The 72,089-nt window shown below is 47.9% G+C and overlaps 1 protein-coding gene and 1 long non-coding RNA gene across 2 annotated transcripts; one reads left to right on the top strand and one right to left on the bottom strand.

The window, feature by feature from the left end:
* Positions 1-18,388: 18,388 nt before the first annotated feature.
* Positions 18,389-25,267, top strand: LOC127915659 (uncharacterized). The gene is made up of 3 exons (XR_008091534.1): positions 18,389-19,128; positions 24,767-25,117; positions 25,157-25,267. It is a non-coding gene; the product is annotated as an uncharacterized LOC127915659 (long non-coding RNA).
* On the bottom strand, positions 19,250-21,059 carry atrn (attractin). The gene is made up of 2 exons (XM_035766628.2): positions 20,493-21,059; positions 19,250-20,374 (listed from the first exon to the last, which is right to left on the bottom strand). Exons 1-2 carry the CDS (start codon positions 20,765-20,767, stop codon positions 20,371-20,373), a joined length of 279 nt encoding a protein of 92 aa, XP_035622521.1. The 5' UTR covers positions 20,768-21,059; the 3' UTR covers positions 19,250-20,370.
* Positions 25,268-72,089: the final 46,822 nt, after the last annotated feature.

Below are 72,089 nucleotides of genomic sequence, written 5' to 3'. Positions count from 1 at the left end.
GCACTACGGGACTCTATATATAGGGCACTACGGGACCCTGGTCCTCTATATATAGGGCACTGCGGGACTCTATATATAGGGTACTACGGGACTCTATATAGGGCACTACGGGACTCTATATATAGGGCACTACGGGACTCTATATATAGGGCACTACGGGACTCTATATATAGGACACTACGGGACTCTGGTCCTCTATATATAGGGCACTACGGGACTCTGGTCCTCTATATATAGGGCACTACGGGACTCTGGTCCTCTATATATTAGGGCACTACGGTGCACTATGTAGGGAATAGTGGCCCCGGTTACAAGTAGTGCACTATGTAGGGAATAGTGGCCCCGGTTACAAGTAGTGCACTATGTAGGGAATAGTGGCCCCGGTTACAAGTAGTGCACTATGTAGGGAATAGTGGCCCCGGTTACAAGTAGTGCACTATGTAGGGAATAGTGGCCCCGGTTACAAGTAGTGCACTATGTAGGGAATAGTGGCCCCGGTTACAAGTAGTGCACTATGTAGGGAATAGTGCCGGTTACTAGTGTAGGGAATAGTGGCCCCGGTTACAAGTAGTGCACTATGTAGGGAATAGTGGCCCCGGTTACAAGTAGTGCACTATGTAGGGAATAGTGGCCCCGGTTACAAGTAGTGCACTATGTAGGGAATAGTGGCCCCGGTTACAAGTAGTGCACTATGTAGGGGAATATGGTTACAAGTAGGCACTATGTAGGGAATAGGCCCCGGTTTAGTGCAAGAATAGTGGCCCCGGTTACAAGTAGTGCACTATGGGAATAGTGGCCCCGGTTACAAGTAGTGCACATGTAGGGAATATGTTACAAGTAGTGCACTATGTAGGAACAGTGGCCCTGGTTACAAGTAGTGCACTATGTAGGGAATAGTGGCCCTGGTTACAAGTAGTGCACTATGTAGGGAATAGTGGCCCCGGTTACAAGTAGTGCACTATGTGTAGGGAATAGTGGCCCTGGTTTAGTGCACAAGTAGTGCAAGTATGTAGGGAATAGTGGCCCCGGTTACAAGTAGTGCACTATGTAGGGAATAGTGGCCCCGGTTACAAGTAGTGCACCATGTAGGGAATAGTGGCCCCGGTTACAAGTAGTGCACCAAGAATAGTGCGGTTACTAGTGCACCATGTAGGGAATAGTGGCCCCGGTTACAAGTAGTGCACTATGTAGGGAATAGTGGCCCCGGTTACAAGTTACATGTAGGGAATAGTGGCCCCGGTTACAAGTAGTGCACTATGTAGGGAATAGTGGCCCCGGTTACAAGTAGTGCACTATGTAGGGAATAGTGGCCCCGGTTACAAGTAGTGCACTATGTAGGGAATAGTGGCCCCGGTTACAAGTAGTGCACTATGTAGGGAATAGTGGCCCCGGTTACAAGTAGTGCACTATGTAGGGAATAGTGGCCCCGGTTACAAGTAGTGCACTATGTAGGGAATAGTGGCCCCGGTTACAAGTAGTGCACTATGTAGGGAACAGTGTTCTATTTGGGAGGATTCCACACGAGGCCATCTGAGGACAGAACATGACAAAGGAAGTTCTGTGCTCACCCCATCGTCTGCATGACTCAATCCTTCTGGGTATCCAAGGTCCAGTGTGCCCAACACAGAGCACATACCACTACTGGGAATGCTTTCTGACGCAATTACTGCTGTTGACAACACAGGGCAGGTGTGTGTACGTGCGCTGCACGGCCAACCCTCTCTAGACAAACAACAGAACAAACTAAGAGTTGGGTTCCATGTCCATCTAGACAGACAGTGATAGTCAAAAGTTTAATTCCATGGGTTTAATAGTGAATAATATATAATATATACGCCATTTAGCAGACGCTTTTACAATAACACAGACATGGAATCATGTCATAACTAAAAGAAGTGTTAAACAAAAACATATATTTTATATTTGAGATTCTTCAAAGTAGCCATCCTTAGCCTTGAGGACATCTTTGCACACTCTTGGTATTCTCTCAACCAGCGTCATGAGGTAGTCACCTGAAACGCATGTAAATTAATTAACAAGTTTGTCTTGTTAAAAGTTAATTTGTGGAATTTCTTTCATTCTTAATTTGATTGAGCCAATCAGTTGTGTTGTGAGAAAGTAGGGGTGGTTTACAGAAGAAGCCCTATTGGGTAAAAGACCAAGTCCATATTAGGGCAAGAACAGCTCAAATAAGCAAAGAGAAACGACAAGCCATCATTACTTTAGTCAATACGGAAAATGTCAAGAACTTTGAAAGGTAGCAACTCTCACAGTAATTTAACCCAACCGAGCCAGTTAGGATCCCAGGACAGACAGCAGCTCTCACAGTAATTTAACCCAACCGAGCCAGTTAGGATCCCAGGACAGACAGCAGCTCTCACAGTAATTTAACCCAACCGAGCCAGTTAGGATCCCAGGACAGACAGCAGCTCTCACAGTAATTTAACCCAACCGAGCCAGTTAGGATCCCAGGACAGACAGCAGCTCTCACAGTAATTTAACCCAGAGCCAGTTAGGATCCCAGGACAGACAGCAGCTCTCACAGTAATTTAACCCAACCGAGCCAGTTAGGATCCCAGGACAGACAGCAGCTCTCACAGTAATTTAACCCAACCGAGCCAGTTAGGATCCCAGGACAGACAGCAGCTCTCACAGTAATTTAACCCAACCGAGCCAGTTAGGATCCCAGGACAGACAGCAGCTCTCACAGTAATTTAACCCAACCGAGCCAGTTAGGATCCCAGGACAGACAGCAGCTCTCACAGTAATTTAACCCAACCGAGCCAGTTAGGATCCCAGGACAGACAGCAGCTCTCACAGTAATTTAACCCAACCGAGCCAGTTAGGATCCCAGGACAGACAGCAGCTCTCACAGTAATTTAACCCAACCGAGCCAGTTAGGATCCCAGGACAGACAGCAGCTCTCACAGTAATTTAACCCAACAGAGCCAGTTAGGATCCCAGGACAGACAGCAGCTCTCACAGTAATTTAACCCAGTTAACAGAGCCAGTTAGGATCCCAGGATCCCAGGACAGACAGCAGCTCTCACAGTAATTTAACCCAACCGAGCCAGTTAGGATCCCAGGACAGACAGCAGCTCTCACAGTAATTTAACCCAACCGAGCCAGTTAGGATCCCAGGACAGACAGCAGCTCTCACAGTAATTTAACCCAACCGAGCCAGTTAGGATCCCAGGACAGACAGCAGCTCTCACAGTAATTTAACCCAACCGAGCCAGTTAGGATCCCAGGACAGACAGCAGCTCTCACAGTAATTTAACCCAACCAGTTAGGATCCCAGGACAGCCAGTTAGGATCCCAGGACAGACAGCAGCTCTCACAGTAATTTAACAACCGAGCCAATCCCAGGACAGACAGCAGTTATTTCCGAGCCAGTTAGGATCCCAGGACAGACAGCAGCTCACAGTAATTTAACCCAAGGATCCCAGGAGCCAGTTAGGATCCCAGGACAGACAGCAGCTCTCACAGTAATTTAACCCAACAGAGCCAGTTAGGATCCCAGGACAGACAGCAGCTCTCACAGTAATTTAACCCAACAGAGCCAGTTAGGATCCCAGGACAGACAGCAGCTCTCACAGTAATTTAACCCAACCGAGCCAGTTAGGATCCCAGGACAGACAGCAGCTCTCACAGTAATTTAACCCAACCGAGCCAGTTAGGATCCCAGGACAGACAGCAGCTCTCACAGTAATTTAACCCAACCGAGCCAGGACAGACAGCAGCTCTCACAGTAATTTAACCCAACCGAGCCAGTTAGGCTCCCAGGACAGACAGCAGCTCTCACAGTAATTTAACCCAACCAGTTAGGAGCCAGTTAGGCTCCCAGGACAGACAGCAGCTCTCACAGTAATTTAACCCAGAGCCAGTTAGGATCCCAGGACAGACAGCAGCTCTCACAGTAATTTAACCCAACAGACCCAGTTAGGATCCCAGGACAGACAGCAGCTCTCACAGTAATTTAACCCAACAGAGCCAGTTAGGCTGACACTGGGCTGTACCATTAGGCCATTCTGTAGTTAGGTCCCAGGACAGACTCACAGTAATTTAACCCAACCGAGCCAGTTAGGTCCCAGGACAGACAGCAGCCATTCTGGTTAGGCTCCCAGGACAGACAGCACTCACAGTAAGCATTTAACCCAGGCCAGACAGACAGCCAGTTAGGATCCCAGGACAGACAGCAGCTCACAGACACTGCTCTCACAGGCTAGGATCCCAGGACAGACAGCAGCCATTCTGCCAGTTAGGGTGGAGACTGATACTGGGCTGTACCAGTTATCCCAGGACAGCCATTCTGGAGGGTGGAGCTCCACAGAGACAGACGACTGACACACTGGGCTGATCCCAGGACCATTAGCCACCGAGCCAGTAGGGTGGAGACTGATCCCAGGACAGACAGCAGCTCACAGTAATTTAACCCAACCGAGCCATTCTGGAGGGTGGAGACTCACAGATAGCCAGTTAGGCTCCCAGGACAGACCAGCTTAGTAATTTCTGGAGCCAGTTAGGCTCCCAGGAGACAGCCAGTTAGGCTCCCAGGACAGACTGTAATTTAACCCACTGAGGCTGTACCAGCAGCCATTCTAGGATCCCAGGAGAGCTCTTTAGACTGCAGCTAGCCTGGGCTGTACCATTAGGCCATTCTGGAGGGTGGACAGACAGCATACTAACCCAAGAGCCAGGGCTGTACCATTAGAGCCATTCTGGCTCTCACAGGTTGGTAATTTAACCCAACCGAGCCAGTTAGCCCAGGAGACAGACGCTGACACAGCAGCTGTCACAGTAATTAGGCCATTCTGGAGGCTCACAGTCGAGCCAGTTAGGCTCCCAGACAGACACTGGGCTGTACCATTAGGCAGCCATTCTGGATCCCAGGGACAGACTGATCACAGTCATTTAGCTGGGCTGTACCATTAGGCCATTCTGGAGCCAGTTGAATCCCAGGACAGACAGACACTGACACTGGGCTGTCCCAGGACAGACAGCACCAGTAATTTAACCCAACCGAGCCATTCAGGGACAGCAGCTCTCACAGTAACCCAACCGAGCCAGGGATCCCAGGACAGACAGCAGGCTCACAGTACCATTAGGCCATTCAGACAGCAGGTGGAGACTGACACTGGGCTGTACCATTAGGCCATTCTGGAGCAGTGTAATTTAACCCAAGACTGACACTGGGCTGTACCATTAGGCCATTCTGGAGGGTGGAGACTGACACTGGGCTGTACCATTAGGCCATTCTGGAGGGTGGAGCCCAGGACTGACACTGGGCTGTACCATTAGGCCATTCTGGAGGGTGGAGACTGACACTGGGCTGTGCCATTAGGCCATTCTGGATGGTGGAGACTGCCAGTTAGGATCCCACTGGGCTGTACCATTAGGTCATTCTGGAGAGTGGAGACTGACACTGGGCTGTACCATTAAGGTCATTCTGGAGAGTGGAGACTGACACTGGTAATTTAACTGTACCATTAGGGACCATTCTGGAGGCCAGTGGAGACTGACACTGGGCTGTACCAGTAATTTAACCCATTAGGCCATTCTGGAGGGTGGAGACTGACACTGGGCTGTACCATTAGGCCATTCTGGAGGGTGGAGACTGACACTGGGCTGTACCATTAGGCCATTCTGGAGAGTGGAGACTGACACTGGGCTGTACCATTAGGCCATTCTGGAGGGTGGAGACTGATACTGGGCTGTACCATTAGGCCATTCTGGAGGGTGGAGCCCAGGAGACAGACGCTGACACTGGGCTGTACCATTAGGCCATTCTGGAGGGTGGAGACTGACACTGGGCTGTACCATTAGGCCATTCTGGAGGGTGGAAACCAGGGATGCAAACTTCTCAGGGCCCAAAAAGGTGAAGTCTTAAATCCCTGCTAGGGGGAAATGCAGGTCTTAACTAATTAACCAACAGAATATGATCTACATGATCAGTCTCTGTGTGTAAAATAAAGTAGAAATAGAATGAAACAGGTATTCTATTATAGTGGCCACTATAGACATCGATCAAGTGCACTTGAGTAAACTTGTATAATCCCCCTTCACTCACACACACAAGTGGTACCGTGAGGTTCAACACAACACAGGGCTACACTTCCTGCCTGTGGACACTTCCTGCCTGTGGACACTTCCTGCCTGTGGACACTTCCTGCCTGTGGACATCTGTTCTACACTTCCTGCCTGTGGACATCTGTTCTACACTTCCTGCCTGTGGACACTTCCTGCCTGTGGACACTTCCTGCCTGTGGACACTTCCTGCCTGTGGACATCTGTTCTACACTTCCTGCCTGTGGACATGTGTTCTACACTTCCTGCCTGTGGACATCTGTTCTACACTTCCTGCCTGTGGACATGTGTTCTACACTTCCTGCCTGTGGACATCTGTTCTACACTTCCTGCCTGTGGACATCTGTTCTACACTTCCTGCCTGTGGACATCTGTTCTACACTTCCTGCCTGTGGACATCTGTTCTACACTTCCTGCCTGTGGACATCTGTTCTACACTTCCTGCCTGTGGACATCTGTTCTACACTTCCTGCCTGTGGACATCTGTTCTACACTTCCTGCCTGTGGACATCTGTTCTACACTTCCTGCCTGTGGACACTTCCTGCCTGTGGACATGTGTTCTACACTTCCTGCCTGTGGACATGTGTTCTACACTTCCTGCCTGTGGACATGTGTTCTACACTTCCTGCCTGTGGACATCTGTTCTACACTTCCTGCCTGTGGACATCTGTTCTACACTTCCTGCCTGTGGACATCTGTTCTACACTTCCTGCCTGTGGACATCTGTTCTACACTTCCTGCCTGTGGACATCTGTTCTACACTTCCTGCCTGTGGACATCTGTTGCCTGGACATCTGTTTCCTGCCTGTGGACATCTGTTCTACACTTCCTGCCTGTGGACATCTGTTCTACACTTCCTGCCTGTGGACATCTGTTCTACACTTCCTGCCTGTGGACATCTGTTCTACACTTCCTGCCTGTGGACATCTGTTCTACACTTCCTGCCTGTGGACATCTGTTCTACACTTCCTGCCTGTGGACATCTGTTCTACACTTCCTGCCTGTGGACATCTGTTCTACACTTCCTGCCTGTGGACATCTGTTCTACACTTCCTGCCTGTGGACATCTGTTCTACACTTCCTGCCTGTGGACATGTGTTCTACACTTCCTGCCTGTGGACATGTGTTCTACACTTCCTGCCTGTGGACATGTGTTCTACATTGTGCCAGCAGAGCATGGAGACCCTTTGTTGGCATAATTGATGTCTTCCAGGCAGAGGGGACACCTGGCACACCCCTTCTTATCCACGGTATTGAAAGAGGGAAAGTGTGTGGTGCTTCTTTCACCTCTACAGGTGGCATCCATCATTAGCCAGGCCCGGCTCCAGCTACACTTTAACCCTGAATCCACTTGTTTAACAAGCAACAACTCATTTTCACCTAATTCCCTCATTCTGAAAATGAACCACATACTGTAGAGGGAAAACATCAGTTAACAGATAGTTTGTTAGCGAGTTACACAGAGTGCCAGGGTCCAGTAAGCAGCTAACGCGTTATAACTTGAGGAACGGTGTTGTGCTGAAAAGCTCCCCCCATGCCAGAACCCCCCCCCCCCCTCCTCTTCACGTGAATACACACGCACTCAATGCTTCATTGCTGCGACTTGCTTGCTAGTTTAGATTTCTGATCACCTTAGGTTGCGTTTCGTTATATGTTTTTATGACGGTTTGATAACGGGGGGGGTGCACGAGTAATGTCTGCAGTTTTCGGTTTGGCTATTTGTCTCAAGTTTATTAGTCTATAAATACATCTCTTTGACTAAATTAATCATCTCTCTCGTGTCTTACTCGACTAGTAGTTGTTCTGAAATGTTTACCTCGTCGACATTTGACCCCCTCTATGTTTAATATAACACATACAGTTGAAGTTGGAAGTTTACATACACTAGTTTTAATGACTCCAACCTAAGTGTATCAACCACTCCACACATTTCTTGTTAAACTATAGTTTTGTCAAGCCGGTTAGGACATCTACTTTGTTCTTGACACAAGTCATTTTTCCAACAATTGTTTACAGACAGATTATTTCACTTATAATTCACTGTATCACAATTCCAGTGGGTCAGAAGTTTACATACACTAAGTTGACTGTGCCTTTAAACAGCTTGGAACATTCCAGAAAATGATGTCATGGCTTTAGAAGGTTCTGATAGGCTAATTTACTTAATTTGAGTCAATTGGTGGTGTACCTGTGGATGTATTTCAAGGACTACCTTCAAACTCAGTGCCTCTGTGCTTGACATCACGGGGAAATCAAAAGAAATCAGCCAAAGTACGTATACAAACACTCACAGGACATCTATTTTCCTACATCAGACATGCAGGTGACATTTCCACCTGGATGACAGCACATAATCAGCAAGACGGAGATGCTCTTCACCCGAGGGAATACCTGCTCAGATGCTAGATAATCCCAGATGATCACTTCAACGCACACAGTGCTGGAATCCCTGCATTCTCAGATACCCCTCTGTTATTAATCTCGATATTGTAATCAATCAAGTGTTTCAAAATGTTGTACTTTTACTAACGTTTATGTTCAGCTTCAATGCCATACAACACTCCTTCCGTGGCCTCCAACTGCTCTTAAAAATCTAGTAAAACGAAATGCATGCTCTTCAACCGATCGCTGCCTGCATCTGCCCGCCCGTCCAGCATCACTACTCTGGACGGTTCTGACATAGAATATGTGAACAACTACAAATACCTAGGTGTCTGGTTAGACTGTAAACTCTCCTTCCAGACTCAAATTTAGCATCTCCAATCCAAAATTAAATCTAGAATTTCGCAACAAAGCATCCTTCACTCATACTGCCAAACATACCCTCGTAAAACTGACTATCCTGTCGATCCTTGACTTCGGTGATGTCATCTATAAAATAGCCTCCAACACTCTACTCAGCAAACTGGATGCAGTCTATCACAGTGCCATCTGTTTTGTCACCAAAGCCCCATATACTACCCACCACTGCGACCTGTATGCTCTAGTCGGCTGGCCCTCACTTCATACTCGTCGCCAAACCCACTGGCTCCATGTCATCTACAAGTCTTTACTAGGTAAAGCCCCGCCTTATCTCAGCTCACTGGTCACCATAGCAGCACCCACCCGTAGCGCGTGCTCCCGCAGGTATATTTCACTAGTCATCCCCAAAGCCAACACCTCCTTTGGCCGCCTTTCCTTCAAGTTCTCTGCTGCCAATGACTGGAACGAATTGCAAAAAAAAAATCACTGAAGCTGGAGACTCACATCTCCCTCTCTAACTTTAAGCATCAGCTGTCAGAGCAGCTTACCGATCACTGTACCTGTACACAGCCCATCTGTAAATAGCACACCCAACTACCTCATCCCCATATTGTTATTTATTTAGATTATGTTGCACCCCAGTATCTCTACTTGCACATCTATCATTCCAGTGTTAATGCTAAATTGTAATTATTTCACCTCTATGGTCTATTTATTGCCTTACCTCTCTAATCTTACTACAGTTGCACACACTGTACATAGATTATTCTATTGTGTTGTTGAGTGTACGTTTGTTTATCCCATGTGTAACTCTGTTGTTGTTTGTGTCGCACTGCTTTGCTTTATCTTGGCCAGGGCGCAGTTGTAAATGAGAACTTGTTCTCAACTGGTCAACCTGGTTAAATAAAGGTGAAATGAAAAACCTATAATAATTAGGCTATTAAAACAAGCTTAGCTTCCCCTAGCCTTATGGACGCCTATCTACTATCCTCCATAGTAGAAATGCTTACATATTCTATTAGTCAGTTTGTTGAGAAACGTCTAGCTCAAACAGACTCTGGGACAGTTGTGGGAGGATATATCCCACATGTACACAACCAGGAGGCCTAGGCTGCATAAAAACATGTGTAAAGCAATGAGTCTGATGCAACAGATCAGAACATTAAAATGTTGATCAACTTATTTCATAACATTATTCGGGCACCAATGTGCACAAAGCACGAGGATACACGCGAATGTGCATTTGTCTTCCGGACAATGAAAGGAAGTTGAAAACCACTAGAAAGAAATAGGCTACTAGTTTAAATGGATAGGGTCAGATTCTGGCTACTAGTTTAAATGGATAGGGTCAGATTCTGGCTACTAGTTTAAATGGATAGGGTCAGATTCTGGCTACTAGTTTAAATGAATAGGGTCAGATTCTGGCTACTAGTTTAAATGGATAGGGTCAGATTCTGGCTACTAGTTTAAATGGATAGGGTCAGATTCTGGCTACTAGTTTAAATGGATAGGGTCAGATTCTGGCTACTAGTTTAAATGGATAGGGTCAGATTCTGGCTACTAGTTTAAATGGATAGGGTCAGATTCTGGCTACTAGTTTAAATGGATAGGGTCAGATTCTGGCTACTAGTTTAAATGAATAGGGTCAGATTCTGGCTACTAGTTTAAATGGATAGGGTCAGATTCTGGCTACTAGTTTAAATGGATAGGGTCAGATTCTGGCTACTAGTTTAAATGGATAGGGTCAGATTCTGGCTACTAGTTTAAATGAATAGGGTCAGATTCTGGCTACTAGTTTAAATGGATAGGGTCAGATTCTGGCTACTAGTTTAAATGGATAGGGTCAGATTCTGGCTACTAGTTTAAATGGATAGGGTCAGATTCTGGCTACTAGTTTAAATGGATAGGGTCAGATTCTGGCTACTAGTTTAAATGGATAGGGTCAGATTCTGGCTACTAGTTTAAATGAATAGGGTCAGATTCTGGCTACTAGTTTAAATGGATAGGGTCAGATTCTGGCTACTAGTTTAAATGAATAGGGTCAGATTCTGGCTACTAGTTTAAATGAATAGGGTCAGATTCTGGCTACTAGTTTAAATGGATAGGGTCAGATTCTGGCTACTAGTTTAAATGGATAGGGTCAGATTCTGGCTACTAGTTTAAATGGATAGGGTCAGATTCTGGCTACTAGTTTAAATGAATAGGGTCAGATTCTGGCTACTAGTTTAAATGGATAGGGTCAGATTCTGGCTAATAGTTTAAATGGATAGGGTCAGATTCTGGCTACTAGTTTAAATGGATAGGGTCAGATTCTGGCTACTAGTTTAAATGGATAGGGTCAGATTCTGGCTACTAGTTTAAATGAATAGGGTCAGATTCTGGCTACTAGTTTAAATGGATAGGGTCAGATTCTGGCTACTAGTTTAAATGGATAGGGTCAGATTCTGGCTACTAGTTTAAATGGATAGGGTCAGATTCTGGCTACTAGTTTAAATGGATAGGGTCAGATTCTGGCTACTAGTTTAAATGGATAGGGTCAGATTCTGGCTACTAGTTTAAATGATAGGGTCAGATTCTGGCTACTAGTTTAAATGAATAGGGTCAGATTCTGGCTACTAGTTTAAATGGATAGGGTCAGATTCTGGCTACTAGTTTAAATGGATAGGGTCAGATTCTGGCTACTAGTTTAAATGGATAGGGTCAGATTCTGGCTACTAGTTTAAATGAATAGGGTCAGATTCTGGCTACTAGTTTAAATGGATAGGGTCAGATTCTGGCTACTAGTTTAAATGGATAGGGTCAGATTCTGGCTACTAGTTTAAATGGATAGGGTCAGATTCTGGCTACTAGTTTAAATGGATAGGGTCAGATTCTGGCTACTAGTTTAAATGGATAGGGTCAGATTCTGGCTACTAGTTTAAATGAATAGGGTCAGATTCTGGCTACTAGTTTAAATGGATAGGGTCAGATTCTGGCTACTAGTTTAAATGAATAGGGTCAGATTCTGGCTACTAGTTTAAATGAATAGGGTCAGATTCTGGCTACTAGTTTAAATGGATAGGGTCAGATTCTGGCTACTAGTTTAAATGGATAGGGTCAGATTCTGGCTACTAGTTTAAATGGATAGGGTCAGATTCTGGCTACTAGTTTAAATGAATAGGGTCAGATTCTGGCTACTAGTTTAAATGGATAGGGTCAGATTCTGGCTACTAGTTTAAATGGATAGGGTCAGATTCTGGCTACTAGTTTAAATGGATAGGGTCAGATTCTGGCTACTAGTTTAAATGGATAGGGTCAGATTCTGGCTACTAGTTTAAATGAATAGGGTCAGATTCTGGCTACTAGTTTAAATGGATAGGGTCAGATTCTGGCTACTAGTTTAAATGGATAGGGTCAGATTCTGGCTACTAGTTTAAATGGATAGGGTCAGATTCTGGCTACTAGTTTAAATGAATAGGGTCAGATTCTGGCTACTAGTTTAAATGGATAGGGTCAGATTCTGGCTACTAGTTTAAATGGATAGGGTCAGATTCTGGCTACTAGTTTAAATGAATAGGGTCAGATTCTGGCTACTAGTTTAAATGGATAGGGTCAGATTCTGGCTACTAGTTTAAATGAATAGGGTCAGATTCTGGCTACTAGTTTAAATGAATAGGGTCAGATTCTGGCTACTAGTTTAAATGGATAGGGTCAGATTCTGGCTACTAGTTTAAATGAATAGGGTCAGATTCTGGCTACTAGTTTATATGGATAGGGTCAGATTCTGGCTACTAGTTTAAATGGATAGGGTCAGATTCTGGCTACTAGTTTAAATGGATAGGGTCAGATTCTGGCTACTTTGAAGCAAGGTAAAACATGCCACATAATATGCAGTAAAACATTCAGGTTTCAAACCATTAAAGTACCTATAAGTTTACAAAATGCACACTGCCTCCAGCTGGTGAAAGCTGCCTTCTGTGGCCTAAGCATTTGAATGGTGAATTGGGAAGCGTGCTTCAATTACCCATTGAGAAATAAAATAAGCTATTATTTTTTAAATGGTGGCCATAAAACAATTAACACGAGATAGCATTTAGAATTGAGAAATGATTGGTCTTCTGTCTGACAGATGTTCCACTCCGAGGCACTGTATCTGTATGCCGTGTGGTAAAATAGATAAATATACACGCACGCCAATTTAATTAATTCCACTAAATTATGCAAATGACCAATAAGCATGACCAGCCAAATGTGTTTCCATCCACTGGTATGTTCTGCTAAATGGCATATATTATTATTATTATATTATTAATTAATAGGCTAAAATTATTTCATTCATAATGGGATTTTTTTTTTTTGTCTCAATGGTGCCAATTTATCATCAGATTTTCAACAACAAAATATTCAGCCAAAAGCCAGCTATTAAGTACTGATGAACCCCTGGTCTTATGGTATCTGGGGGACACTCAGAATGGAACCCTGGTCTTACGGTATCTGGGGGTATGCAGAATGGAACCCTGGTTTAATGGTATCGGGGGGTATGCAGAATGGAACCCTGGTTTAATGGTATCGGGAGTTATGCAGAATGGAACCCTGGTTTAATGGTATCGGGGGTTATGCAGAATGGAACCCTGGTTTAATGGTATCGGGGGTATGCAGAATGGAACCCTGGTTTAATGGTATCGGGGGTTATGCAGAATGGAACCCTGGTTTAATGGTATCGGGGGTTATGCAGAATGGAACCCTGGTTTAATGGTATCGGGGGTTATGCAGAATGGAACCCTGGTTTAATGGTATCGGGGGTTATGCAGAATGGAACCCTGGTTTAATGGTATCGGGGGTTATGCAGAATGGAACCCTGGTTTAATGGTATCGGGGGTTATGCAGAATGGAACCCTGGTTTAATGGTATCGGGGGTTATGCAGAATGGAACCCTGGTTTAATGGTATGCAGAATGGAACCCTGGGGGGTATGCAGAATGGAACCCTGGTTTAATGGTATCGGGGGTATGCAGAATGGAACCCTGGTTTAATGGTATCGGGGGGTATGCTGGATTGGTCAACTTCAGCACCTTTATTTCTTGAATGTTTTGGCATTCAGGTCTAAAAAGTACGTTTCTGAGCACTTCTAGAAACATGTATGGAAGGTTGTATGGACGTGGTAACTAGCTGGTGAAGGGGGGGGGGCCGACAACGTGGTAACTAGCTGGAGCAGGGAGGGGAGGGGTGGTAACTATCTGGTGCAGGGGGAGCCTCTGTTACCGTAGACAGTCAGCTAGCCTCCCTTAACGTAGACAGTCAGCTAGCCTCCCTTAGACACCGTAGACAGTCAGCTAGCCTCCCTTACCGTAGACAGTCAGCTAGCCTCCCTTACCGTAGACAGTCAGCTAGCCTCCCTTACCGTAGACAGTCAGCTAGCCTCCCTTAGTCGTAGACAGTCAGCTAGCCTCCCTTACCGTAGACAGTCAGCTAGCCTCCCTTACCGTAGACAGTCAGCTAGCCTCCTTACCGTAGACAGTCAGCTAGCCTCCCTTACCGTAGACAGTCAGCTAGCCTCCGTTACCGTAGACAGTCAGCTAGCCTCCGTTACCAGTCAGACAGTCAGCTAGCCTCCGTTACCGTAGACAGTCAGCTAGCCTCCGTTACCGTAGACAGTCAGCTAGCCTCCGTTACCGTAGACAGTCAGCCTCCGTAGACAGTCAGCTAGCCTAGCCTCCGTTACCGTAGACAGTCAGCTAGCCTCCGTTACCGTAGACAGTCAGCTAGCCTCCGTTACCGTAGACAGACAATCAGCTAGCCCTCCGTTACCGTAGACAGTCAGCTAGCCTCCGTTACCGTAGACAGTCAGCTGGCCTCCGTTACCGTAGACAGTCAGCTAGCCTCCTTACCGTAGACAGTCAGCTAGCCTCCCTTACCGTAGACAGTCAGCTAGCCTCCGTTACCGTAGACAGTCAGCTAGCCTCCGTTACCGTAGACAGTCAGCTGGCCTCCCAGTTACCGTAGACAGTCAGCTGGCCTCCGTTACCGTAGACAGTCAGCTAGCCTCCGTTACCGTAGACAGTCAGCTAGCCTCCGTTACCGTAGACAGTCAGCTAGCCTCCGTTACCGTAGACAGTCACAGCCTCAGCAGTCAGGCCTCCCTTACCGTAGACAGTCAGCTGGCCTCCTTACCGTAGACAGTCAGCTGGCCTCTGTTACCATAGACAGTCAGCTATTCTCTGTTCAGCTATTCAGTCTGTTACCGTAGACAGTCAGCTAGCCTCCGTTACCGTAGACAGTCAGCTGGCCTCCCTTACCGTAGACAGTCAGCTAGCCTCCGTTACCGTAGACAGTCAGCTGGCCTCCGTTACCATAGACAGTCAGCTAGCCTCCGTTACCGTAGACAGTCAGCTGGCCTCCGTTAGTCAGCTGGCCTAGACAGTCAGCTGGCCTCCGTTACCGTAGACAGTCAGCTGGCCTCCGTTACCATAGACAGTCAGCTGGCCTCCGTTACCGTAGACAGTCAGCTAGCCTCCCGTTACCATAGACAGTCAGCTAGCCTCCGTTACCATAGACAGTCAGCTAGCCTCCGTAGACAGTCAGCTAGCCGTAGACAGTCAGCTAGCCTCCGTTACCGTAGACAGTCAGCTAGCCTCCGTTACCGTAGACAGTCAGCTAGCCTCCGTTACCGTAGACAGTCAGCTGGCCTCTGTTACCATAGACAGTCAGCTAGCCTCTGTTACCATAGACAGTCAGCTAGCCTCCCTTACCGTAGACAGTCAGCTAGCCTCCGTTACCGTAGACAGTCAGCTAGCCTCCGTTACCGTAGACAGTCAGCTGGCCTCCTTACCGTAGACAGTCAGCTGGCCTCCGTTACCGTAGACAGTCAGCTAGCCTCCGTTACCGTAGACAGTCAGCTAGCCTCCGTTACCGTAGACAGTCAGCTAGCCTCCGTTACCGTAGACAGTCAGCTAGCCTCCGTTACCGTAGACAGTCAGCTAGCCTCCGTTACCGTAGACAGTCAGCTGGCCTACCCAGTTACCGTAGACAGTCAGCTGGCCTCTGTTACCATAGACAGTCAGCTATTCTCTGTTACCGTAGACAGTCAGCTAGCCTCCGTTACCGTAGACAGTCAGCTGGCCTCCCTTACCGTAGACAGTCAGCTAGCCTCCGTTACCGTAGACAGTCAGCTGGCCTCCGTTACCATAGACAGTCAGCTGGCCTCCGTTACCATAGACAGTCAGCTGGCCTCCGTTACCGTAGACAGTCAGCTGGCCTCCGTTACCGTAGACAGTCAGCTGGCCTCCGTTACCGTAGACAGTCAGCTAGCCTCCGTTACCACAGACAGTCAGCTGGCCTCCGTTACCATAGACAGTCAGCTGGCCTCCGTTACCGTAGACAGTCAGCTAGCCTCCGTTACCATAGACAGTCAGCTGGCCTCCGTTACCATAGACAGTCAGCTGGCCTATTGGTCATTCGACCTCAAAGGGCACAAGAAAAGACTGGACATCCACCATGTCAGATTGCTCTGAAATAATTTCTATTAGAAACAGACAGGCCTAAAATTAGCATTCCAGCAACATTATTTTGTTGAAATATAATTTCATCTGAGAAATTAGGCTAATAGTTTGCACACAAATGTGCCCTTTTAGTTCATATGATATTCAATAAATATCCGATTTAGACCCAACTCTATTTTAACAATGACCACATTTCCATGTGAGTAAAGTCATGTCGTATTTATTTATTTTTAAATCACAACGTTTCACTACAATTTTTAAAAGCCAACAGATCATTTGTTCGCTCGACACGGTGGGATCTTTTTGTGAAACGCGGACGGAAAGGACGGAAACACCTTGATGCGCAAATATCGATACAAAATAGCCATCATGTCTAAGTAAACTAGGAATCGATGACACGGTGTGTGCGGTCCTCCCACTACGACTCAGGAAGCCATGCAGTTTAATGAGGCTACAGATGAAATAAGTTATGATGAACGTCACAGGGTAATGAAAGGGCCTGAGCTTGATGCTCCTTTCCAATAGGGTAGTGAAAGGGCCTGAGCTTGATGCTCCTTTCCAATAGGGTAGTGAAAGGGCCTGAGCTTGATGCTCCTTTCCAATAGGGTAGTGAAAGGGCCTGAGCTTGATGCTCCTTTCCAATAGGGTAGTGAAAGGGCCTGAGCTTGATACTCCTTTCCAATAGGGTAGTGAAAGGGCCTGAGCTTGATGCTCCTTTCCAATAGGGTAGTGAAAGGGCCTGAGCTTGATGCTCCTTTCCAATAGGGTAGTGAAAGGGCCTGAGCTTGATGCTCCTTTCCAATAGGGTAGTGAAAGGGCCTGAGCTTGATACTCCTTTCCAATAGGGTAGTGAAAGGGCCTGAGCTTGATGCTCCTTTCCAATAGGGTAGTGAAAGGGCCTGAGCTTGATGCTCCTTTCCAATAGGGTAGTGAAAGGGCCTGAGCTTGATGCTCCTTTCCAATAGGGTAGTGAAAGGGCCTGAGCTTGATACTCCTTTCCAATAGGGTAGTGAAAGGGCCTGAGCTTGATGCTCCTTTCCAATAGGGAGTGAAAGGGCCTGAGCTTGATGCTCCTTTCCAATAGGGTAGTGAAAGGGCCTGAGCTTGATGCTCCTTTCCAATAGGGTAGTGAAAGGGCCTGAGCTTGATGCTCCTTTCTAATTTGTAGTGAAAGGGCCTGAGCGCTCTGGAGTGAAAGAGCGTCTGCTAAATGACTTAAATGTAAATTTCCAATAGGGTAGTGAAAGGGCCTGAGCTTGATGCTCCTTTCAATAGGGTAGTGAAAGGGCCTGAGCTTGATGCTCCTTTCCGATAGGGTAGTGAAAGGGCCTGAGCTTGATGCTCCTTTCTAATAGGGTAGTGAAAGGGCCTGAGCTTGATGCTCCTTTCCAATAGGGTAGTGAAAGGGCCTGAGCTTGATGCTCTTTTCCAATAGGGTAGTGAAAGGGCCTGAGCTTGATGCTCCTTTCCAATAGGGTAGTGAAAGGGCCTGAGCTTGATACTCCTTTCCAATAGGGTAGTGAAAGGGCCTGAGCTAAATGCTCCTTTCCAATAGGGTAGTGAAAGGGCCTGAGCTTGATACTCCTTTCCAATAGGGTAGTGAAAGGGCCTGAGCTCGATGCTCCTTTCCAATAGGGTAGTGAAAGGGCCTGAGCTTGATACTCCTTTCCGATAGGGTAGTGAAAGGGCCTGAGCTTGATACTCCTTTCCAATAGGGTAGTGAAAGGGCCTGAGCTTGATGCTCCTTTCTAATAGGGTAGTGAAAGGGCCTGAGCTCGATGCTCCTTTCCAATAGATGTCGAGGGTATTATCCTGGTGACGCGATTGATGACTGATGCTCGACTTTCGTCAAAGCATTCTGGAGCTCATCCATCATCATCATCATGTAGCCTGGACACAGAGCCGTACTTTATCTGGGAGCTCTGTTCGCGGGAGAGCTCGTGGCAAGATCAGGTTCACGTCTTCTATTTAACCTAACAGTTTGTGACAAAACATTTCAGTACAGTTGAAAATGCACATTAAACATTAGTTTTTTTTTATTTAATACATGAAAACTTTAGCAAAAGAGTACATTTTATCTGTCGTTCTGCCCCTGAACAGGCAGTTAACCCACTGTTCCTAGGCCGTCATTGAAAATAAGAATTTGTTCTTAACTGACTTGCCTGGTTAAATAAAGGTAAAAAATATATATTATTTTCTTTACGCAGATTTTATAATACATGCATGAAAAATGTCACCATGGAAACCTCGCAAATGAGTAAGAAACCCAAAGAAGTTGTCAAAAGCCATCCAAGGACTCCCCACACCACCCGACAACGAGGAGATAGTACCTGTTCTCTGTGTCTGACTGGTAGTATGGAGCTGCTGCTCAGAGTATTGTTTCTGCATCCTATGTAATGTATTCTCAGTGATGACCCCCCCCCTCCTCCATGTCCAGAGAAATCACTCATTTAAGTTGTTGGGGCAGCAGGTAGCCTGGTGGTTAGAGTGATGGGCCAGTAACCAGCAGGTAGCCTAGTGGTTAGAGTGATGGGCCAGTAACCAGCAGGTAGTCTAGTGGTTAGAGTGATGGGCCAGTAACCAGCAGGTAGTCTAGTGGTTAGAGCGTTGGGCCAGAAACCAGCAGGTAGCCTGGTGGTTAGAGTGATGGGCCAGTAACCAGCAGGTAGCCTAGTGGTTAGAGTGTTGGACTAGTAACCAACAGGTAGCCTAGTGGTTAGAGTGTTGGACTAGTAGCCAGCAGGTAGCCTAGTGGTTAGAGCGTTGGACTAGTAACCAGCAGGTAGCCTAGTGGTTAGAGCGTTGGACTAGTAACCAGCAGGTAGCCTAGTGGTTAGAGCGTTGGGCCAGTAACCAGCAGGTAGCCTAGTGGTTAGGGCCAGTAACCAGCGTTGGTTAGAGCCAGTAACCAGCAGGTAGCCTAGTGGTTAGAGCGATGGACTAGTAACCAGCAGGTAGCCTAGTGGTTAGAGCGTTGGACTAGTAACCAGCAGGTAGCCTAGTGGTTAGAGCGTTGGGCCAGTAACCAGCAGGTAGCCTAGTGGTTAGAGCGTTGGACTAGTAACCAGCAGGTAGTCTAGTGGTTAGAGTGTTGGACCAGTAACCAGCAGGTAGTCTAGTGGTTAGAGCGTTGGACTAGTAACCAGCAGGTAGTCTAGTGGTTAGAGCGTTGAACTAGTAACCAGCAGGTAGTCTAGTGGTTAGAGCGTTGGACTAGTAACCAGCAGGTAGCCTGGTGGTTAGAGTGTTGGGCAGGTAACCAGCAGGTAGCCGAGTGGTTAGAGCGTTGGACTAGTAACCAAAAGGTTGCTAGATTGAATCCCTGAGCTGACAAGGTAAAAAATCTGTCCTTCTGCCCCTGAACAAGGCAGTTAACCCACTGTTCCTAGGCCGTCATTGAAGATAAGAATTTGTTCTTGACTGCCTAGTTAAATAAAATCATGTCCCATTCTACATCCTGATATTACCGTAACGCCCCTGGGTTTATCAGCGCGGAAATTGACTCGATAGCAAGCCGGACTTCGGGCTAGAAGGTCGAGGGTTCCAGACCTGCTCCCTGCCTGTTTCATTACATTACTAGGACCACTAGATGGTGCTGTTCGTGCTATTAGGTGATTGTATTTGACACTATGGGTTTAATTGGCCAATGTTTCAAATGTTAACTTTTTATATTTTGTGTCACCAATCCAATGCAAGTCAATGGTACCTATATTAGCATTCCCACGCTTCAAGTCTAACTCATTCTAAAGTATGAAAACATGGATTCAATAATGTTACTTATAGATGATTTGGATTAGGTTGTGAATGATTTTAATCTCGTTCTCCGTTTACATCTTTCTGGTGGCTACGATACCGTCAGAAAGATGGGTTTATATAGGTACCATTGACTTGCATTGGATTTGTGACACAAATGCTAAAAAGTTTGCATTTGAGACAGTGTCCATGTAAACAAAACTCCTACAGTAGACGCCTTCGTACATTTGTGGTGTAACGTCATGGAACTGGGAGTCATGATCAAGGGCTCGCTGTGAGAGAGAGACAGAAAGAGAGAGATGGGGACGTCTCATCTGCAGAAGAAGAAGTGGGAGGTGGAATAGAGAAGTGGGACCGATGTCACTAGATTATTCAAACAATAAGGATAGGTAGGATATATATATAAACACAGTCGTAGGCAGCGATTCTCACCTGAACCTTCCTCCGCAGTGTTGGCATTGGTCCCCGATCCAGCCGGGGCTGCACACACAGTTGCCCGTTACCGTGTTGCATTGACCATTCACGCACGTTTTGTCGCATTCTTTCGCCTCGGTGACAGCGGGCAGTCCAAAGAGCAGCCCGAACACGGAGAAAAGGAGCAGTGTTTGGAGCATCGATCCCCGGCCACCAACCTCCACCAGTCCGCTGGTCAGGCTCCGGCTGCGGACAGCATCACAGCAGGCCCTCCGCCATATCGCCCCGTCCATTCTCCTAAACGTCTTACTGCCTGAAACAAGTCCGCGCCACCAGTCCACTCCTGGTCGTATCTGGATGCGACCGGCTTGGTTTTCAAGCTCTGTGGTAATTCGAGAGGGACACTGTTGTTGATAGAATGATTTCTATCTCCTTGTTGTGAATGATTCTAATCTCGTTCTCCGTTTACATCTTTCCGGTGGCTACGATACCACCACCGCATATTGACATCAGGAAATGGGGGTTATTACACACGGAAATGCGTAATGACTAACAGATGGCGCGGGGACTTGAATTTTATTACGGGAATACAATTCCAATTTAATTTGTTCCAGTAAGTTTATGGTCAGTTTTATCTAACACATTATTTAATGCCTTCTTACACTTTATAAATATGTTTTTAATAGAATTGCATTCGGGTTTATTTAGGGTGACGGCATTTAAAGTGTTGAGTGCTGAAGCGCACAGGGCATAAACATCGTCTGTCCTCGGTTGTAACACTCACTACCGATTTCCAAACTGCCTCTGGAAGCAACCGCAGCACAACAACTGATCATCGGGAGCTTCATGAAATTGGTTTCCGTGGCCGAGCAACTTTACACCACCCTAAGATCAACATACACAATGCCAGCTTTGGCTGGAGTGGTGTAAAGCTCGCGCTGCCGTTGGATTCAAGAGCAGTGGAAACGCATTCTCTGGAGTGATGAATCACGCTTCACCATCTGGCTAATCTGGGTTTGGCAGATGCCAGCATGACAATGCCCCTGTGCAAAGCGAGGTCCATACAGAAATGATTTGTCGAGATCGGTGTGGAAGAACTTGACTGGCCTGCACAGAGCCCCGACCTCCACCCCATCGAACACCTTTGGGATGAATTGGAACGCAGACTGCGAGCCAAACCTAATCACCCAACATCAGTCCCCGACCTCACTAATGCTCTTGTGGCTGAATGGAAGCAAGTCCCTGCAACAATGTTCCCACATCTAGTGGAAAGCCTTCCCAGAAGAGTGGAGGCTGTTATAGCAGCAAGGGGGGGGTCCAACTCCATATTAATGACTTCCCAGAAGAGTGGAGGCTGTTATAGCAGCAAAGGGGGTCCAACTCCATATTAATGACTTCCCAGAAGAGTGGAGGCTGTTATAGCAGCAAAGGGGGGTCCAACTCCATATTAATGACTTCCCAGAAGAGTGGAGGCTGTTATAGCAGCAAAGGGGGGAACCAACTCCATATTAATGCCCATGATTTTGGAATGAGATGTTTGACGAGCAGGTGTCCACATACTTTTGGTTATTTTTTTTTTTTTTTTTATTTCACCTTTATTTAACCAGGTAGGCTAGTTGAGAACACCTTTATTTAACCAGGTAGGCTAGTTGAGAACACCTTTATTTAACCAGTCTAGTGGTTAAATATTATGTACTATTAATAATATTATATAATTAATTATATTATATAATTTATTAATTATTATATAATTATAATATTACTATAATATTTATAATATTTAATATTATACTTATTTTTATTTCTACTTTGCACATTCTTCCACTGCAAATCTACCATTCCAGTGTTTTACTTGCTATATTGTATTTACTTCGCCACCATGGCCTTTTTTGCCTTTACCTCCCTTCTCACCTCATTTGCTCACATCGTATATAGACTTGTTTCTACTGTATTATTGACTGTATGTTTGTTTTACTCCATGTGTAACTCTGTGTCGTTGTATGTGTCGAACTGCTTTGCTTTATCTTGGCCAGGTCGCAATTGTCAATGAGAACTTGTTCTCAACTTGCCTACCTGGTTAAATAAAGGTGTTCTCACCTGGCCTACCTGGTTAAATAAAGGTGAAATAAAAAAATATATAAAAATATCTATTTCCTGTCATGTGAAATCCATGGATTAGGGCCTAATGAATTTATTTCAATTGACAGATTTCCTAATATGAACTGTAACTCTGTAAAATGTTTGAAATTGTTGCATGTTGCGTTTATATTCTCGTTAGGTATACATTAATTCGGAAGTAATTCTATTCAGTTGTCCTCCAGGGCATCGTGGATGAAATGGGCAGATCCATCGACTGGACAAAGTGATGTGACATTGTGAAGGGATGTGCGAATGCTGAGGTCCTCCACTTTCTACACCTACGGACAGGAGAAGGTGAGAGACTACAAGATGTTGGGGGACAGCGCGTACCTCAGCCAACCCTTCCTTTTCACTGTCACGCCCAAACGAGATAACGGTGCCCTGCAATCCGAGAACAAGAATGCCTGTGTGAGTCGTGGGAGGGTGGTCGGTCATTCAGCAGACCTTTGGCCGGATGACATGCAAGTGGAGGGACCTCCAAAACACCAGAGTAGATGTGGTGGTGAAGACCATTGTGGCGTTATGCACGCTGTATATTGGTCCTGCTGACAGGGGTGATGAGTATCCACAGGGAAGGGGACGATAACCACTAATGACATTAAGTTCATTAAGTTCAAATTGAAGTTTGATAAGACATTTCCATTCTGTGTTGGATTGAATCAAATGAATGAATGAAATGTTATTTTCATGTCAAATCACCAGTTGTCAACCGATCCCTTCACAATGTCAACCCATCCCTTCACAATGTCAACCCATCCCTTCACAATGTCAACCCATCCCTTCACAATGTCAACCCATCCCTTCATAATGTCAACCCATCCCTTCACAATGTCAACCCATCCCTTCACAATGTCAACCCATCCCTTCACAATGTCAACCCATCCCTTCACAATGTCAACCCATCCCTTCACAATGTCAACCCATCCCTTCACAATGTCAACCCATCCCTTCAATATAGTGGTCCTTCTGTGGCTCAGTTGGTAGAGCATGGCGCTTGTAGTTCGCCAGGGTAGTGGGTTCGATTCCCGGGACCACCCATACGTAGAATGTATGCACACATGACTGTAAGTCGCTTTGGATAAAAAGCGTCAGCTAAATGGCATATATTATTATTATTAATATCAACCCATCACAATGTCAACCCATCCCTTCACAATGTCAACCCATCCCTTCATAATGTCAACCCATCCTTCACAATGTCAACCCATCCCTTCACAATGTCAACCCATCCCTTCATAATGTCAACCCATCCCTTCACAATGTCAACCCATCCCTTCATAATGTCAACCCATCCCTTCACAATGTCAACCCATCCCTTCACAATGTCAACCCATCCCTTCACAATGTCAACCCATCCCTTCATAATGTCAACCCATCCTTCACAATGTCAACCCATCCCTTCACAATGTCAACCCATCCCTTCATAATGTCAACCCATCCCTTCACAATGTCAACCCATCCCTTCATAATGTCAACCCATCCCTTCACAATGTCAACCCATCCCTTCACAATGTCAACCCATTGAAATTAACAACAAATTCTTAATTACAATGACAGCCTACCAGGAAACCTTGTTTGACACACACTTTACTTTGCCTCGTTAAATGTACTTGAATCATTTGAAATTAACATACATACACAATCATTTTCAGAGAGAGATATCATTTTATTTTCCTGTTTCATATTACAGCATTATGTTCACCTTGGTCATGAAACACATAACCAACATAACTGAAAGGGACAATCTGCAGTTGCTACATTCATTTTAAATGGAACGATATGGTAAATGATTCTTGAAGAATATAACTTCTAAATGCCTCATTGAGCTTAGTTCAACTGTCGTACCCAAATCAGAACCCAAAATATAAACTTGTTTTACTGCAATGTTTGGTAACAACATAAACGTAAAAAAGTATGTGTCTTGGACTGAAATAGGTTATGGTTACCGGTATTGTTTACATTTAGCTGCAGGAGCTCCACAATACTTTTCAGCTCAAATTCTATAAAAGGAACACGAGCTCATGCTCGTAGAATATCCGAGGTGTCGGTAATTCAGCTCCGGTGAGCTACTGCCCATGTCAAGCATTCAATGTAAACAAACACTGTATAGCTTCGAAACTTAAATTCTATCAAAATATCGCCTGGGGTGGCAGGTAGCCTAGTGGTTAGAGCGTTGGACTAGTAACCAGCAGGTAGCCTAGTGGTTAGAGCGTTGGACTAGTAACCAGCAGGTAGCCTAGTGGTTAGAGCGTTGGGCCAGTAACCAGCAGGTAGCCTAGTGGTTAGAGTGTTGGGCCAGTAACCAGCAGGTAGCCTAGTGGTTAGAGTGTTGGGCCAGTAACCAGCAGGTAGCCTAGTGGTTAGAGTGTTGGGCCAGTAACCAGCAGGTAGCCTAGTGGTTAGAGTGTTGGGCCAGTAACCAGCAGGTAGCCTAGTGGTTAGAGTGTTGGGCCAGTAACCAGCAGGTAGCCTAGTGGTTAGAGTGTTGGGCCAGTAACCAGCAGGTAGTCTAGTGGTTAGAGTGTTGGGCCAGTAACCAGCAGGTAGCCTAGTGGTTAGAGTGTTGGACCAGTAACCAGCAGGTAGCCTAGTGGTTAGAGTGTTGGACCAGTAACCAGCAGGTAGCCTAGTGGTTAGAGCGTTGGGCCAGTAACCAGCAGGTAGCCAAGTGGTTAGAGCGTTGGGCCAGTAACCAGCAGGTAGTCTAGTGGTTAGAGTGTTGGACTAGTAACCAGCAGGTAGTCTAGTGGTTAGAATGTTGGACTAGTAACCAGCAGGTAGTCTAGTGGTTAGAGTGTTGGGCTAGTAACCAGCAGGTAGTCTAGTGGTTAGAGTGTTGGGCCAGTAACCAGCAGGTAGCCTAGTGGTTAGAGTGTTGGGCCAGTAACCAGCAGGTAGCCTAGTGGTTAGAGTGTTGGGCCAGTAACCAGCAGGTAGCCTAGTGGTTAGAGTGTTGGGCCAGTAACCAGCAGGTAGTCTAGTGGTTAGAGTGATGGGCCAGTAACCAGCAGGTAGCCTAGTGGTTAGAGTGTTGGGCCAGTAACCAGCAGGTAGCCTAGTGGTTAGAGTGTTGGGCCAGTACCAGCAGGTAGCCTAGTGGTTAGAGTGTTGGGCCAGTAACCAGCAGGTAGCCTAGTGGTTAGAGTGTTGGACTAGTAACCAGCAGGTAGCCGAGTGGTTACAGCGTTGGACTAGTAACCAGCAGGTAGCCTAGTGGTTAGAGCGTTAGTTCAGTAACCAGCAGGTAGCCTAGTGGTTAGAGCGTTTGGCCAGTAACCAGCAGATAGCCTAGTGCTTAGAGTGTTGGGTCAGTAACCAGCAGGTAGTCAAGTGGTTAGAGCGTTGGGTCAGTAACCAGCAGGTAGCCTAGTGGTTAGAGTGTTGGGCCAGTAACCAAAAGGTTGCTGGATCGAATCTCTGAGCTGACAAGTTAAAAAGATGTCGTTCTGCCCCTGAACAAGGCAGTTATCCTACTGTTTCCTGGTAGGCTGTCATTGTAAATAAGAATTTGTTCTTAACTGACTTGCAAAGTTAAAATACAGTATAAAAATCGCATAATGTTGTGAAAAGACTGCTGTGAGGATAACATCTGGTTGAGCATCTCTTGATGTCTGCTGGCTGGTGTCTTCAGCGTTCCTCAAGAACCACAGAAGAGGGTTGTTGTCTGCCCTCAGCCTGCGAAGGGGTTGGTAGTCTGGACTGCCTGGTTGGCACTGTTAACAGGGCCTCATTGGTGGGCATTTCATGGCTGTGAATTCCGAAAAGCTTCTGGTCTCCTGATCTCCATGCTGCTGTGCTGATAACTGGATAATCTATTTCATGGTTCCATTTCATTGAAATACTGAGAACAGATTCTCCCTGTCGTACTGTTATTGTCTTTTGATAAGCTTCCTCAAGGGTGGACCATTTCCTGGCTACGTTATCTGGGTCAAAGGTCTCTGTATTGGGTGGACAGCTTGGCAGCCACATCCAACCACAGTCATTTAACTTCCCACTTAAATGTCTTCACACTGGCATTATTTTCTGCAAGGCTTTTTGGCAAATCTCTGCCACCCGCTTCTAAATGATTTCGCATTAAATCAACAAGATTTTTATTTATTTAACGAGGGAAGTCAGTTAAGAACAAATTATTATTTAAATTGACAGCCAACCCCGGCCAAACCTGGACGATGCTGGGCCAATTGTGCGCCGCCCTATTGGACTCCCAATCACGGCCGGATGTGATACAGCCTGGATTCGAACCAGGGACTGTAGTGACTCCTCTTGCACTGAGATGCGGTGAATGTTGCAAGAAAGAGGATTTGCTCTCAACTGAACACATCGTTGGTCAGCAGGGAGATTGTGCTTGTGGAAGTCTGGACTGTCTCTCTTGGCTGGTTAGCAGGGAGGCTGGACTGTCTCTCTTGGCTGGTTATCAGGGATGCTGGACTGTCTCTCTTGGCTGGTTAGCAGGAAAACTTGACTGTCTCTCTTGGCTGGTTAGCAGGGAGGCTGGACTGTCTCTCTTGGCTGGTTAGCAGGGAGGCTGGACTGTCTCTCTTGGCTGGTTAGCAGGAAGGCTGGACTGTCTCTCTTGGCTGGTTAGCAGGAAGGCTGGACTGTCTCTCTTGGCTGGTTAGCAGGGAGGCTGGACTGTCTCTCTTGGCTGGTTAGCAGGAAGGCTGGACTGTCTCTCTTGGCTGGTTAGCAGGAAGGCTGAACTGTGTCTCTTGGCTGGTTAGCAGGAAGGCTGGACTGTCTCTCTTGGCTGGTTAGCAGGAAGGCTGGACTGTCTCTCTTGGCTGGTTAGCAGGGAGGCTGGACTGTCTCTCTTGGCTGGTTAGCAGGAAGGCTGGACTGTCTCTCTTGGCTGGTTAGCAGGAAGGCTGAACTGTGTCTCTTGGCTGGTTAGCAGGAAGGCTGGACTGTCTCTCTTGGCTGGTTTGCAGGGAGGCTGGACTGTCTCTCTTGGCTGGTTAGCAGGAAGGCTGGACTGTCTCTCTTGGCTGGTTAGCAGGGAGGCTGGACTGTCTCTCTTGGCTGGTTAGCAGGGAGGCTGGACTGTCTCTCTTGGCTGGTTAGCAGGAAGGCTGGACTGTGTCTCTTGGCTGGTTAGCAGGAAGGCTGGACTGTCTCTCTTGGCTGGTTTGCAGGAAGGCTGGACTGTCTCTCTTGGCTGGTTAGCAGGAAGGCTGGACTGTCTCTCTTGGCTGGTTAGCAGGAAGGCTGGACTGTCTCTCTTGGCTGGTTAGCAGGAAGGCTGGACTGTCTCTCTTGGCTGGTTAGCAGGGAGGCTGGACTGTCTCTCTTGGCTGGTTAGCAGGGAGGCTGGACTGTGTCTCTTGTCTGGTTAGCAGGAAGGCTGAACTGTGTCTCTTGGCTGGTTAGCAGGAAGGCTGTACTGTCTCTCTTGGCTGGTTAGCAGGGAGGCTGGACTGTCTCTCTTGGCTGGTTAGCAGGGAGGCTGGACTGTGTCTCTTGTCTGGTTAGCAGGAAGGCTGAACTGTGTCTCTTGTCTGGTTTGCAGGAAGGCTGAACTGTCTCTCTTGGCTGGTTTGCAGGAAGGCTGGACTGTCTCTCTTGGCTGGTTAGCAGGAAGGCTGAACTGTGTCTCTTGTCTGGTTAGCAGGAAGGCTGGACTGTCTCTCTTGGCTGGTTAGCAGGAAGGCTGGACTGTCTCTCTTGGCTGGTTAGCAGGAAGGCTGGACTGTGTCTCTTGTCTGCTTTGCAGGAAGGCTGGACTGTGTCTCTTGTCTGGTTAGCAGGAAGGCTGAACTGTCTCTCTTGGCTGGTTAGCAGGAAGGCTGGACTGTCTCTCTTGGCTGGTTAGCAGGAAGGCTGAACTGTGTCTCTTGTCTGGTTAGCAGGAAGGCTAGACTGTGTCTCTTGTCTGGTTAGCAGGAAGGCTGAACTGTCTCTCTTGGCTGGTTAGCAGGAAGGCTGGACTGTCTCTCTTGGCTGGTTAGCAGGAAGGCTGGACTGTCTCTCTTGGCTGGTTAGCAGGAAGGCTGAACTGTGTCTCTTCAACCTCACAGCTGGCCTCAAGACCTAGATTAATAATTCAATCTCATCAGTTCATTGTACAATGATATATGTTAATAGCTGTATAACAGACAAATAATTTGAATATGTAGCTAGAGTTTTTATTATTATTACTAATATTTCACCTTTATTTAACCAGGTAGACCAGGTCACCTTTATTTAACCAGGTAGACCAGTTGAGAACACCTTTATTTAACCAGGTAGGCCAGTTGAGAACACCTTTATTTAACCAGGTAGGCCAGTTGAGAACGCCTTTATTTAACCAGGTAGGCTAGTTTACCATTTGTCCTGAACGCACCATTACAAAACTCTGTTTTGGATGAGACTGACGTCATGACCCGGTTGTCCTGAACGCACCATTACAAAACTCTGTTTTGGATGAGACTGACGTCATGACCCGGTTGTCCTGAACGCACCATTACAAAACTCTGTTTTGGATGAGACTGACGTCATGACCCGGTTGTCCTGAACGCACCATTACAAAACTCTGTTTTGGATGAGACTGACGTCATGACCCGGTAGTCCTGAACGCACCATTACAAAACTCTGTTTTGGATGAGACTGACGTCATGACCCGGTCGTCCTGAACGCACCATTACAAAACTCTGTTTTGGATGAGACTGACCGTCATGACCCGGTCGTCCTGAACGCACCATTACAAAACTCTGTTTTGGATGAGACTGACGTCATGACCCGGTCGTCCTGAACGCACCATTACAAAACTCTGTTTTGGATGAGACTGACGTCATGACCCGGTCGTCCTGAACGCACCATTACAAAACTCTGTTTTGGATGAGACTGACGTCATGACCCGGTCGTCCTGAACGCACCATTACAAAACTCTGTTTTGGATGAGACTGACGTCATGACCCGGTCGTCCTGAACGCACCATTACAAAACTCTGTTTTGGATGAGACTGACGTCATGACCCGGTCGTCCTGAACGCACCATTACAAAACTCTGTTTTGGATGAGACTGACGTCATGACCCGGTCGTCCTGAACGCACCATTACAAAACTCTGTTTTGGATGAGACTGACGTCATGACCCGGTCGTCCTGAACGCACCATTACAAAACTCTGTTTTGGATGAGACTGACGTCATGACCCGGTCGTCCTGAACGCACCATTACAAAACTCTGTTTTGGATGAGACTGACGTCATGACCCGGTCGTCCTGAACGCACCATTACAAAACTCTGTTTTGGATGAGACTGACGTCATGACCCGGTCGTCCTGAACGCACCATTACAAAACTCTGTTTTGGATGAGACTGACGTCATGACCCGGTCGTCCTGAACGCACCATTACAAAACTCTGTTTTGGATGAGACTGACGTCATGACCCGGTCGTCCTGAACGCACCATTACAAAACTCTGTTTTGGATGAGACTGACGTCATGACCCGGTCGTCCTGAACGCACCATTACAAAACTCTGTTTTGGATGAGACTGACGTCATGACCCGGTCGTCCTCATGACCCGGTCGTCCTGAACGCACCATTACAAAACTCTGTTTTGGATGAGACTGACGTCATGACCCGGTCGTCCTGAACGCACCATTACAAAACTCTGTTTTGGATGAGACTGACGTCATGACCCGGTCGTCCTGAACGCACCATTACAAAACTCTGTTTTGGATGAGACTGACGTCATGACCCGGTCGTCCTGAACGCACCATTACAAAACTCTGTTTTGGATGAGACTGACGTCATGACCCGGTCGTCCTGAACGCACCATTACAAAACTCTGTTTTGGATGAGACTGACGTCATGACCCGGTCGTCCTGAACGCACCATTACAAAACTCTGTTTTGGATGAGACTGACGTCATGACCCGGTCGTCCTGAACGCACCATTACAAAACTCTGTTTTGGATGAGACTGACGTCATGACCCGGTCGTCCTGAACGCACCATTACAAAACTCTGTTTTGGATGAGACTGACGTCATGACCCGGTCGTCCTGAACGCACCATTACAAAACTCTGTTTTGGATGAGACTGACGTCATGACCCGGTCGTCCTGAACGCACCATTACAAAACTCTGTTTTGGATGAGACTGACGTCATGACCCGGTCGTCCTGAACGCACCATTACAAAACTCTGTTTTGGATGAGACTGACGTCATGACCCGGTCGTCCTGAACGCACCATTACAAAACTCTGTTTTGGATGAGACTGACGTCATGACCCGGTCGTCCTGAACGCACCATTACAAAACTCTGTTTTGGATGAGACTGACGTCATGACCCGGTCGTCCTGAACGCACCATTACAAAACTCTGTTTTGGATGAGACTGACGTCATGACCCGGTCGTCCTGAACGCACCATTACAAAACTCTGTTTTGGATGAGACTGACGTCATGACCCGGTCGTCCTGACGCACCGCACCATTACAAAACTCTGTTTTGGATGAGACTGACGTCATGACCCGGTCGTCCTGAACGCACCATTACAAAACTCTGTTTTGGATGAGACTGACGTCATGACCCGGTCGTCCTGAACGCACCATTACAAAACTCTGTTTTTGGATGAGACTGACCCGTCATGACCCCATTACAAAACTCCTGACGTCATGAACGCACCATTACAAAACTCTGTTTTGGATGAGACTGACGTCATGACCCGGTCGTCCTGAACGCACCATTACAAAACTCTGTTTTGGATGAGACTGACGTCATGACCCGGTCGTCCTGACCCGGTCGTCCGCACCATTACAAAACTCTGTTTTGGATGAGACTGACGTCATGACCCGGTCGTCCTGAACGCACCATTACAAAACTCTGTTTTGGATGAGACTGACGTCATGACCCGGTCGTCCTGAACGCACCATTACAAAACTCTGTTTTGGATGAGACTGACGTCATGACCCGGTCGTCCTGAACGCACCATTACAAAACTCTGTTTTGGATGAGACTGACGTCATGACCCGGTCGTCCTGAACGCACCATTACAAAACTCTGTTTTGGATGAGACTGACGTCATGACCCGGTCGTCCTGAACGCACCATTACAAAACTCTGTTTTGGATGAGACTGACGTCATGACCCGGTCGTCCTGAACGCACCATTACAAAACTCTGTTTTGGATGAGACTGACGTCATGACCCTCGTCCTGAACGCACCATTACAAAACTCTGTTTTGGATGAGACTGACGTCATGACCCGGTCGTCCTGAACGCACCATTACAAAACTCTGTTTTGGATGAGACTGACGTCATGACCCGGTCGTCCTGAACGCACCATTACAAAACTCTGTTTTGGATGAGACTGACGTCATGACCCGGTCGTCCTGAACGCACCATTACAAAACTCTGTTTTGGATGAGACTGACGTCATGACCCGGTCGTCCTGAACGCACCATTACAAAACTCTGTTTTGGATGAGACTGACGTCATGACCCGGTCGTCCTGAACGCACCATTACAAAACTCTGTTTTGGATGAGACTGACGTCATGACCCGGTCGTCCTGAACGCACCATTACAAAACTCTGTTTTGGATGAGACTGACGTCATGACCCGGTCGCACCATTACAAAACTCTGATGACGCACCATTACAAAACTCTGTTTTGGATGAGACTGACGTCATGACCCGGTCGTCCTGAACGCACCATTACAAAACTCTGTTTTGGATGAGACTGACGTCATGACCCGGTCGTCCTGAACGCACCATTACAAAACTCTGTTTTGGATGAGACTGACGTCATGACCCGGTCGTCCTGAACGCACCATTACAAAACTCTGTTTTGGATGAGACTGACGTCATGACCCGGTCGTCCTGAACGCACCATTACAAAACTCTGTTTTGGATGAGACTGCACCATTACAAAACTCGATCATGACCCGGTCGTCCTGAACGCACCATTACAAAACTCTGTTTTGGATGAGACTGACGTCATGACCCGGTCGTCCTGAACGCACCATTACAAAACTCTGTTTTGGATGAGACTGACGTCATGACCCGGTCGTCCTGAACGCACCATTACAAAACTCTGTTTTGGATGAGACTGACGTCATGACCCGGTCGTCCTGAACGCACCATTACAAAACTCTGTTTTGGATGAGACTGACGTCATGACCCGGTCGTCCTGAACGCACCATTACAAAACTCTGTTTTGGATGAGACTGACGTCATGACCCGGTCGTCCTGAACGCACCATTACAAAACTCTGTTTTGGATGAGACTGACGTCATGACCCGGTCGTCCTGAACGCACCATTACAAAACTCTGTTTTGGATGAGACTGACGTCATGACCCGGTCGTCCTGAACGCACCATTACAAAACTCTGTTTTGGATGAGACTGACGTCATGACCCGGTCGTCCTGAACGCACCATTACAAAACTCTGTTTTGGATGAGACTGACGTCATGACCCGGTCGTCCTGAACGCACCATTACAAAACTCTGTTTTGGATGAGACTGACGTCATGACCCGGTCGTCCTGAACGCACCATTACAAAACTCTGTTTTGGATGAGACTGACGTCATGACCCGGTCGTCCTGAACGCACCATTACAAAACTCTGTTTTGGATGAGACTGACGTCATGACCGGTCGTCCTGAACGCACCATTACAAAACTCTGTTTTTTGGATGAGACTGACGCACCATTACAAAACTCATGACCCGGTCGTCCTGAACGCACCATTACAAAACTCTGTTTTGGATGAGACTGACGTCATGACCCGGTCGTCCTGAACGCACCATTACAAAACTCTGTTTTGGATGAGACTGACGTCATGACCCGGTCGTCCTGAACGCACCATTACAAAACTCTGTTTTGGATGAGACTGACGTCATGACCCGGTCGTCCTGACGCACCATTACAAAACTCTGTTTTGGATGAGACTGACGTCATGACCCGGTCGTCCTGAACGCACCATTACAAAACTCTGTTTTGGATGAGACTGACGCACCATTACAAAACTCATGACCCGGTCGTCCTGAACGCACCATTACAAAACTCTGTTTTGGATGAGACTGACGTCATGACCCGGTCGTCCTGACGCACCATTACAAAACTCTGTTTTGGATGAGACTGACGTCATGACCCGGTCGTCCTGAACGCACCATTACAAAACTCTGTTTTGGATGAGACTGACGTCATGACCCGGTCGTCCTGAACGCACCATTACAAAACTCTGTTTTGGATGAGACTGACGTCATGACCCGGTCGTCCTGAACGCACCATTACAAAACTCTGTTTTTGGATGAGACTGACGCACCATTACAAAACTCTGTTTTGGATGAGACCCGGTCGTCCTGAACGCACCATTACAAAACTCTGTTTTGGATGAGACTGACGTCATGACCCGGTCGTCCTGAACGCACCATTACAAAACTCTGTTTTGGATGAGACTGACGTCATGACCCGGTCGTCCTGAACGCACCATTACAAAACTCTGTTTTGGATGAGACTGACGTCATGACCCGGTCGTCCTGAACGCACCATTACAAAACTCTGTTTTGGATGAGACTGACGTCATGACCCGGTCGTCCTGACGCACCATTACAAAACTCTGTTTTGGATGAGACTGACGTCATGACCCGGTCGTCCTGAACGCACCATTACAAAACTCTGTTTTGGATGAGACTGACGTCATGACCCGGTCGTCCTGAACGCACCATTACAAAACTCTGTTTTGGATGAGACTGACGTCATGACCCGTCGTCCTGAACGCACCATTACAAAACTCTGTTTTGGATGAGACTGACGTCATGACCCGGTCGTCCTGAACGCACCATTACAAAACTCTGTTTTGGATGAGACTGACGTCATGACCCGGTCGTCCTGAACGCACCATTACAAAACTCTGTTTTGGATGAGACTGACGTCATGACCCGGTCGTCCTGAACGCACCATTACAAAACTCTGTTTTGGATGAGACTGACGTCATGACCCGGTCGTCCTGAACGCACCATTACAAAACTCTGTTTTGGATGAGACTGACGTCATGACCCGGTCGTCCTGAACGCACCATTACAAAACTCTGTTTTGGATGAGACTGACGTCATGACCCGGTCGTCCTGAACGCACCATTACAAAACTCTGTTTTGGATGAGACTGACGTCATGACCCGGTCGTCCTGAACGCACCATTACAAAACTCTGTTTTGGATGAGACTGACGTCATGACCCGGTCGTCCTGAACGCACCATTACAAAACTCTGTTTTGGATGAGACTGACGTCATGACCCGGTCGTCCTGAACGCACCATTACAAAACTCTGTTTTGGATGAGACTGACGTCATGACCCGGTCGTCCTGAACGCACCATTACAAAACTCTGTTTTGGATGAGACTGACGTCATGACCCGGTCGTCCTGAACGCACCATTACAAAACTCTGTTTTGGATGAGACTGACGTCATGACCCGGTCGTCCTGAACGCACCATTACAAAACTCTGTTTTGGATGAGACTGACGTCATGACCCGGTCGTCCTGAACGCACCATTACAAAACTCTGTTTTGGATGAGACTGACGTCATGACCCGGTCGTCCTGAACGCACCATTACAAAACTCTGTTTTGGATGAGACTGACGTCATGACCCGGTCGTCCTGAACGCACCATTACAAAACTCTGTTTTGGATGAGACTGACGTCATGACCCGGTCGTCCTGAACGCACCATTACAAAACTCTGTTTTGGATGAGACTGACGTCATGACCCGGTCGTCCTGAACGCACCATTACAAAACTCTGTTTTGGATGAGACTGACGTCATGACCCGGTCGTCCTGAACGCACCATTACAAAACTCTGTTTTGGATGAGACTGACGTCATGACCCGGTCGTCCTGAACGCACCATTACAAAACTCTGTTTTGGATGAGACTGACGTCATGACCCGGTCGTCCTGAACGCACCATTACAAAACTCTGTTTTGGATGAGACTGACGTCATGACCCGGTCGTCCTGAACGCACCATTACAAAACTCTGTTTTGGATGAGACTGACGTCATGACCCGGTCGTCCTGAACGCACCATTACAAAACTCTGTTTTGGATGAGACTGACGTCATGACCCGGTCGTCCTGAACGCACCATTACAAAACTCTGTTTTGGATGAGACTGCACCATTACAAAACTCGATCATGACCCGGTCGTCCTGAACGCACCATTACAAAACTCTGTTTTGGATGAGACTGACGTCATGACCCGGTCGTCCTGACGCACCATTACAAAACTCTGTTTTGGATGAGACTGACGTCATGACCCGGTCGTCCTGAACGCACCATTACAAAACTCTGTTTTGGATGAGACTGACGTCATGACCCGGTCGTCCTGAACGCACCATTACAAAACTCTGTTTTGGATGAGACTGACGTCGTGACCCGTCCTGACCCATTACAAAACTCTGTTTTGGATGAGACTCCTGACCCGGTCGTCCACCATTACAAAACTCTGTTTTGGATGAGACTGACGTCATGACCCGGTCGTCCTGAACGCACCATTACAAAACTCTGTTTTGGATGAGACTGACGTCATGACCCGGTCGTCCTGAACGCACCATTACAAAACTCTGTTTTGGATGAGACTGACGTCATGACCCGGTCGTCCTGAACGCACCATTACAAAACTCTGTTTTGGATGAGACTGACGTCATGACCCGGTCGTCCTGAACGCACCATTACAAAACTCTGTTTTGGATGAGACTGAGACTGACCGGTCGTCATGACAAAACTCTGTTTTGGATGAGTGACCCGGTCCTGAACGCACCATTACAAAACTCTGTTTTGGATGAGACTGACGTCATGACCCGGTCGTCCTGAACGCACCATTACAAAACTCTGTTTTGGATGAGACTGACGTCATGACCCGGTCGTCCTGAACGCACCATTACAAAACTCTGTTTTGGATGAGACTGACGTCATGACCCGGTCGTCCTGAACGCACCATTACAAAACTCTGTTTTGGATGAGACTGACGTCATGACCCGGTCGTCCTGGTCGTCCGCACCATTACAAAACTCTGTTTTGGATGAGACTGACGTCATGACCCGGTCGTCCTGAACGCACCATTACAAAACTCTGTTTTGGATGAGACTGACGTCATGACCCGGTCGTCCTGAACGCACCATTACAAAACTCTGTTTTGGATGAGACTGACGTCATGACCCGGTCGTCCTGAACGCACCATTACAAAACTCTGTTTTGGATGAGACTGACGTCATGACCCGGTCGTCCTGAACGCACCATTACAAAACTCTGTTTTGGATGAGACTGACGTCATGACCCGGTCGTCCTGAACGCACCATTACAAAACTCTGTTTTGGATGAGACTGACGATCCGTGACCGGTCGTCCTGAACGCACCATTACAAAACTCTGTTTTGGATGAGACTGACGTCATGACCCGGTCGTCCTGAACGCACCATTACAAAACTCTGTTTTGGATGAGACTGACGTCATGACCCGGTCGTCCTGAAGCGCACCATTACAAAACTCTGTTTTGGATGAGACTGACGTCATGACCCGGTCGTCCTGAACGCACCATTACAAAACTCTGTTTTGGATGAGACTGACGTCATGACCCGGTCGTCCTGACGCACCATTACAAAACTCTGTTTTGGATGAGACTGACGTCATGACCCGGTCGTCCTGACGCACCATTACAAAACTCTGTTTTGGATGAGACTGACGTCATGACCCGGTCGTCCTGAACGCACCATTACAAAACTCTGTTTTGGATGAGACTGACGTCATGACCCGGTCGTCCTGAACGCACCATTACAAAACTCTGTTTTGGATGAGACTGACGTCATGACCGGTCGTCCTGAACGCACCATTACAAAACTCTGTTTTGGATGAGACTGACGTCATGACCCGGTCGTCCTGAACGCACCATTACAAAACTCTGTTTTGGATGAGACTGACGTCATGACCCGGTCGTCCTGAACGCACCATTACAAAACTCTGTTTTGGATGAGACTGACGTCATGACCCGGTCGTCCTGAACGCACCATTACAAAACTCTGTTTTGGATGAGACTGACGTCATGACCCGGTCGTCCTGAACGCACCATTACAAAACTCTGTTTTGGATGAGACTGACGTCATGACCCGGTCGTCCTGAACGCACCATTACAAAACTCTGTTTTGGATGAGACTGACGTCATGACCCGGTCGTCCTGAACGCACCATTACAAAACTCTGTTTTGGATGAGACTGACGTCATGACCCGGTCGTCCTGAACGCACCATTACAAAACTCTGTTTTGGATGAGACTGACGTCATGACCCGGTCGTCCTGAACGCACCATTACAAAACTCTGTTTTGGATGAGACTGACGTCATGACCCGGTCGTCCTGAACGCACCATTACAAAACTCTGTTTTGGATGAGACTGACGTCATGACCCGGTCGTCCTGAACGCACCATTACAAAACTCTGTTTTGGATGAGACTGACGTCATGACCCGGTCGTCCTGAACGCACCATTACAAAACTCTGTTTTGGATGAGACTGACGTCATGACCCGGTCGTCCTGACGCACCATTACAAAACTCTGTTTTGGATGAGACTGACGTCATGACCCGGTCGTCCTGAACGCACCATTACAAAACTCTGTTTTGGATGAGACTGACGTCATGACCCGGTGTCCTGAACGCACCATTACAAAACTCTGTTTTGGATGAGACTGACGTCATGACCCGGTCGTCCTGAACGCACCATTACAAAACTCTGTTTTGGATGAGACTGACGTCTGACGCACCATTACAAAACTCTGTTTTGGATGAGACCGTCATGACCCGGTCGTCCTGAACGCACCATTACAAAACTCTGTTTTGGATGAGACTGACGTCATGACCCGGTCGTCCTGAACGCACCATTACAAAACTCTGTTTTGGATGAGACTGACGTCATGACCCGGTCGTCCTGAACGCACCATTACAAAACTCTGTTTTGGATGAGACTGACGTCATGACCCGGTCGTCCTGACGCACCATTACAAAACTCTGTTTTGGATGAGACTGACGTCATGACCCGGTCGTCCTGAACGCACCATTACAAAACTCTGTTTTGGATGAGACTGACGTCATGACCCGGTCGTCCTGAACGCACCATTACAAAACTCTGTTTTGGATGAGACTGACGTCATGACCCGGTCGTCCTGAACGCACCATTACAAAACTCTGTTTTGGATGAGACTGACGTCATGACCCGGTTGTCCTGAACGCACCATTACAAAACTCTGTTTTGGATGAGACTGACGTCATGACCCGGTTGTCCTGAACGCACCATTACAAAACTCTGTTTTGGATGAGACTGACGTCATGACCCGGTCGTCCTGAACGCACCATTACAAAACTCTGTTTTGGATGAGACTGACGTCATGACCCGGTTGTCCTGAACGCACCATTACAAAACTCTGTTTTGGATGAGACTGACGTCATGACCGGTCGTCCTGAACGCACCATTACAAAACTCTGTTTTGGATGAGACTGACGTCATGACCCGGTTGTCCTGAACGCACCATTACAAAACTCTGTTTTGGATGAGACTGACGTCATGACCCGGTTGTCCTGAACGCACCATTACAAAACTCTGTTTTGGATGAGACTGACGTCATGACCCGGTTGTCCTGAACGCACCATTACAAAACTCTGTTTTGGATGAGACTGACGTCATGACCCGGTCGTCCTGAACGCACCATTACAAAACTCTGTTTTGGATGAGACTGACGTCATGACCCGGTCGTCCTGAACGCACCATTACAAAACTCTGTTTTGGATGAGACTGACGTCATGACCCGGTCGTCCTGAACGCACCATTACAAAACTCTGTTTTGGATGAGACTGACGTCATGACCCGGTTCGTCCTGAACGCACCATTACAAAACTCTGTTTTGGATGAGACTGACGTCATGACCCGGTTGTCCTGAACGCACCATTACAAAACTCTGTTTTGGATGAGACTGACGTCATGACCCGGTTGTCCTGAACGCACCATTACAAAACTCTGTTTTGGATGAGACTGACGTCATGACCCGGCACCATTACAAAACTCTGTTTTGGATGAGTCCTGAACGCACCATTACAAAACTCTGTTTTGGATGAGACTGACGTCATGACCCGGTCGTCCTGAACGCACCATTACAAAACTCTGTTTTGGATGAGACTGACGTCATGACCCGGTCGTCCTGAACGCACCATTACAAAACTCTGTTTTGGATGAGACTGACGTCATGACCCGGTCGTCCTGAACGCACCATTACAAAACTCTGTTTTGGATGAGACTGACGTCATGACCCGGTTGTCCTGAACGCACCATTACAAAACTCTGTTTTGGATGAGACTGACGTCATGACCCGGTCGTCCTGAACGCACCATTACAAAACTCTGTTTTGGATGAGACTGACGTCATGACCCGGTCGTCCTGAACGCACCATTACAAAACTCTGTTTTGGATGAGACTGACGTCATGACCCGGTTGTCCTGAACGCACCATTACAAAACTCTGTTTTGGATGAGACTGACGTCATGACCCGGTCGTCCTGAAGCACCATTACAAAACTCTGTTTTGGATGAGACTGACGTCATGACCCGGTCGTCCTGAACGCACCATTACAAAACTCTGTTTTGGATGAGACTGACGTCATGACCGGTCGTCCTGAACGCACCATTACAAAACTCTGTTTTGGATGAGACTGACGTCATGACCCGGTCGTCCTGAACGCACCATTACAAAACTCTGTTTTGGATGAGACTGACGTCATGACCCGGTCGTCCTGAACGCACCATTACAAAACTCTGTTTTGGATGAGACTGACGTCATGACCCGGTCGTCCTGAACGCACCATTACAAAACTCTGTTTTGGATGAGACTGACGTCATGACCCGGTCGTCCTGAACGCACCATTACAAAACTCTGTTTTGGATGAGACTGACGTCATGACCCGGTGTCCTGCACCATTACAAAACTCTGTTTTGGATGCACCATTACAAAACTCTGTTTTGGATGAGACTGACGTCATGACCCGGTTGTCCTGAACGCACCATTACAAAACTCTGTTTTGGATGAGACTGACGTCATGACCCGGTTGTCCTGAACGCACCATTACAAAACTCTGTTTTGGATGAGACTGACGTCATGACCCGGTTGTCCTGAACGCACCATTACAAAACTCTGTTTTGGATGAGACTGACGTCATGACCCGGTCGTCCTGAACGCACCATTACAAAACTCTGTTTTGGATGAGACTGACGTCATGACCCGGTCGTCCTGAACGCACCATTACAAAACTCTGTTTTGGATGAGACTGACGTCATGACCCGGTTGTCCTGAACGCACCATTACAAAACTCTGTTTTGGATGAGACTGACGTCATGACCCGGTTGTCCTGAACGCACCATTACAAAACTCTGTTTTGGATGAGACTGACGTCATGACCCGGTTGTCCTGAACGCACCATTACAAAACTCTGTTTTGGATGAGACTGACGTCATGACCCGGTTGTCCTGAACGCACCATTACAAAACTCTGTTTTGGATGAGACTGACGTCATGACCCGGTTGTCCTGAACGCACCATTACAAAACTCTGTTTTGGATGAGACTGACGTCATGACCCGGTTGTCCTGAACGCACCATTACAAAACTCTGTTTTGGATGAGACTGACGTCATGACCCGGTTGTCCTGAACGCACCATTACAAAACTCTGTTTTGGATGAGACTGACGTCATGACCCGGTTGTCCTGAACGCACCATTACAAAACTCTGTTTTGGATGAGACTGACGTCATGACCCGGTTGTCCTGAACGCACCATTACAAAACTCTGTTTTGGATGAGACTGACGTCATGACCCGGTTGTCCTGAACGCACCATTACAAAACTCTGTTTTGGATGAGACTGACGTCATGACCCGGTTGTCCTGAACGCACCATTACAAAACTCTGTTTTGGATGAGACTGACGTCATGACCGGTTGTCCTGAACGCACCATTACAAAACTCTGTTTTGGATGAGACTGACGTCATGACCCGGTTGTCCTGAACGCACCATTACAAAACTCTGTTTTGGATGAGACTGACGTCATGACCCGGTTGTCCTGAACGCACCATTACAAAACTCTGTTTTGGATGAGACTGACGTCATGACCCGGTTGTCCTGAACGCACCATTACAAAACTCTGTTTTGGATGAGACTGACGTCATGACCCGGTTGTCCTGAACGCACCATTACAAAACTCTGTTTTGGATGAGACTGACGTCATGACCCGGTTGTCCTGAACGCACCATTACAAAACTCTGTTTTGGATGAGACTGACGTCATGACCCGGTTGTCCTGAACGCACCATTACAAAACTCTGTTTTGGATGAGACTGACGTCATGACCCGGTTGTCCTGAACGCACCATTACAAAACTCTGTTTTGGATGAGACTGACGTCATGACCCGGTTGTCCTGAACGCACCATTACAAAACTCTGTTTTGGATGAGACTGACGTCATGACCCGGTTGTCCTGAACGCACCATTACAAAACTCTGTTTTGGATGAGACTGACGTCATGACCCGGTTGTCCTGAACGCAGCACCATTACAAAACTCTGTTTTGGATGAGACTGACGTCATGACCCGGTTGTCCTGAACGCACCATTACAAAACTCTGTTTTGGATGAGACTGACGTCATGACCCGTTGTCCTGACCGGTTGTCCGCACCATTACAAAACTCTGTTTTGGATGAGACTGACGTCATGACCCGGTTGTCCTGAACGCACCATTACAAAACTCTGTTTTGGATGAGACTGACGTCATGACCCGGTTGTCCTGAACGCACCATTACAAAACTCTGTTTTGGATGAGACTGACGTCATGACCCGGTTGTCCTGAACGCACCATTACAAAACTCTGTTTTGGATGAGACTGACGTCATGACCCGGTTGTCCTGAACGCACCATTACAAAACTCTGTTTTGGATGAGACTGACGTCATGACCCGGTTGTCCTGAACGCACCATTACAAAACTCTGTTTTGGATGAGACTGACGTCATGACCCGGTTGTCCTGAACGCACCATTACAAAACTCTGTTTTGGATGAGACTGACGTCATGACCCGGTTGTCCTGAACGCACCATTACAAAACTCTGTTTTGGATGAGACTGACGTCATGACCCGGTTGTCCTGAACGCACCATTACAAAACTCTGTTTTGGATGAGACTGACGTCATGACCCGGTTGTCCTGAACGCACCATTACAAAACTCTGTTTTGGATGAGACTGACGTCATGACCCGGTTGTCCTGAACGCACCATTACAAAACTCTGTTTTGGATGAGACTGACGTCATGACCCGGTTGTCCTGAACGCACCATTACAAAACTCTGTTTTGGATGAGACTGACGTCATGACCCGGTTGTCCTGAACGCACCATTACAAAACTCTGTTTTGGATGAGACTGACGTCATGACCGGTTGTCCTGAACGCACCATTACAAAACTCTGTTTTGGATGAGACTGACGTCATGACCCGGTTGTCCTGAACGCACCATTACAAAACTCTGTTTTGGATGAGACTGACGTCATGACCCGGTTGTCCTGAACGCACCATTACAAAACTCTGTTTTGGATGAGACTGACGTCATGACCCGGTTGTCCTGAACGCACCATTACAAAACTCTGTTTTGGATGAGACTGACGCGTCATGACCCGGTTGTCCTGAACGCACCATTACAAAACTCTGTTTTGGATGAGACTGACGTCATGACCCGGTTGTCCTGAACGCACCATTACAAAACTCTGTTTTGGATGAGACTGACGTCATGACCCGGTTGTCCTGAACGCACCATTACAAAACTCTGTTTTGGATGAGACTGACGTCATGACCCGGTTGTCCTGAACGCACCATTACAAAACTCTGTTTTGGATGAGACTGACGTCATGACCCGGTTGTCCTGAACGCACCATTACAAAACTCTGTTTTGGATGAGACTGACGTCATGACCCGGTTGTCCTGAACGCACCATTACAAAACTCTGTTTTGGATGAGACTGACGTCATGACCCGGTTGTCCTGAACGCACCATTACAAAACTCTGTTTTGGATGAGACTGACGTCATGACCCGGTTGTCCTGAACGCACCATTACAAAACTCTGTTTTGGATGAGACTGACGTCATGACCCGGTTGTCCTGAACGCACCATTACAAAACTCTGTTTTGGATGAGACTGACGTCATGACCCGGTTGTCCTGAACGCACCATTACAAAACTCTGTTTTGGATGAGACTGACGTCATGACCCGGTTGTCCTGAACGCACCATTACAAAACTCTGTTTTGGATGAGACTGACGTCATGACCCGGTTGTCCTGAACGCACCATTACAAAACTCTGTTTTGGATGAGACTGACGTCATGACCCGGTTGTCCTGAACGCACCATTACAAAACTCTGTTTTGGATGAGACTGACGTCATGACCCGGTTGTCCTGAACGCACCATTACAAAACTCTGTTTTGGATGAGACTGACGTCATGACCCGGTTGTCCTGAACGCACCATTACAAAACTCTGTTTTGGATGAGACTGACGTCATGACCCGGTTGTCCTGAACGCACCATTACAAAACTCTGTTTTGGATGAGACTGACGTCATGACCCGGTTGTCCTGAACGCACCATTACAAAACTCTGTTTTGGATGAGACTGACGTCATGACCCGGTTGTCCTGAACGCACCATTACAAAACTCTGTTTTGGATGAGACTGACGTCATGACCCGGTTGTCCTGAACGCACCATTACAAAACTCTGTTTTGGATGAGACTGACGTCATGACCCGGTTGTCCTGAACGCACCATTACAAAACTCTGTTTTGGATGAGACTGACGTCATGACCCGGTTGTCCTGAACGCACCATTACAAAACTCTGTTTTGGATGAGACTGACGTCATGACCCGGTTGTCCTGAACGCACCATTACAAAACTCTGTTTTGGATGAGACTGACGTCATGACCCGGTTGTCCTGAACGCACCATTACAAAACTCTGTTTTGGATGAGACTGACGTCATGACCCGGTTGTCCTGAACGCACCATTACAAAACTCTGTTTTGGATGAGACTGACGTCATGACCCGGTTGTCCTGAACGCACCATTACAAAACTCTGTTTTGGATGAGACTGACGTCATGACCCGGTTGTCCTGAACGCACCATTACAAAACTCTGTTTTGGATGAGACTGACGTCATGACCCGGTTGTCCTGAACGCACCATTACAAAACTCTGTTTTGGATGAGACTGACGTCATGACCCGGTTGTCCTGAACGCACCATTACAAAACTCTGTTTTGGATGAGACTGACGTCATGACCCGGTTGTCCTGAACGCACCATTACAAAACTCTGTTTTGGATGAGACTGACGTCATGACCCGGTTGTCCTGAACGCACCATTACAAAACTCTGTTTTGGATGAGACTGACGTCATGACCCGGTTGTCCTGAACGCACCATTACAAAACTCTGTTTTGGATGAGACTGACGTCATGACCCGGTTGTCCTGAACGCACCATTACAAAACTCTGTTTTGGATGAGACTGACGTCATGACCCGGTTGTCCTGAACGCACCATTACAAAACTCTGTTTTGGATGAGACTGACGTCATGACCCGGTTGTCCTGAACGCACCATTACAAAACTCTGTTTTGGATGAGACTGACGTCATGACCCGGTTGTCCTGAACGCACCATTACAAAACTCTGTTTTGGATGAGACTGACGTCATGACCCGGTTGTCCTGAACGCACCATTACAAAACTCTGTTTTGGATGAGACTGACGTCATGACCCGGTTGTCCTGAACGCACCATTACAAAACTCTGTTTTGGATGAGACTGACGTCATGACCCGGTTGTCCTGAACGCACCATTACAAAACTCTGTTTTGGATGAGACTGACGTCATGACCCGGTTGTCCTGAACGCACCATTACAAAACTCTGTTTTGGATGAGACTGACGTCATGACCCGGTTGTCCTGAACGCACCATTACAAAACTCTGTTTTGGATGAGACTGACGTCATGACCCGGTTGTCCTGAACGCACCATTACAAAACTCTGTTTTGGATGAGACTGACGTCATGACCCGGTTGTCCTGAACGCACCATTACAAAACTCTGTTTTGGATGAGACTGACGTCATGACCCGGTTGTCCTGAACGCACCATTACAAAACTCTGTTTTGGATGAGACTGACGTCATGACCCGGTTGTCCTGAACGCACCATTACAAAACTCTGTTTTGGATGAGACTGACGTCATGACCCGGTTGTCCTGAACGCACCATTACAAAACTCTGTTTTGGATGAGACTGACGTCATGACCCGGTTGTCCTGAACGCACCATTACAAAACTCTGTTTTGGATGAGACTGACGTCATGACCCGGTTGTCCTGAACGCACCATTACAAAACTCTGTTTTGGATGAGACTGACGTCATGACCCGGTTGTCCTGAACGCACCATTACAAAACTCTGTTTTGGATGAGACTGACGTCATGACCCGGTTGTCCTGAACGCACCATTACAAAACTCTGTTTTGGATGAGACTGACGTCATGACCCGGTTGTCCTGAACGCACCATTACAAAACTCTGTTTTGGATGAGACTGACGTCATGACCCGGTTGTCCTGAACGCACCATTACAAAACTCTGTTTTGGATGAGACTGACGTCATGACCCGGTTGTCCTGAACGCACCATTACAAAACTCTGTTTTGGATGAGACTGACGTCATGACCCGGTTGTCCTGAACGCACCATTACAAAACTCTGTTTTGGATGAGACTGACGTCATGACCCGGTTGTCCTGAACGCACCATTACAAAACTCTGTTTTGGATGAGACTGACGTCATGACCCGGTGTCCTGAACGCACCATTACAAAACTCTGTTTTGGATGAGACTGACGTCATGACCCGGTTGTCCTGAACGCACCATTACAAAACTCTGTTTTGGATGAGACTGACGTCATGACCCGGTTGTCCTGAACGCACCATTACAAAACTCTGTTTTGGATGAGACTGACGTCATGACCCGGTTGTCCTGAACGCACCATTACAAAACTCTGTTTTGGATGAGACTGACGTCATGACCCGGTTGTCCTGAACGCACCATTACAAAACTCTGTTTTGGATGAGACTGACGTCATGACCCGGTTGTCCTGAACGCACCATTACAAAACTCTGTTTTGGATGAGACTGACGTCATGACCCGGTTGTCCTGAACGCACCATTACAAAACTCTGTTTTGGATGAGACTGACGTCATGACCCGGTTGTCCTGAACGCACCATTACAAAACTCTGTTTTGGATGAGACTGACGTCATGACCCGGTTGTCCTGAACGCACCATTACAAAACTCTGTTTTGGATGAGACTGACGTCATGACCCGGTTGTCCTGAACGCACCATTACAAAACTCTGTTTTGGATGAGACTGACGTCATGACCCGGTTGTCCTGAACGCACCATTACAAAACTCTGTTTTGGATGAGACTGACGTCATGACCCGGTTGTCCTGAACGCACCATTACAAAACTCTGTTTTGGATGAGACTGACGTCATGACCCGGTTGTCCTGAACGCACCATTACAAAACTCTGTTTTGGATGAGACTGACGTCATGACCCGGTTGTCCTGAACGCACCATTACAAAACTCTGTTTTGGATGAGACTGACGTCATGACCCGGTTGTCCTGAACGCACCATTACAAAACTCTGTTTTGGATGAGACTGACGTCATGACCCGGTTGTCCTGAACGCACCATTACAAAACTCTGTTTTGGATGAGACTGACGTCATGACCCGGTTGTCCTGAACGCACCATTACAAAACTCTGTTTTGGATGAGACTGACGTCATGACCCGGTCGTCCTGAACGCACCATTACAAAAAAAACTCTGTTTTGGATGAGACTGACGTCATGACCCGGTCGTCCTGAACGCACCATTACAAAACTCTGTTTTGGATGAGACTGACGTCATGACCCGGTTGTCCTGAACGCACCATTACAAAACTCTGTTTTGGATGAGACTGACGTCATGACCCGGTCGTCCTGAACGCACCATTACAAAACTCTGTTTTGGATGAGACTGACGTCATGACCCGGTTGTCCTGAACGCACCATTACAAAACTCTGTTTTGGATGAGACTGACGTCATGACCCGGTTGTCCTGAACGCACCATTACAAAACTCTGTTTTGGATGAGACTGACGTCATGACCCGGTTGTCCTGAACGCACCATTACAAAACTCTGTTTTGGATGAGACTGACGTCATGACCCGGTTGTCCTGAACGCACCATTACAAAACTCTGTTTTGATGAGACTGACGTCATGACCCGGTTGTCCTGAACGCACCATTACAAAACTCTGTTTTGGATGAGACTGACGTCATGACCCGGTTGTCCTGAACGCACCATTACAAAACTCTGTTTTGGATGAGACTGACGTCATGACCCGGTTGTCCTGAACGCACCATTACAAAACTCTGTTTTGGATGAGACTGACGTCATGACCCGGTTGTCCTGAACGCACCATTACAAAACTCTGTTTTGGATGAGACTGACGTCATGACCCGGTTGTCCTGAACGCACCATTACAAAACTCTGTTTTGGATGAGACTGACGTCATGACCCGGTCGTCCTGAACGCACCATTACAAAACTCTGTTTTGGATGAGACTGACGTCATGACCCGGTCGTCCTGAACGCACCATTACAAAACTCTGTTTTGGATGAGACTGACGTCATGACCCGGTCGTCCTGAACGCACCATTACAAAACTCTGTTTTGGATGAGACTGACGTCATGACCCGGTTGTCCTGAACGCACCATTACAAAACTCTGTTTTGGATGAGACTGACGTCATGACCCGGTCGTCCTGAACGCACCATTACAAAACTCTGTTTTGGATGAGACTGACGTCATGACGTCCTGAACGCACCATTACAAAACTCTGTTTTGGATGAGACTGACGTCATGACCCGGTCGTCCTGAACGCACCATTACAAAACTCTGTTTTGGATGAGACTGACGTCATGACCCGGTTGTCCTGAACGCACCATTACAAAACTCTGTTTTGGATGAGACTGACGTCATGACCCGGTCGTCCTGAACGCACCATTACAAAACTCTGTTTTGGATGAGACTGACGTCATGACCCGGTTGTCCTGAACGCACCATTACAAAACTCTGTTTTGGATGAGACTGACGTCATGACCCGGTCGTCCTGAACGCACCATTACAAAACTCTGTTTTGGATGAGACTGACGTCATGACCCGGTCGTCCTGAACGCACCATTACAAAACTCTGTTTTGGATGAGACTGACGTCATGACCCGGTCGTCCTGAACGCACCATTACAAAACTCTGTTTTGGATGAGACTGACGTCATGACCCGGTCGTCCTGAACGCACCATTACAAAACTCTGTTTTGGATGAGACTGACGTCATGACCCGGTCGTCCTGAACGCACCATTACAAAACTCTGTTTTGGATGAGACTGACGTCATGACCCGGTCGTCCTGAACGCACCATTACAAAACTCTGTTTTGGATGAGACTGACGTCATGACCCGGTCGTCCTGAACGCACCATTACAAAACTCTGTTTTGGATGAGACTGACGTCATGACCCGGTCGTCCTGAACGCACCATTACAAAACTCTGTTTTGGATGAGACTGACGTCATGACCCGGTCGTCCTGAACGCACCATTACAAAACTCTGTTTTGGATGAGACTGACGTCATGACCCGGTCGTCCTGAACGCACCATTACAAAACTCTGTTTTGGATGAGACTGACTCATGACCCGGTCGTCCTGAACGCACCATTACAAAACTCTGTTTTGGATGAGACTGACGTCATGACCCGGTCGTCCTGAACGCACCATTACAAAACTCTGTTTTGGATGAGACTGACGTCATGACCCGGTCGTCCTGAACGCACCATTACAAAACTCTGTTTTGGATGAGACTGACGTCATGACCCGGTCGCCCTGAACGCACCATTACAAAACTCTGTTTTGGATGAGACTGACGTCATGACCCGGTCGTCCTGAACGCACCATTACAAAACTCTGTTTTGGATGAGACTGACGTCATGACCCCATCCTACGCACCATTACAAAACTCTGTTTTGGATGAGACTGACGTCATGACCCGGTCGTCCTGAACGCACCATTACAAAACTCTGTTTTGGATGAGACTGACGTCATGACCCGGTCGTCCTGAACGCACCATTACAAAACTCTGTTTTGGATGAGACTGACGTCATGACCCGGTCGTCCTGAACGCACCATTACAAAACTCTGTTTTGGATGAGACTGACGTCATGACCCGGTCGTCCTGAACGCACCATTACAAAACTCTGTTTTGGATGAGACTGACGTCATGACCCGGTCGTCCTGAACGCACCATTACAAAACTCTGTTTTGGATGAGACTGACGTCATGACCCGGTCGTCCTGAACGCACCATTACAAAACTCTGTTTTGGATGAGACTGACGTCATGACCCGGTCGTCCTGAACGCACCATTACAAAACTCTGTTTTGATGAGACTGACGTCATGACCCGGTCGTCCTGAACGCACCATTACAAAACTCTGTTTTGGATGAGACTGACGTCATGACCCGGTCGTCCTGAACGCACCATTACAAAACTCTGTTTTGGATGAGACTGACGTCATGACCCGGTCGTCCTGAACGCACCATTACAAAACTCTGTTTTGGATGAGACTGACGTCATGACCCGGTCGTCCTGAACGCACCATTACAAAACTCTGTTTTGGATGAGACTGACGTCATGACCCGGTCGTCCTGAACGCACCATTACAAAACTCTGTTTTGGATGAGACTGACGTCATGACCCGGTCGTCCTGAACGCACCATTACAAAACTCTGTTTTGGATGAGACTGACGTCATGACCCGGTCGTCCTGAACGCACCATTACAAAACTCTGTTTTGGATGAGACTGACGTCATGACCCGGTCGTCCTGAACGCACCATTACAAAACTCTGTTTTGGATGAGACTGACGTCATGACCCGGTCGTCCTGAACGCACCATTACAAAACTCTGTTTTGGATGAGACTGACGTCATGACCCGGTCGTCCTGAACGCACCATTACAAAACTCTGTTTTGGATGAGACTGACGTCATGACCCGGTCGTCCTGAACGCACCATTACAAAACTCTGTTTTGGATGAGACTGTCCATGACCCGGTCGTCCTGAACGCACCATTACAAAACTCTGTTTTGGATGAGACTGACGTCATGACCCGGTCGTCCTGAACGCACCATTACAAAACTCTGTTTTGGATGAGACTGACGTCATGACCCGGTCGTCCTGAACGCACCATTACAAAACTCTGTTTTGGATGAGACTGACGCGTCATGACCCGGTCGTCCTGAACGCACCATTACAAAACTCTGTTTTGGATGAGACTGACGTCATGACCCGGTCGTCCTGAACGCACCATTACAAAACTCTGTTTTGGATGAGACTGACGCCATGACCCGGTCGTCCTGAACGCACCATTACAAAACTCTGTTTTGGATGAGACTGACGTCATGACCCGGTCGCCCTGAACGCACCATTACAAAACTCTGTTTTGGATGAGACCTCATGACCCGGTCGTCCTGAACGCACCATTACAAAACTCTGTTTTGGATGAGACTGACGTCATGACCCGGTCGTCCTGAACGCACCATTACAAAACTCTGTTTTGGATGAGACTGACGTCATGACCCGGTCGTCCTGAACGCACCATTACAAAACTCTGTTTTGGATGAGACTGACGTCATGACCCGGTCGTCCTGAACGCACCATTACAAAACTCTGTTTTGGATGAGACTGACGTCATGACCCGGTCGTCCTGAACGCACCATTACAAAACTCTGTTTTGGATGAGACTGACGTCATGACCCGGTCGTCCTGAACGCACCATTACAAAACTCTGTTTTGGATGAGACTGACGTCATGACCCGGTCGTCCAAAATTACAAAACTCTGTTTTGGATGAGACTGACGTCATGACCCGGTCGTCCTGAACGCACCATTACAAAACTCTGTTTTGGATGAGACTGACGTCATGACCCGGTCGTCCTGAACGCACCATTACAAAACTCTGTTTTGGATGAGACTGACGTCATGACCCGGTCGTCCTGAACGCACCATTACAAAACTCTGTTTTGGATGAGACTGACGTCATGACCCGGTCGCCCTGAACGCACCATTACAAAACTCTGTTTTGGATGAGACTGACGCCATGACCCGGTCGTCCTGAACGCACCATTACAAAACTCTGTTTTGGATGAGACTGACGTCATGACCCGGTCGTCCTGAACGCACCATTACAAAACTCTGTTTTGGATGAGACTGACGTCATGACCCGGTCGTCCTGAACGCACCATTACAAAACTCTGTTTTGGATGAGACTGACGTCATGACCCGGTCGTCCTGAACGCACCATTACAAAACTCTGTTTTGGATGAGACTGACGTCATGACCCGGTCGTCCTGAACGCACCATTACAAAACTCTGTTTTGGATGAGACTGACGTCATGACCCGGTCGTCCTGAACGCACCATTACAAAACTCTGTTTTGGATGAGACTGACGTCATGACCCGGTCGTCCTGAACGCACCATTACAAAACTCTGTTTTGGATGAGACTGACGTCATGACCCGGTCGTCCTGAACGCACCATTACAAAACTCTGTTTTGGATGAGACTGACGTCATGACCCGGTCGTCCTGAACGCACCATTACAAAACTCTGTTTTGGATGAGACTGACGTCATGACCCGGTCGTCCTGAACGCACCATTACAAAACTCTGTTTTGGATGAGACTGACGTCATGACCCGGTCGTCCTGAACGCACCATTACAAAACTCTGTTTTGATGAGACTGACGTCATGACCCGGTCGTCCTGAACGCACCATTACAAAACTCTGTTTTGGATGAGACTGACGTCATGACCCGGTCGTCCTGAACGCACCATTACAAAACTCTGTTTTGGATGAGACTGACGTCATGACCGGTTCGTCCTGAACGCACCATTACAAAACTCTGTTTTGATGAGACTGACGTCATGACCCGGTTGTCCTGAACGCACCATTACAAAACTCTGTTTTGGATGAGACTGACGTCATGACCCGGTCGTCCTGAACGCACCATTACAAAACTCTGTTTTGGATGAGACTGACGTCATGACCCGGTCGTCCTGAACGCACCATTACAAAACTCTGTTTTGATGAGACTGACGTCATGACCCGGTGTCCTGAACGCACCATTACAAAACTCTGTTTTGGATGAGACTGACGTCATGACCCGGTCGTCCTGAACGCACCATTACAAAACTCTGTTTTGGATGAGACTGACGTCATGACCCGGTCGTCCTGAACGCACCATTACAAAACTCTGTTTTGGATGAGACTGACGTCATGACCCGGCCGTCCTGAACGCACCATTACAAAACTCTGTTTTGGATGAGACTGACGTCATGACCCGGTCGTCCTGAACGCACCATTACAAAACTCTGTTTTGGATGAGACTGACGTCATGACCCGGTCGTCCTGAACGCACCATTACAAAACTCTGTTTTGGATGAGACTGACGTCATGACCCGGTCGTCCTGAACGCACCATTACAAAACTCTGTTTTGGATGAGACTGACGTCATGACCCGGTCGTCCTGAACGCACCATTACAAAACTCTGTTTTGGATGAGACTGACGTCATGACCCGGTCGTCCTGAACGCACCATTACAAAACTCTGTTTTGGATGAGACTGACGTCATGACCCGGTCGCCCTGAACGCACCATTACAAAACTCTGTTTTGATGAGACTGACGTCATGACCCGGTCGTCCTGAACGCACCATTACAAAACTCTGTTTTGGATGAGACTGACGTCATGACCCGGTCGTCCTGAACGCACCATTACAAAACTCTGTTTTGGATGAGACTGACGTCATGACCCGGTCGTCCTGAACGCACCATTACAAAACTCTGTTTTGGATGAGACTGACGTCATGACCCGGTCGTCCTGAACGCACCATTACAAAACTCCTGTTTTGGATGAGACTGACGTCATGACCCGGTCGTCCTGAACGCACCATTACAAAACTCCTGTTTTGGATGAGACTGACGTCATGACCCGGTCGTCCTGAACGCACCATTACAAAACTCTGTTTTGGATGAGACTGACGTCATGACCCGGTCGTCCTGAACGCACCATTACAAAACTCTGTTTTGGATGAGACTGACGTCATGACCCGGTCGTCCTGAACGCACCATTACAAAACTCTGTTTTGGATGAGACTGACGTCATGACGCACCATTACAAAACTCCTGTTTTGGATGAGACTGACGTCATGACCCGGTCGTCCTGAACGCACCATTACAAAACTCCTGTTTTGGATGAGACTGACGTCATGACCCGGTCGTCCTGAACGCACCATTACAAAACTCTGTTTTGGATGAGACTGACGTCATGACCCGGTCGTCCTGAACGCACCATTACAAAACTCCGTTTTGGATGAGACTGACGTCATGACCCGGTCGTCCTGAACGCACCATTACAAAACTCCTGTTTTGGATGAGACTGACGTCATGACCCGGTCGTCCTGAACGCACCATTACAAAACTCCTGTTTTGGATGAGACTGACGTCATGACCCGGTCGTCCTGAACGCACCATTACAAAACTCCTGTTTTGGATGAGACTGACGCATGACCCGGTCGTCCTGAACGCACCATTACAAAACTCTGTTTTGGATGAGACTGACGTCATGACCCGGTCGTCCTGAACGCACCATTACAAAACTCTGTTTTGGATGAGACTGACGTCATGACCGGTCGTCCTGAACGCACCATTACAAAACTCTGTTTTGGATGAGACTGACGTCATGACCCGGTCGTCCTGAACGCACCATTACAAAACTCCGTTTTGGATGAGACTGACGTCATGACCCGGTCGTCCTGAACGCACCATTACAAAACCTGAGACTGACGTCATGACCCGGTCGTCCTGAACGCACCATTACAAAACTCCTGTTTTGGATGAGACTGACGTCATGACCCGGTCGTCCTGAACGCACCATTACAAAACTCCGTTTTGGATGAGACTGACGTCATGACCCGGTCGTCCTGAACGCACCATTACAAAACTCTGTTTTGGATGAGACTGACGTCATGACCCGGTCGTCCTGAACGCACCATTACAAAACTCTGTTTTGGATGAGACTGACGTCATGACCCGGTCGTCCTGAACGCACCATTACAAAACTCTGTTTTGGATGAGACTGACGTCATGACCCGGTCGTCCTGAACGCACCATTACAAAACTCTGTTTTGGATGAGACTGACGTCATGACCCGGTCGTCCTGAACGCACCATTACAAAACTCCGTTTTGGATGAGACTGACGTCATGACCCGGTCGTCCTGAACGCACCATTACAAAACTCGTTTTGGATGAGACTGACGTCATGACCCGGTCGTCCTGAACGCACCATTACAAAACTCCGTTTTGGATGAGAACGTCATGACCCGGTCGTCCTGAACGCACCATTACAAAACTCCGTTTTGGATGAGACTGACGTCATGACCCGGTCGTCCTGAACGCACCATTACAAAACTCCGTTTTGGATGAGACTGACGTCATGACCCGGTCGTCCTGAACGCACCATTACAAAACTCCGTTTTGGATGAGACTGACGTCATGACCCGGTCGTCCTGAACGCACCATTACAAAACTCCGTTTTGGATGAGACTGACGTCATGACCCGGTCGTCCTGAACGCACCATTACAAAACTCCGTTTTGGATGAGACTGACGTCATGACCCGGTCGTCCTGAACGCACCATTACAAAACTCCGTTTTGGATGAGACTGACGTCATGACCCGGTCGTCCTGAACGCACCATTACAAAACTCTGTTTTGGATGAGACTGACGTCATGACCCGGTCGTCCTGAACGCACCATTACAAAACTCCTGTTTTGGATGAGACTGACGTCATGACCCGGTCGTCCTGAACGCACCATTACAAAACTCCGTTTTGGATGAGACTGACGTCATGACCCGGTCGTCCTGAACGCACCATTACAAAACTCCTGTTTTGGATGAGACTGACGTCATGACCCGGTCGTCCTGAACGCACCATTACAAAACTCTGTTTTGGATGAGACTGACGTCATGACCGGTCGTCCTGAACGCACCATTACAAAACTCCGTTTTGGATGAGACTGACGTCATGACCCGGTCGTCCTGAACGCACCATTACAAAACTCCTGTTTTGGATGAGACTGACGTCATGACCCGGTCGTCCTGAACGCACCATTACAAAACTCCTGTTTTGGATGAGACTGACGTCATGACCCGGTCGTCCTGAACGCACCATTACAAAACTCCGTTTTGGATGAGACTGACGTCATGACCCGGTCGTCCTGAACGCACCATTACAAAACTCCTGTTTTGGATGAGACTGACGTCATGACCCGGTTCGTCCTGAACGCACCATTACAAAACTCCGTTTTGGATGAGACTGGCGTCATGACCCGGTCGTCCTGAACGCACCATTACAAAACTCCGTTTTGGATGAGACTGACGTCATGACCCGGTCGTCCTGAACGCACCATTACAAAACTCCGTTTTGGATGAGACTGACGTCATGACCCGGTCGTCCTGAACGCACCATTACAAAACTCCGTTTTGGATGAGACTGGCGTCATGACCCGGTCGTCCTGAACGCACCATTACAAAACTCCGTTTTGGATGAGACTGACGCCATGACCCGGTCGTCCTGAACGCACCATTACAAAACTCCGTTTTGGATGAGACTGACGTCATGACCCGGTCGTCCTGAACGCACCATTACAAAACTCTGTTTTGGATGAGACTGACGTCATGACCCGGTCGTCCTGAACGCACCATTACAAAACTCCGTTTTGGATGAGACTGACGTCATGACCCGGTCGTCCTGAACGCACCATTACAAAACTCTGTTTTGGATGAGACTGACGTCATGACCCGGTCGTCCTGAACGCACCATTACAAAACTCCGTTTTGGATGAGACTGACGTCATGACCCGGTCGTCCTGAACGCACCATTACAAAACTCCGTTTTGGATGAGACTGACGTCATGACCCGGTCGTCCTGAACGCACCATTACAAAACTCCGTTTTGGATGAGACTGACGTCATGACCCGGTCGTCCTGAACGCACCATTACAAAACTCCGTTTTGGATGAGACTGACGTCATGACCCGGTCGTCCTGAACGCACCATTACAAAACTCCGTTTTGGATGAGACTGACGTCATGACCCGGTCGTCCTGAACGCACCATTACAAAACTCCGTTTTGGATGAGACTGACGTCATGACCCGGTCGTCCTGAACGCACCATTACAAAACTCCGTTTTGGATGAGACTGACGTCATGACCCGGTCGTCCTGAACGCACCATTACAAAACTCCGTTTTGGATGAGAACGTCATGACCCGGTCGTCCTGAACGCACCATTACAAAACTCCGTTTTGGATGAGACTGACGTCATGACCCGGTCGTCCTGAACGCACCATTACAAAACTCCGTTTTGATGAGACTGACGCCATGACCCGGTCGTCCTGAACGCACCATTACAAAACTCTGTTTTGGATGAGACTGACGCGTCATGACCCGGTCGTCCTGAACGCACCATTACAAAACTCCGTTTTGGATGAGACTGACGTCATGACCCGGTCGTCCTGAACGCACCATTACAAAACTCCGTTTTGGATGAGACTGACGTCATGACCCGGTCGTCCTGAACGCACCATTACAAAACTCCGTTTTGGATGAGACTGACGTCATGACCCGGTCGTCCTGAACGCACCATTACAAAACTCCGTTTTGGATGAGACTGACGTCATGACCCGGTCGTCCTGAACGCACCATTACAAAACTCCGTTTTGGATGAGACTGACGTCATGACCCGGTCGTCCTGAACGCACCATTACAAAACTCCGTTTTGGATGAGACTGACGTCATGACCCGGTCGTCCTGAACGCACCATTACAAAACTCCGTTTTGGATGAGACTGATCATGACCCGGTCGTCCTGAACGCACCATTACAAAACTCCGTTTTGGATGAGACTGACGTCATGACCCGGTCGTCCTGAACGCACCATTACAAAACGTTTTGGATGAGACCGTCATGACCCGGTCGTCCTGAACGCACCATTACAAAACTCCGTTTTGGATGAGACTGACGTCATGACCCGGTCGTCCTGAACGCACCATTACAAAACTCCGTTTTGGATGAGACTGACGTCATGACCCGGTCGTCCTGAACGCACCATTACAAAACTCCGTTTTGGATGAGACTGACGTCATGACCGTCCTGAACGCACCATTACAAAACTCCGTTTTGATGAGACTGACGTCATGACCCGGTCGTCCTGAACGCACCATTACAAAACTCCGTTTTGGATGAGACTGACGTCATGACCCGGTCGTCCTGAACGCACCATTACAAAACTCTGTTTTGGATGAGACTGACGTCATGACCCGGTCGTCCTGAACGCACCATTACAAAACTCTGTTTTGGATGAGACTGACGTCATGACCCGGTCGTCCTGAACGCACCATTACAAAACTCCGTTTTGGATGAGACTGACGTCATGACCCGGTCGTCCTGAACGCACCATTACAAAACTCCGTTTTGGATGAGACTGACGTCATGACCCGGTCGTCCTGAACGCACCATTACAAAACTCCGTTTTGGATGAGACTGACGTCATGACCCGGTGTCCTGAACGCACCATTACAAAACTCCGTTTGGATGAGAAACGTCATGACCCGTTTGTTTTGATGAGACTGACGTCATGACCCGGTCGTCCTGAACGCACCATTACAAAACTCCGTTTTGGATGAGACTGACGTCATGACCCGGTCGTCCTGAACGCACCATTACAAAACTCCGTTTTGGATGAGACTGACGTCATGACCCGGTCGTCCTGAACGCACCATTACAAAACTCCGTTTTGGATGAGACTGACGTCATGACCCGGTCGTCCTGAACGCACCATTACAAAACTCCGTTTTGGATGAGACTGACGTCATGACCCGGCCGTCCTGAACGCACCATTACAAAACTCCGTTTTGATGAGACTGACGTCATGACCCGGTCGTCCTGAACGCACCATTACAAAACTCCGTTTGGATGGATGAGTTGTCCTGAACGCACCATTACAAAACCCTGTTTTGGATGAGACTGACGCCATGACCGGTCGCCCTGAACGCACCATTACAAAACTCCGTTTTGGATGAGACTGACGTCATGACCCGGTTGTCCTGAACGCACCATTACAAAACTCCGTTTTGGATGAGACTGACGTCATGACCCGGTCGTCCTGAACGCACCATTACAAAACTCCGTTTTGGATGAGACTGACGTCATGACCCGGTCGTCCTGAACGCACCATTACAAAACTCGTTTTGGATGAGACTGACGTCATGACCCGGTCGTCCTGAACGCACCATTACAAAACTCCGTTTTGGATGAGACTGACGTCATGACCCGTTTTGGTGAGACCTGAACGCACCATTACAAAACTCTCGTTTTGGATGAGACTGACGTCATGACCCGGCCGTCCTGAACGCACCATTACAAAACTCGTTTTGGATGAGACTGACGTCATGACCCGGCCGTCCTGAACGCACCATTACAAAACCGTTTTGGATGAGACTGACGTCATGACCCGGTCGTCCTGAACGCACCATTACAAAACTCCGTTTTGGATGAGACTGACGTCATGACCCGGTTGTCCTGAACGCACCATTACAAAACTCCGTTTTGGATGAGACACGTCATGACCCGGTCGTCCTGAAACCATTACAAAACTCCGTTTTGGATGAGACTGACGTCATGACCCGGTCGTCCTGAACGCACCATTACAAAACTCCGTTTTGGATGAGACTGACGTCATGACCCGGTCGTCCTGAACGCACCATTACAAAACCTGTTTTGGATGAGACTGACGTCATGACCCGGTCGTCCTGAACGCACCATTACAAAACTCGTTTTGGATGAGACTGACGTCATGACCCGGTCGTCCTGAACGCACCATTACAAAACTCCGTTTTGGATGAGACTGACGTCATGACCCGGTCGTCCTGAACGCACCATTACAAAACTCCGTTTTGGATGAGACTGACGTCATGACCCGGTCGTCCTGAACGCACCATTACAAAACTCCGTTTTGGATGAGACTGACGTCATGACCCGGTTGTCCTGAACGCACCATTACAAAACTCCGTTTTGGATGAGACTGACGTCATGACCCGGTCGTCCTGAACGCACCATTACAAAACTCTGTTTTGGATGAGACTGACGTCATGACCCGGTTGTCCTGAACGCACCATTACAAAACTCTGTTTTTGATGAGACTGACGTCATGACCCGGTCGTCCTGAACGCACCATTACAAAACTCCGTTTTGGATGAGACTGACGTCATGACCCGGTTGTCCTGAACGCACCATTACAAAACTCTGTTTTGGATGAGACTGAGACTGACCCGGTCTGTTTTGTCCATGACCCGGCCGCCCTGAACGCACCATTACAAAACTCCGTTTTGGATGAGACTGACGCATGACCCGGTTGTCCTGACCCGTTTTGGATGAGACTGACGTCATGACCCGGTTGTCCTGAACGCACCATTACAAAAACTGTTTTGGATGAGACTGACGTCATGACCCGGTCGTCCTGAACGCACCATTACAAAACTCTGTTTTGGATGAGACTGACGTCATGACCCGGTTGTCCTGAACGCACCATTACAAAACTCCGTTTTGGATGAGACTGACGTCATGACCCGGTCGTCCTGAACGCACCATTACAAAACTCCGTTTTGGATGAGACTGACGTCATGACCCGGTTGTCCTGAACGCACCATTACAAAACTCCGTTTTGGATGAGACTGACGTCATGACCCGGTCGTCCTGAACGCACCATTACAAAACTCCTGTTTTGGATGAGACTGACGTCATGACCCGGTCGTCCTGAACGCACCATTACAAAACTCCTGTTTTGGATGAGACTGACGTCATGACCCGGTTCGTCCTGAACGCACCATTACAAAACTCTGTTTTGGATGAGACTGACGTCATGACCCGGTCGTCCTGAACGCACCATTACAAAACTCTGTTTTGGATGAGACTGACGTCATGACCCGGTCGTCCTGAACGCACCATTACAAAACTCTGTTTTGGATGAGACTGACGTCATGACCCGGTCGTCCTGAACGCACCATTACAAAACTCTGTTTTGGATGAGACTGACGTCATGACCCGGTCGTCCTGAACGCACCATTACAAAACTCTGTTTTGGATGAGACTGACGTCATGACCCGGTCGCCCTGAACGCACCATTACAAAACTCTGTTTTGGATGAGACTGACGTCATGACCCGGTCGTCCTGAACGCACCATTACAAAACTCTGTTTTGGATGAGACTGACGTCATGACCCGGTTGTCCTGAACGCACCATTACAAAACTCTGTTTTGGATGAGACTGACGTCATGACCCGGTTGTCCTGAACGCACCATTACAAAACTCTGTTTTGGATGAGACTGACGTCATGACCCGGTCGCCCTGAACGCACCATTACAAAACCTGAACGCCATGACCCGGCCGCCCTGAACGCACCATTACAAAACTCTGTTTTGGATGAGACTGACGTCATGACCCGGTCGTCCTGAACGCACCATTACAAAACTCTGTTTTGGATGAGACTGACGTCATGACCCGGTCGTCCTGAACGCACCATTACAAAACTCTGTTTTGGATGAGACTGACGTCATGACCCGGTCGTCCTGAACGCACCATTACAAAACTCTGTTTTGGATGAGACTGACGTCATGACCCGGTCGTCCTGAACGCACCATTACAAAACTCTGTTTTGGATGAGACTGACGTCATGACCCGGTCGTCCTGAACGCACCATTACAAAACTCTGTTTTGGATGAGACTGACGCCATGACCCGGTCGTCCTGAACGCACCATTACAAAACTCTGTTTTGGATGAGACTGACGCCATGACCCGGTCGCCCTGAACGCACCATTACAAAACTCTGTTTTGGATGAGACTGACGTCATGACCCGGTCGTCCTGAACGCACCATTACAAAACTCTGTTTTGGATGAGACTGACGTCATGACCCGGTCGTCCTGAACGCACCATTACAAAACTCTGTTTTGGATGAGACTGACGTCATGACCCGGCCGTCCTGAACGCACCATTACAAAACTCTGTTTTGGATGAGACTGACGTCATGACCCGGTCGTCCTGAATGCACCATTACAAAACTCTGTTTTGGATGAGGACGTCATGACCCTCGTCCTGAACGCACCATTACAAAACTCTGTTTTGGATGAGACTGACGTCATGACCCGGCCGTCCTGAACGCACCATTACAAAACTCTGTTTTGGATGAGACTGACGTCATGACCCGGCCGTCCTGAACGCACCATTACAAAACTCTGTTTTGATGAGACTGACGTCATGACCCGGTCGTCCTGCACCATTACAAAACTCTGTTTTGGATGAGACTGACGTCATGACCCGGTCGTCCTGAACGCACCATTACAAAACTCTGTTTTGGATGAGACTGACGTCATGACCCGGTCGTCCTGAACGCACCATTACAAAACTCTGTTTTGGATGAGACTGACGTCATGACCCGGTCGTCCTGAACGCACCATTACAAAACTCTGTTTTGGATGAGACTGACGTCATGACCCGGTCGTCCTGAACGCACCATTACAAAACTCTGTTTTGGATGAGACTGACGTCATGACCCGGTCGTCCTGAACGCACCATTACAAAACTCTGTTTTGGATGAGACTGACGTCATGACCCGGTCGTCCTGAACGCACCATTACAAAACTCTGTTTTGGATGAGACTGACGCCATGACCCGGTCGTCCTGAACGCACCATTACAAAACTCTGTTTTGGATGAGACTGACGTCATGACCCGGTCGTCCTGAACGCACCATTACAAAACTCTGTTTTGGATGAGACTGACGTCATGACCCGGTCGTCCTGAACGCACCATTACAAAACTCTGTTTTGGATGAGACTGACGTCATGACCCGGTTGTCCTGAACGCACCATTACAAAACTCTGTTTTGGATGAGACTGACGTCATGACCCGGTCGTCCTGAACGCACCATTACAAAACTCTGTTTTGGATGAGACTGACGTCATGACCCGGTCGTCCTGAACGCACCATTACAAAACTCTGTTTTGGATGAGACTGACGTCATGACCCGGTCGTCCTGAACGCACCATTACAAAACTCTGTTTTGGATGAGACTGACGTCATGACCCGGTCGTCCTGAACGCACCATTACAAAACTCTGTTTTGGATGAGACTGACGTCATGACCCGGTCGTCCTGAACGCACCATTACAAAACTCTGTTTTGGATGAGACTGACGTCATGACCCGGCCGCCCTGAACGCACCATTACAAAACTCTGTTTTGGATGAGACTGACGTCATGACCCGGTCGTCCTGAACGCACCATTACAAAACTCTGTTTTGGATGAGACTGACGCCATGACCCGGTCGTCCTGAACGCACCATTACAAAACTCTGTTTTGGATGAGACTGACGTCATGACCCGGTTGTCCTGAACGCACCATTACAAAACTCTGTTTTGGATGAGACTGACGTCATGACCCGGTCGTCCTGAACGCACCATTACAAAACTCTGTTTTGGATGAGACTGACGTCATGACCCGGTCGTCCTGAACGCACCATTACAAAACTCTGTTTTGGATGAGACTGACGTCATGACCCGGTTGTCCTGAACGCACCATTACAAAACTCTGTTTTGGATGAGACTGACGTCATGACCCGGTTGTCCTGAACGCACCATTACAAAACTCTGTTTTGGATGAGACTGACGTCATGACCCGGTCGTCCTGAACGCACCATTACAAAACTCTGTTTTGGATGAGACTGACGTCATGACCCGGTCGTCCTGAACGCACCATTACAAAACTCTGTTTTGGATGAGACTGACGTCATGACCCGGTCGTCCTGAACGCACCATTACAAAACTCTGTTTTGGATGAGACTGACGTCATGACCCGGTCGTCCTGAACGCACCATTACAAAACTCTGTTTTGGATGAGACTGACGTCATGACCCGGTCGTCCTGAACGCACCATTACAAAACTCTGTTTTGGATGAGACTGACGTCATGACCCGGTCGTCCTGAACGCACCATTACAAAACTCTGTTTTGATGAGACTGACGTCATGACCCGGTCGTCCTGAACGCACCATTACAAAACTCTGTTTTGGATGAGACTGACGTCATGACCCGGTTGTCCTGAACGCACCATTACAAAACTCTGTTTTGGATGAGACTGACGTCATGACCCGGTCGTCCTGAACGCACCATTACAAAACTCTGTTTTGGATGAGACTGACGTCATGACCCGGTCGTCCTGAACGCACCATTACAAAACTCTGTTTTGGATGAGACTGACGTCATGACCCGGTCGTCCTGAACGCACCATTACAAAACTCTGTTTTGGATGAGACTGACGTCATGACCCGGTCGTCCTGAACGCACCATTACAAAACTCTGTTTTGATGAGACTGACGTCATGACCCGGTCGTCCTGAACGCACCATTACAAAACTCTGTTTTGGATGAGACTGACGTCATGACCCGGTCGTCCTGAACGCACCATTACAAAACTCTGTTTTGGATGAGACTGACGTCATGACCCGGTCGTCCTGAACGCACCATTACAAAACTCTGTTTTGGATGAGACTGACGCCATGACCCGGTCGTCCTGAACGCACCATTACAAAACTCTGTTTTGGATGAGACTGACGTCATGACCCGGTCGTCCCTGAGACTGACGTCATGACCCGGCCGTCCTGAACGCACCATTACAAAACTCTGTTTTGGATGAGACTGACGTCATGACCCGGTCGTCCTGAACGCACCATTACAAAACTCTGTTTTGGATGAGACTGACGTCATGACCCGGTCGTCCTGAACGCACCATTACAAAACTCTGTTTTGGATGAGACTGACGTCATGACCCGGTCGTCCTGAACGCACCATTACAAAACTCTGTTTTGGATGAGACTGACGTCATGACCCGGTCGTCCTGAACGCACCATTACAAAACTCTGTTTTGGATGAGACTGACGTCATGACCCGGTCGTCCTGAACGCACCATTACAAAACTCTGTTTTGGATGAGACTGACGTCATGACCCGGTCGTCCTGAACGCACCATTACAAAACTCTGTTTTGGATGAGACTGACGTCATGACCCGGTCGTCCTGAACGCACCATTACAAAACTCTGTTTTGGATGAGACTGACGTCATGACCCGGTCGTCCTGAACGCACCATTACAAAACTCTGTTTTGGATGAGACTGACGTCATGACCCGGTCGTCCTGAACGCACCATTACAAAACTCTGTTTTGGATGAGACTGACGTCATGACCCGGTCGTCCTGAACGCACCATTACAAAACTCTGTTTTGGATGAGACTGACGTCATGACCCGGTCGTCCTGAACGCACCATTACAAAACTCTGTTTTGGATGAGACTGACGTCATGACCCGGTCGTCCTGAACGCACCATTACAAAACTCTGTTTTGGATGAGACTGACGTCATGACCCGGTCGTCCTGAACGCACCATTACAAAACTCTGTTTTGGATGAGACTGACGTCATGACCCGGTTGTCCTGAACGCACCATTACAAAACTCTGTTTTGGATGAGACTGACGTCATGACCCGGTCGTCCTGAACGCACCATTACAAAACTCTGTTTTGGATGAGACTGACGTCATGACCCGGTCGTCCTGAACGCACCATTACAAAACTCTGTTTTGGATGAGACTGACGTCATGACCCGGTCGTCCTGAACGCACCATTACAAAACTCTGTTTTGGATGAGACTGACGTCATGACCCGGTCGTCCTGAACGCACCATTACAAAACTCTGTTTTGGATGAGACTGACGTCATGACCCGGTCGTCCTGAACGCACCATTACAAAACTCTGTTTTGGATGAGACTGACGTCATGACCCGGTCGTCCTGAACGCACCATTACAAAACTCTGTTTTGGATGAGACTGACGTCATGACCCGGTCGTCCTGAACGCACCATTACAAAACTCTGTTTTGGATGAGACTGACGTCATGACCCGGTCGTCCTGAACGCACCATTACAAAACTCTGTTTTGGATGAGACTGACGTCATGACCCGGTCGTCCTGAACGCACCATTACAAAACTCTGTTTTGGATGAGACTGACGTCATGACCCGGTCGTCCTGAACGCACCATTACAAAACTCTGTTTTGGATGAGACTGACGTCATGACCCGGTCGTCCTGAACGCACCATTACAAAACTCTGTTTTGGATGAGACTGACGTCATGACCCGGTCGTCCTGAACGCACCATTACAAAACTCTGTTTTGGATGAGACTGACGTCATGACCCGGTCGTCCTGAACGCACCATTACAAAACTCTGTTTTGGATGAGACTGACGTCATGACCCGGTCGTCCTGAACGCACCATTACAAAACTCTGTTTTGGATGAGACTGACGTCATGACCCGGTCGTCCTGAACGCACCATTACAAAACTCTGTTTTGGATGAGACTGACGTCATGACCCGGTCGTCCTGAACGCACCATTACAAAACTCTGTTTTGGATGAGACTGACGTCATGACCCGGTCGTCCTGAACGCACCATTACAAAACTCTGTTTTGATGAGACTGACGTCATGACCCGGTCGTCCTGAACGCACCATTACAAAACTCTGTTTTGGATGAGACTGACGTCATGACCCGGTCGTCCTGAACGCACCATTACAAAACTCTGTTTTGGATGAGACTGACGTCATGACCCGGTCGTCCTGAACGCACCATTACAAAACTCTGTTTTGGATGAGACTGACGTCATGACCCGGTTGTCCTGAACGCACCATTACAAAACTCTGTTTTGGATGAGACTGACGTCATGACCCGGTTGTCCTGAACGCACCATTACAAAACTCTGTTTTGGATGAGACTGACGTCATGACCCGGTCGTCCTGAACGCACCATTACAAAACTCTGTTTTGGATGAGACTGACGTCATGACCCGGTTGTCCTGAACGCACCATTACAAAACTCTGTTTTGGATGAGACTGACGTCATGACCCGGTCGTCCTGAACGCACCATTACAAAACTCTGTTTTGGATGAGACTGACGTCATGACCCGGTCGTCCTGAACGCACCATTACAAAACTCTGTTTTGGATGAGACTGACGTCATGACCCGGTCGTCCTGAACGCACCATTACAAAACTCTGTTTTGGATGAGACTGACGTCATGACCCGGTGTCCTGAACGCACCATTACAAAACTCTGTTTTGGATGAGACTGACGTCATGACCCGGTCGTCCTGAACGCACCATTACAAAACTCTGTTTTGGATGAGACTGACGTCATGACCCGGTCGTCCTGAACGCACCATTACAAAACTCTGTTTTGGATGAGACTGACGTCATGACCCGGTTGTCCTGAACGCACCATTACAAAACTCTGTTTTGGATGAGACTGACGTCATGACCCGGTCGTCCTGAACGCACCATTACAAAACTCTGTTTTGGATGAGACTGACGCCATGACCCGGTCGTCCTGAACGCACCATTACAAAACTCTGTTTTGGATGAGACTGACGTCATGACCCGGTCGTCCTGAACGCACCATTACAAAACTCTGTTTTGGATGAGACTGACGTCATGACCCGGTCGTCCTGAACGCACCATTACAAAACTCTGTTTTGGATGAGACTGACGTCATGACCCGGTCGTCCTGAACGCACCATTACAAAACTCTGTTTTGGATGAGACTGACGTCATGACCCGGTTGTCCTGAACGCACCATTACAAAACTCTGTTTTGGATGAGACTGACGTCATGACCCGGTCGTCCTGAACGCACCATTACAAAACTCTGTTTTGGATGAGACTGACGTCATGACCCGGTCGTCCTGAACGCACCATTACAAAACTCTGTTTTGGATGAGACTGACGTCATGACCCGGTTGTCCTGAACGCACCATTACAAAACTCTGTTTTGGATGAGACTGACGTCATGACCCGGTCGTCCTGAACGCACCATTACAAAACTCTGTTTTGGATGAGACTGACGTCACCATCCTGAACACCATTACAAAACTCTGTTTTGGATGAGACTGACGTCATGACCCGGTTGTCCTGAACGCACCATTACAAAACTCTGTTTTGGATGAGACTGACGTCATGACGTCCTGAACGCACCATTACAAAACTCTGTTTTGGATGAGACTGACGTCATGACCCGGTTGTCCTGAACGCACCATTACAAAACTCTGTTTTGGATGAGACTGACGTCATGACCCGGTTGTCCTGAACGCACCATTACAAAACTCTGTTTTGGATGAGACTGACGTCATGACCCGGTCGTCCTGAACGCACCATTACAAAACTCTGTTTTGGATGAGACTGACGTCATGACCGGTCGTCCTGAACGCACCATTACAAAACTCTGTTTTGGATGAGACTGACGTCATGACCCGGTTGTCCTGAACGCACCATTACAAAACTCTGTTTTGGATGAGACTGACGTCATGACCCGGTTGTCCTGAACGCACCATTACAAAACTCTGTTTTGGATGAGACTGACGTCATGACCCGGTTGTCCTGAACGCACCATTACAAAACTCTGTTTTGGATGAGACTGACGTCATGACCCGGTCGTCCTGAACGCACCATTACAAAACTCTGTTTTGGATGAGACTGACGTCATGACCCGGTCGTCCTGAACGCACCATTACAAAACTCTGTTTTGGATGAGACTGACGTCATGACCCGGTTGTCCTGAACGCACCATTACAAAACTCTGTTTTGGATGAGACTGACGTCATGACCCGGTTGTCCTGAACGCACCATTACAAAACTCTGTTTTGGATGAGACTGACGTCATGACCCGGTTGTCCTGAACGCACCATTACAAAACTCTGTTTTGATGAGACTGACGCCATGACCCGGTGTCCTGAACGCACCATTACAAAACTCTGTTTTGGATGAGACTGACGTCATGACCCGGTTGTCCTGAACGCACCATTACAAAACTCTGTTTTGGATGAGACTGACGTCATGACCCGGTTGTCCTGAACGCACCATTACAAAACTCTGTTTTGATGAGACTGACGTCATGACCCGGTTGTCCTGAACGCACCATTACAAAACTCTGTTTTGATGAGACTGACGTCATGACCCGGTGTCCTGAACGCACCATTACAAAACTCTGTTTTGGATGAGACTGACGTCATGACCCGGTTGTCCTGAACGCACCATTACAAAACTCTGTTTTGGATGAGACTGACGTCATGACCCGGTTGTCCTGAACGCACCATTACAAAACTCTGTTTTGGATGAGACTGACGTCATGACCCGGTTGTCCTGAACGCACCATTACAAAACTCTGTTTTGGATGAGACTGACGTCATGACCCGGTTGTCCTGAACGCACCATTACAAAACTCTGTTTTGGATGAGACTGACGCCATGACCCGGTTGTCCTGAACGCACCATTACAAAACTCTGTTTTGGATGAGACTGACGTCATGACCCGGTTGTCCTGAACGCACCATTACAAAACTCTGTTTTGGATGAGACTGACGTCATGACCCGGTCGTCCTGAACGCACCATTACAAAACTCTGTTTTGGATGAGACTGACGTCATGACCCGGTTGTCCTGAACGCACCATTACAAAACTCTGTTTTGGATGAGACTGACGTCATGACCCGGTTGTCCGCACCATTACAAAACTCTGTTTTGGATGAGACTCCTGACCGGTCGTCCTGAACGCACCATTACAAAACTCTGTTTTGGATGAGACTGACGCCATGACCCGGTCGTCCTGAACGCACCATTACAAAACTCTGTTTTGGATGAGACTGACGTCATGACCCGGTTGTCCTGAACGCACCATTACAAAACTCTGTTTTGATGAGACTGACGTCATGACCCGGTTGTCCTGAACGCACCATTACAAAACTCTGTTTTGGATGAGACTGACGTCATGACCCGGTTGTCCTGAACGCACCATTACAAAACTCTGTTTTGGATGAGACTGACGTCATGACCCGGTCGTCCTGAACGCACCATTACAAAACTCTGTTTTGGATGAGACTGACGCCATGACCCGGTTGTCCTGAACGCACCATTACAAAACTCTGTTTTGGATGAGACTGACGTCATGACCCGGTTGTCCTGAACGCACCATTACAAAACTCTGTTTTGGATGAGACTGACGTCATGACCCGGTTGTCCTGAACGCACCATTACAAAACTCTGTTTTGGATGAGACTGACGTCATGACCCGGTTGTCCTGAACGCACCATTACAAAACTCTGTTTTGGATGAGACTGACGTCATGACCCGGTTGTCCTGAACGCACCATTACAAAACTCTGTTTTGGATGAGACTGACGTCATGACCCGGTTGTCCTGAACGCACCATTACAAAACTCTGTTTTGGATGAGACTGACGTCATGACCCGGTTGTCCTGAACGCACCATTACAAAACTCTGTTTTGGATGAGACTGACGTCATGACCCGGTTGTCCTGAACGCACCATTACAAAACTCTGTTTTGGATGAGACTGACGTCATGACCCGGTTGTCCTGAACGCACCATTACAAAACTCTGTTTTGGATGAGACTGACGTCATGACCCGGTTGTCCTGAACGCACCATTACAAAACTCTGTTTTGGATGAGACTGACGTCATGACCCGGTTGTCCTGAACGCACCATTACAAAACTCTGTTTTGGATGAGACTGACGTCATGACCCGGTTGTCCTGAACGCACCATTACAAAACTCTGTTTGGATGAGACTGACGTCATGACCCGGTCGTCCTGAACGCACCATTACAAAACTCTGTTTTGGATGAGACTGACGCCATGACCCGGTTGTCCTGAACGCACCATTACAAAACCCTGTTTTGGATGAGACTGACGTCATGACCCGGTTGTCCTGAACGCACCATTACAAAACCCTGTTTTGATGAGACTGACGTCATGACCCGGTTGTCCTGAACGCACCATTACAAAACCCTGTTTTGGATGAGACTGACGTCATGACCCGGTTGTCCTGAACGCACCATTACAAAACCTGTTTGGATGAGACTGACGTCATGACCCGGTTGTCCTGAACGCACCATTACAAAACCTCTGTTTTGGATGAGACTGACGTCATGACCCGGTTGTCCTGAACGCACCATTACAAAACCCTGTTTTGGATGAGACTGACGTCATGACCCGGTTGTCCTGAACGCACCATTACAAAACTCTGTTTTGGATGAGACTGACGTCATGACCCGGTCGTCCTGAACGCACCATTACAAAACCCTGTTTTGGATGAGACTGACGTCATGACCCGGTTGTCCTGAACGCACCATTACAAAACCCTGTTTTGGATGAGACTGACGTCATGACCCGGTTGTCCTGAACGCACCATTACAAAACTCTGTTTCGGATGAGACTGACGTCATGACCGGTTGTCCTGAACGCACCATTACAAAACTCTGTTTGGATGAGACTGACGTCATGACCCGGTCCTGAACGCACCATTACAAAACTCTGTTTTGGATGAGACTGACGTCATGACCCGGTTGTCCTGAACGCACCATTACAAAACCCTGTTTGGATGAGACTGACGTCATGACCCGGTTGTCCTGAACGCACCATTACAAAACCCTGTTTTGGATGAGACTGGCGTCATGACCCGGTTGTCCTGAACGCACCATTACAAAACCCTGTTTTGGATGAGACTGAATGACCCGGTTGTCCTGAACGCACCATTACAAAACTCTGTTTTGATGAGACTGACGTCATGACCCGGTTGTCCTGAACGCACCATTACAAAACCCTGTTTTGGATGAGACTGACGCCATGACCCGGTTGTCCTGAACGCACCATTACAAAACTCTGTTTTGGATGAGACTGACGTCATGACCCGGTTGTCCTGAACGCACCATTACAAAACTCTGTTTTGGATGAGACTGACGTCATGACCCGGTTGTCCTGAACGCACCATTACAAAACTCTGTTTTGGATGAGACTGACGTCATGACCCGGTTGTCCTGAACGCACCATTACAAAACTCTGTTTTGGATGAGACTGACGTCATGACCCGGTTGTCCTGAACGCACCATTACAAAACTCTGTTTTGGATGAGACTGACGTCATGACCCGGTTGTCCTGAACGCACCATTACAAAACTCTGTTTTGATGAGACTGACGTCATGACCCGGTTGTCCTGAACGCACCATTACAAAACTCTGCTTTGGATGAGACTGACGTCATGACCCGGTTGTCCTGAGCCCTGAACGCACCATTACAAAACTCTGTTTTGGATGAGACTGACGTCATGACCCGGTTGTCCT

Source organism: Oncorhynchus keta, chromosome 35, assembly GCF_023373465.1.
Source record: "Oncorhynchus keta strain PuntledgeMale-10-30-2019 chromosome 35, Oket_V2, whole genome shotgun sequence".
Taxonomy (NCBI): domain Eukaryota; kingdom Metazoa; phylum Chordata; class Actinopteri; order Salmoniformes; family Salmonidae; genus Oncorhynchus; species Oncorhynchus keta.
This window is presented reverse-complemented; position numbering and strand designations above follow the sequence as displayed.

Coding starts and splice junctions, on each gene's coding strand:
- atrn (XM_035766628.2), bottom strand. CDS start 20,767: ATGGACGGGGCGATATGGCGGAGGGCCTGCTGTGATGCTGTCCGCAGC.